Source organism: Pinus tabuliformis, chromosome X (genome assembly GCF_031772625.1).
Source record: "Pinus tabuliformis cultivar Carrire ecotype Pingquan chromosome X, CPIR1, whole genome shotgun sequence".
NCBI classification, from domain to species: Eukaryota; Viridiplantae; Streptophyta; class Pinopsida; order Pinales; family Pinaceae; genus Pinus; species Pinus tabuliformis.
Genome location: NC_142308.1, coordinates 1456263169 through 1456335257, shown reverse-complemented (window position 1 = coordinate 1456335257; position 72089 = coordinate 1456263169).

Sequence of the window (72089 nt, the reverse complement as noted above, 5' to 3'; positions counted from 1 at the left end):
GCAAATCAGAAAGAAATAAAAAAGAAAACAAATTTCCCAGTTTGGGAGATGATCTTACTGCATTTTTTGGTAGAGATCAAAGAGATGACAGTAGGTAGGATTACCTCCTGTATCCTGTATAACTTATTTCCTGAAGTAATAATAATAGTACAAGGCCTAAACTCATACACAACATGACGCTTCCACAAGTATGGTTGGCCTAATAATACATCACAAACTTCAAGAGGAGAAATGTCACACAATACCTCACTTGTGAAGGGTCTGATGTTGTAGAGAAGGTGATACTACTGGATGACATGAAGATCTCATCCTTGGTAGAGCCACCCAATGGTGTATGGATGTGGGTGTGGTGTGGTCGACAGGCTTAGCTGCTTAATGACTTATGCTAAGATGAGGTTCTTTTGGCTCACACTTTTGACAATGAACTACAATGACAACCCCTTCATCCATATCTGTGAGTGGAAGAGACACTCCCCTTCCTCTGGGTCTTCAATCTCAAACTTCTATACCTTAATGGTGGCAATGGAAACATTGGGCTCTACATCAATAATCTTCTTATCTTTGTCATTCCCCTTGTTAGGGTGTGACTTAGAGTTGGAACATGCATTTGACACTGAAGCCTTCAACTTGAACACTAGTGATTGATTGGCACGACACTCACTCGTGTTGTGAGTGGGGACCTTGTGGAACTCACATCATTTCCTTGTGTCCTTATTCATTGTGGTGGTGCTATTATTTTCTTGCAGCTTCAATGGGTTTTCCTGGGTCATCCCTCCTTAGATTTTTCCTTTGTTCTATAGTTTAGGTGCACATTTTCCTTGCTTTGGATTCATAGATCCAAAGTCTCACTTCTTCTATTTAAATTTATTCTCGATCTTGATAATGTATCTATATGCGTCACCAAGCAAGGAGATATCCAGGAACTCCATCTCCTATTGGGTGAATTTTTGTAGACAACTGCAATACTTGAGTAGCAGATGCCACTAAGAATCCTTGATAGCCTCGGGTATGAAAAATATTTATGAACTCCGGCACGTCTTGGTCCCTTCATTGCTGCAATGTGGTTCATTTTATGTACTTATCTTCATATCTCATGATAGGGTAATATTTTTCCTTGATGGCACCTCGGAAGGAATTCCAATTGGGTTTGACTGAAAACAATGAGGGTTCCCTCTCACCTTTATGCTCATAGTAGGTTTCCCATGAGTCCTTGACATGGGGGGTGTCTTTGAGGAGCACAAAACTAATCTTTTCCCTTTAAGTTAAGAAAGATTCTTCGGCGAAAATCACATGGAATATCATTTGTCGACGCGTTTCGAACCAACCAGTGTGGTTCATCGTCAGGACAAGTTGAAGAAACAGATCAAGCTCATCATGTTAAATAGACTAAGCGGAGCCTCCAACAGCTATCCTTTCTAACGGCTAGTTTGACTCAAGGACAGGGGTCAAAATTATTATAATCGTTTAATTATAAAAAATTATAGGTTAATTAATAATTTAAAGGAAAGTTAGTTGAATAAATGGCCTTAAAATAATAGAATACCTAAAAAGTAATATAGAAAGTAATAATTTTATTTAAATTTTTATTAATAGATAAAAGGTAATTAAGTTAGAAAATCAAAGTTAATTATCATAAGTTAGGGGAAAATTAGTTAAATACATGACCCTATGAAAAAGGTAAAAGCCTCAATAGAATGTATAATTAAAAGAATCATTAAAAATTATAAGTTGATTAATAATTTAAAGGGCAGTTTGCTAAATAAATGACCTAAAATAATAATTTTATTTACATTTTATTAATATGAAAATAATAATTTTATTTAAATATCATTAATAAATCAAAGGAAATTAAGTTAGAAATCAAAGTTAATAACCATAAGTTAATAGGAAATGACCTTATGAAAAAGGTAATTGCCTCAATAGAATATAAAGAATAAATAAAATAATATTATTTATAAGTACCATGTATACAAAAAGGTCAAAAAGGACCCTATTAGTTAAACATATAAGGAACAAAATTAGTTATAAGAGGGACCTCAAAATAAGAGGGCCTTAAAATATCAGAAGAAATAGAAAGAAAGGAGAAAACAATAAATAGAAATCACACTAAAATTAAAATAACACTCGAAAAATATAAATACAAATAAAAATAATAAAAATAAAATAAAATAAATAAATAGAAAAAATAAAGAAAAAAAATAATAAATAAATAAAAATAAATAAATAAAAATAATTATATATATATATATATATAAAATAAATTAAAATAAATAACATAAAATAAAACCTAAAATAATAGTAAAAGAACAAATAAAGAAAAATGACAAAAATCCAAAGAGGACGAAAAAACGACTAGGACGAGAGGGCAGGGACCCAACACCTACTGACTTTCCATCCATCATCTCTATTGAGATTGCTTGGTCTCTTTTCAATCTCAAGTGCTTCCCTGAATTTTCGATAGTGGAAATGCGAAACCTTAACAATAACACTGGCCTCTTCAATACAAACATGATGATTGGTTTTCTCAGCATGTTCAGCCAAAGCGGAAGACTTAGCTCTCCTATGCTTAATATCCGCTGTGTGCTCGCTAATCCTCTGATTAATGGAACGACCAGTCTCCCCAATATAGGGGGTCCCACAGGAACAAGGGATCATATAAACACCCTTCATATCCTTAGGGTCGATAGGATCCTTCACTGATCTGAGGGACATATGAATGGTGTTTAGGGGCCTAAAGGTCACAGGGACACTATGCCTCCTGAGAATCCTGCCAATTCTATCAGTGGTCCCTTGAACATAAGGAAGATGGACACCTGGAATGCGATCTCTAGGTTCTCTTTTAGTCAGAGAATTCCTGGAAGCTTTAAGGAAGCCCTTTGACCCATGTATCTACTATAACCATTCTCCACAAAGACATCCAGCAGATGGGATTTTTCTTTCTCAAAGCTCTTCTTGTCCGAGATCCTCAGGGCCCGAGTAGCAAGGGTACTAAGGACACCCATCTTCTGAGCCGGGAAATGGTGGGAACTGGCATGAAGATACTGCTCCGTATGAGTTTTCTTCCGGAAAACTTGATGGGCGAGGGAACCATCATCATTCCTAGAAATAAGAATATCAAGGAAAGGAAGGCATCCATCTACCTCCTGCTCCTTAGTGAACTTAATGGCTAAGGACTGCCTGTTGAGATGATCAAAGAAGAGATCAAGCTCAACCTGGCCATGAGACCAGATGACATTGGTGTCATCCGCATACCTCCTCCAAAGCTTAGGTAGGAGCCGAGAAGAGTTCAGAGCCTTGGACTCAAAATCTTCCATAAACAGATTAGCAACAATAGGGGAAAGGGGGGATCCCATTGCCACCCCACATGTTTGCTCAAAGAACTCCCCTTCAAAACTAAAGAAGGTGGAAGTGAGACAGATCTCAACCAACTTGGCCGTGTCAGATCTGTTAGGCGGTTGATCACATCCATGGCCTCATTAATAGGGATGCAAGTGAACAGGGAGACAACATCAAAACTGACAAGAATGTCCCCAAGATCAAGCTTAATGCCCTTTAGCTCCTCAATAAAGGAAGGAGAGTCCTTTACGAAGGACTTCGTACCTCCAATGGTGTTGACGATGGGCCTTAAGGGGGCTCCTTCCTTGTGAATCTTGGGGAGGCCGTAGATTCTAGGAGTAATAGGGTTGCTTTCAATGAGCTTATGGTGCAAGGAACTCAAAGAGCCAATGGATTTAATGGCCATAGCCACATTTCTAGCAACCTTCTTCAAAGGATTTTTGGGAAGCTTTTTGTAGCTACCACTATTATGAAGATGATCCAACATCTTGCTGCGGTAATCAACTTTGTTAAGAATTACGGCAGCACCACCCTTGTCTGCCTTTAGAACAATGATATCCTTGTTCTGGTTTAAGGATCTGAGAGCTAGAGATTCCTCTTTGCTGAGGTTACTCTTAGGCGGCTTAGCCCTCCTCAGGGCAACAGCACAATCCTGCCTGATAGTATCCTTGATCCTATCAGGTAGACCTCGGATCCCAAACTCAATATCACAGATAATATCCTCTACGGGGATTTTTCTAGGGGCTAAGGTAAAATTTAAACCTTTGCCCAAAACTTTAAAAACAGCAGGGGGGAAAACGAAAGTGGAAAGATTAATAACCTTGTTACTAGAAGGAGAAGAAGGGGTAATACCAGTAGCCCTCTTATTCTTATTATATTCAGAGTTAGAGATGCTTTTGCCAACCTGGTCCCCACAGATATTATCAATAATATTATTATTAATATTACAATTACTATTATTATTATTATTATTATTATTATTATAATATTATTGTTATTGTTATTATTAATATTAATATTAATATTTTTTTTATTATTATTAATATTAAAATTATTATTATTATTATTATTATTTTTATTATTAAAATTAATACTATTATTATTATTAATATAAAAACTATTGCCATGGCCATTATAACTATTAATATCTTCCATATTATTAAGGCAATTAATATCACTGTTATAATTATTAATTCGATTATTAAACGCGCAGTATTTGTTACAAAAATTCTGTTTGAGGTCATTAATAAAGGAGTTAGGGTGACCGAACCTCTTATGCGAAACCTCCAAACCATCCACTGGAACAGCGTAAGCCTCAGCAACTCCACCATTGACCGAAGGGCTGGGAGCGATAATCAAACCTGCGCTGGCCTCTTCGGAACTGTCAGCCACTCCACCATTGGCCGACGAGAGGGGAGCGTTGATCAAAGCTTCACTGGTCTCTCCGGAACAGCCAGCCGTACCACCATTAACCACAGAATGGGGAGCGGTAAACAGACCTACGCTAGCCTCTACAGAACCGCCAGCCCTATCGTTAACAGGGAACCTGGGTAGGTTAGGCACCGAGGACGACGAGCCATCCTTCGGCGAACTCGCACATGAAGGTTCTACGATATCCATACCCAACCGGCCCAACAGATCAGCCACAGATTTCTCCCTTTGCGCTGAAGAATCAGAGCTCATGGTGAAAACACCAGTCAATGTTAAAGCAGGATCCGAATTGCAGAGATCAGGAATTCTGTCCCCAGAATCGCGTTCAGGAAATGAAGAATCTCTGGCACAAGGATGGGAGCATTCTCCCACAACGCAAACAGGACCAACGCTCCGCTGAGAACAACAACCCAATTCCTCCTCTGTGCAGATACGGCCAAGCTTACATCCTTCCAGCAAATATAACCATTTATCTACAACATTTGTGTCTATTTGACCTTAAAATATAGGTATGTCAAAGTTAACTTGTAACTTGAAGGGGGCAGTGCCTCTAAAGTGAATGTTGAATGAAGATGCATCACATGTTGGCATCCCTCAAAGGATATGAGAAAATTTGTCCATCATCTTGTTCCTTTATTGCTCGAGGGCTTCTTCGAGTAGCATTTTGATAGGATCTCCTACTCCCTCGTATTTATTTTCTTCCCCCATGGGAGGTCATTGGTGTCGGTGGGATGGTATTGCAAGGGTTCAACCAGTTCAAGTCTCAATTCCTTATACCTCAACATCGTTGGGGACATGCACTAAAAAGTAGAGAAATAACAGTCCGTCATGATACCACTAATCTAGATTTACGTAGGAATGAAATGAAATACATAATTAAACATAAACATAGAGCTACAATGAAAACTAAACTTAAATTGATTAATAGCAAATATTGAAAACTATTTACATACATAATGGAAACATACTAGCTCGGGCAATGATAACTTATCTCTAAGAATAGATTTGATGGCTACATGCCTCCTGCATTGTGTTATAATGAGGCTCGTAGGAATTTTTATTATTGAGAAACAAGGGAAAACCCAAAACATCTAAAACCCTAATCCTAGGAGATGAAATGCCAAAATTTTGTGGGCCCTGTTGGGGTTAATTGGTACACCAACTTCCCGGGGTCAGAACTTTGTCATACGATATTCATTTGACGCATACGATACCTCATTAGAAATTTCTATTTGAGGACTACAAATTTCAACTGCAAACCCCAATTGAAAAATGTGATTTTACTTGTTTTCCAAAAAAACGTCATTTAGGGCCTCAAAATGGCTCTGGAAGTTCAAGACCCAAAAACTACCAAAAATAGTAAATTGTGCTACAATTAAGGACTCTAAAAGAAATAGTGGTGGGGGTCTAAGTGGTATAGGTGGGTGGCCACCAATATCCACCTGTATCAGTAATTCTTATAGAATCACTATCCCTAGAAGTCATGGCATAACACACATCGAAAGATGCAAAAGTTAATAAATGTATATACAACAATCTAAATATTTGACTCCACTTAGAACCTAATGGCATTGTAAAAAAATCTAAAGTACTCCTTGTTAAAAAAAGTAATTGATAATGTTGGGAAAGTAGAAAAATTTAATAGAGAAACAAGCATGTTGAGCATCATAGTATATTGTGCTTAATCGAAAAATCTTAAGTACTTGTAAGACTTGTTGTCATATGAATTGTCAAACAAGTTAGTTATCTAAGGTGTTAATAAGGAGAAACCCATATTTAAAATAGGGAATCAAGATGCATTGTTTGATTGTCATGACAAACAATTTAAAGTTGGAGATCTATAAGTTCATAAGTAGAAATGGTGTTAACTTATGGGAATGTTAAGGATGCATGGAAAATCACTTAATTGCCTAAGGCTTTCTCATATAGCAAAGATTATGGTGTGAAAATATTATGTTGTTAAGGTCACAAACATGAATATGTCAAAAGGAATTCTCACTTTATAATAATGTAAGAATAGTTTGGTAAGATAATTGACAATGATTTAATAGAAAATCAATTAGACAAAGAAATGAAATGCAATGAATTAACTGAAATGTACTAGTACTCTTTCGATTTCTAGGGATTTATAGAATATAAACCATAAAGTAAAATAAATGCTCAAAATGAGTGAAATTAAGCCTTAATATAGAAATATAATTTATGGTAAAAAAATTATGGTGAATGCACCTAGATAAATCTAGCATTTACAAATGTCTAAGTGGGTATTGTAGCCTCCAACCAAGTATTTGATGCAGGTATACAAGCCCCAAAAAATGCTTTTGAGGTTTTATATCATACATCAAAGGAGTAACCTTCAAAAGGACCTAGTGTTTAGCTTTAGTTGCTAACTCCTACTTCTATATCACTTTCACCATCAGAAGCAAACACATAAGCTTCCATGTATTAATTTTCTAGTTTGCATTCCATCAAATCCACATAGTGGAATCTATTCTACAGAGAAGTGATAGGATCCATCATGGGATTCACCCTTAATACATTTACTTCATATGATTCATTCATATGTGTATCTAAGAAGAGTAGTCTCTCAACTCGTAGGCATCCCTTCTGTTAATTTATGCAAATATGGTCATATTCCACCTTGGACATCTCAAATGACCAATATGACAATTGCATTAGATTCCTCTTTTCAAGAGGACCAAAATCGACCTAAATATCACCTTATTTGGATAAGAGAAAGATGGTTTTTGAATATATTTATTTACTCATGTATTATATTTGGTTAGGTCAGCCCTAAGCACATGTTAAATTGGACAAGTCAGCCTCAACCCCAAGTGGACCCTCATGAAAGCCTATAAATAAAAGAGACTTCAAGATCATTTAAACACATTGATCAAAACCATATTCTCTTCTCTTATTGTCTTGGTTTGCACAGTTCTGTTGGAGGAAAGTTTGTGCAAGGGTCCAAATCTCGGGGTCAAAGCTCGCACTGATCTAGGGCTTTTTGGATCTCGGATGTTGGCACAAAACTGGGCATTTTAGTCCCTGGACGCTGGCACACAGTGATTTGGACAGAGTCTAGGGAGCCTTGGATGCTGGCATAGTGTGTTATGGAAGTATCCAGGGTTTAAGAGACAGATCAGGCTATATTAGTCCTCGAACGCTCACACATAGTGGTTCTGAGAGTGTCCAGGATGCCATAGACACTCGCACTGAAGCCTTATGAGAGTGTCCAAGGTTTGAGGCAGATCTGGGTATGTTTGACTCCGGACGCCCTCATCCAGTTCATCTGGGAGTGTCCAAATTTGTTCAAGATGTAGTCTTTTAGTTTTGTAGAGAGCGTCCAAGACTTCTATAGACTCTCGCACAACTCCTCCTCCCTATTTCCGAGACTCAAAGAATATATTTCAATATTTTGAAGATTCGCTCAGTGACGGTAGTATTTAGCAATGTTCACCAGTATCTAGTAGTTGACTACAGTCAGTGACAACACATTACAACCATTAGAATGAGGGTTTTTATTATAAGCATGATTAGATCTATTTCTTGGATATCATAGTTGTTTTGTTGCATAGATGAAGTTATGAATTATTGTACTCTATTTTGCTTAATCATTTGATGAGGATCTACAAAGAAGAATATTTGCAATGGTTTTCCCCATAGTGGGTTTTCCCCTAGTCTCATACCAATCCTGGTGTCTCTATGTGTGTGAATTATTTTCTTCTATTGTTCATTTATGTTATGTTGCATTGATGATGATGATGTTGTTCTTTCTATATAATTGCATATGTCGAAGAATAATTGTTCAGATCTGAATAATGTAATGATGATATGGGGTGAACTTAATGTATTAATGAAGAAATTCAATTATCAAATAAAAGAACAATGTAGCCTTATGGAAAATTAACATGGTATCAAAGCTGGGATGAAGTAAATCCATGGAGATCACCCCGATGATGGCACCTTTGATGGAATCAAGAAGAGGATGATGGAGACCTAAAATAATTCTAGGGTTTGAAGAAAACCCTAGGAAACTTGATTATTAGGGTATTATGGATTCTATGAGGTTAGGGTTGGAGAGAAAACTCTAGTTTATGGAAACAATATGAGATACAAAACCTAGTTGGTCAATGTGAAGATGTTTAAGAACTTGTGGGATATTTGATAAATCCTTAGATGGGATAATCCATAGCAGACCTTGTTGGATAATTGAAGGCAAAATTGGTATATGGACCATGGACATTGATGGATCTTGAAGATTTTTTCAAGAGGGAGAGCATCACCTCTCATTGAAGATAAGTATTTCTTGACTTATGATACCTCTTACTTTTGTTTAGACCTATGGATTTGATGATTATGTTTATTTCTTATACTTCCTGCATATGTATTTGAGTATATGGATGTTTCTAACCTGCTTGATGAGATGTGATGAGTAGATCCTTCTTGAGGATCATTTGAGATGCGGGAAAGAAAAGCTAGATCTGGAAAGAGGTAAAGAGGTACTTGATGAAAATATGTCAAAATGCTACATGTAGCCTATATCTAGTGACAAGGTGCACGGGTATTTGAATACCAAGGTATGCATGGTATGTTATATTTTAGCATTAACATTGATGTCTAGGTAAGCCCTAAGACATGATGAGAATGTCTTTCTCTTTGAGAGCTCATACATGCATATGAATGTGACTTGGATCTATGTTTCCTATGATGAAATGATGCACCTGTTGTTGAAATTTTGATCTTCTTGAATTCTGTGAGGCTATCTAATGTTGATACATTGATACACTTGATGATTGGCTAACATCCTATTGGGATTCCAAGAAACTCTCCTAGTTTGTAGCTTGGATATGCTTGGTAACATATAAATTCAACTATTGTTGCAGGTTTAATGGAAGGACTGATGGTTTGTTCAAGCCAGATAACCACTTCTACTTTGTTTCACTCTAGACATGCGTGAACACCCCCAGACTACAAGGCTTTAGACCACCAAATGCTCACAATTTAGATATTGGGTGAATATGGAGAATACTAACCACACCAGCAAATACACAAGACCATGTGATGGCCGGCTGCAACTAGTAAAGAGACCTGCAAATCTAATCTACTAATGCAAAGACAGGATGACAGCTCTCTTGCATCAGATGGAAAGAAACCTGAGTGACCTATTTAGTGATACATTCAACAATCTAACACAGAGATAAGATGACAGTTATCTAGTCCTAAACCTCAAAAGATCAAGAACACAGCATATCAAGCACAAGCCTGGAATAGAGGAGAATGGAAAGTGAGCAGTTAACAGCAAAAGAAGATTGTATTAGCTGAAAATGAAGACGAGACGCTGCAAGTGACAAAATATCTACAATCTACAAAAGTTGAACCTTACATCAAATTCCAACCACCAACCCTGATTACCTCTTGTTTCTGGGTATTTATAGATTTTACATTACAAGGGCACTTGACCATTTAGGTATGGAGGGGTCATAATTGACCACCAACTGCGTTTAAATGCCTGATGGAGTCTCTTACTGTGTTTGCTTGCTTCAATGAGTGAGTCTAATTTGTTCAGGTGCTGTGTTATCTGTTAGCGCTCGAATTTGCGTCAGGCTGAGGAAGGCGAAACTCAAGGCAACATCAAACCAAGCTCAGCCTCGTAGCTAGCCCTACGAGGACAGGAGAGGGCTCTCTCTGGGTCTATCTCGGCAAAAGGTCTTCAAAGGGGCTGAGATGACCGATATGAATACTGATTTTAGGCTAGTAAATTGATAAAGATAGTTTGATTTAAGATTTTTAGGGTTTTGTTGGAAAACAGGGAAAGGCAATTTTGGGTGCGGGGATGTGACACAGTTTTTGCAGAGGTATTTTTGGGGCAAGGTAGGAAATCGTCCTGATGTCTTTAAAGGAATTGAATGGATAGATATGACTGGTGAGGAGCGAAGGAGAGCGAGAAACTTTCAGGAGTTCTCCTTAAACAGATGAAAACATAGATATTAAACAAACTTAAAGGCAGAGCATACAAGATTATGAATTCTACCTCAACACTTCATTTGTTTAATTTGCAGAAAAGAATAGTAGGAAAATGATACACATAACAAAGTTACAAGTACATGAGAGAAACACACCATCAACACAAATAACCATAGGAATCCCAAATAGTGCTGCAAAACCCTGGTCTTTCCTTTGCCAAAATTGCAGAGATACAATGTGTAATACAGTCTAAGCTTATCCCTCAAGAGTCCAACCATGAAAATGACTAAGAAAATACATAATATAGGCAAGCTAACACATTCCCTTGCCTCTAGGGATCGAGCTCATCATCCCAGGAGCTGTTTCAACCAATTCTAAACAAAGTACTATAATCTAGGCAGTCAAAACAACTTGCCTCTATAAGCTAGGAAACCAATTCATTCATTAAATGTTTGCTATTTTATGAATAAATCATCTAGAATAGGTAAATAAGTGTCAAGTCAACATAAAATTACATCAATTACATCAAGGAGGGTGAAAAATCCCATCACAAGTCAAAACTGGTCAAAGCTGGGCGAATTCCTGAGCTGGAAGGTGCAAAATGTGCAAAAAATCTTGATGCGTAGCGCGCCCTGGGTGCGTAGCACGCACCCAGCTACACAATGAATTTTGCAGGAGGCTTTTGGAGGCCTTCCCGGTGTCGAAATCAAGCACAAGATAGCTCGTTGGAAATTTATTTGAGTATAGTTTCCAACCCAACTGGAATTTTTTAATTTGGAGTTCATTTGCCCTGTCAAAAATCAAATATCCAAAGACTGGTCAAAATGTGCCAAATGAGGCTGCCTCAAGGCAAAGTGCTGTTGCAGTCAACTTTTGAATGCCTTCCTCAACTCCAAATTGAGCTCATGATAGCTCATTGGAAATCTATTTGTGTCTAGTTATCATTTGAATCATCAAAAAAGTCATTTAGCCAACCAAGCTAGGAGAAAACTTGATTTTCCCAAGGTCACTTTAGAGGTGCATTCGATTCTCCTGAGGCAACGGTATTTTTGACATTTCTCTAAAACCATGACACCTGTGTAAAAAGTGAAGGAGGTTTTTCTTCTTTGGCCTATTGTGGACAAAAAAATCTCTCAGTTTTCCCAAATTTATCTTTGATTGCTCTGAAACATCTTTTGAGTGAAACTTATCCCGATGTGTGAAACAAGGAATTTTGTGGAAATGAAGTGAAATGAAGGGGATAAGGGGCTTCTAAATTCTTGGGGAAATTTTTGGAAGTAGGGAGGGATGTTAGGAAGCAGAGGAAAGTAGAATCTTAGAGATCGAGTGAGGGGAAGGGGTCCAAAAGGGCAAAACACAAGCCCAACCTAGAAAATTGCCAGGTTGTAGCAAGAAACTAGGGTTTGTGCAAAAATGAGGAATTTGGGGGATCTCAGTGATGGGAAGTGTTTGATAAGGTACATGAAAGATAGGGGAAGGTGTATGAACATCAGGATACAAGTTTTTCCGATGATTTGACCGTCCAAGAGAAATTAGTTTCAAAACCCTAGGAGAGGGAAATGACCTTGCCTAGGTGCAACTGAAGCATGAACAAGGTGTAGAATGACCCATTGGAACTTGACATGATGATGACAACCCTATGAATGATGATAGACTCAGCTGAATAGTAACATGGACCGACATTTTGTTGGGTCCCTATAATACTAGTGATTACCCCATTACTATTGTAGTTATACCCCTTATTTATATTGTTGTGCCCCTATTACCCCCATATTGTTATTTCTGTGCCCCATAGAATCTCTCTATTGTTATTTTTGTGGCTTTATATTATTATTGTTAGGTCGGCTGGATTATATTGTGACTCCTTAGACTCCTATATATAGAAAGGAGGTTTTTTCATTTGTATCATCCAAGAATTGTTCATTTATGTAATGTAAAGGAGGTTGCCCCCTCGAAGAGGCTGAATTCTAAGGCATTGATCTATCTTTTCTATCTTTTCTTGAGCTGGTTTCATAACATTTGGTATCAGAGCTTTGGATTCTAGGGTTTCGCTGCTCCAAACAGGTCATCGTGGCATTTTCGCTATAACTTTTTGTCTGTGACGTTTCAGAAGTCGCAAAAAAAACCCATTTGAGAAGAAATCACGCTGAACCTTGGGTCCGAATTTCAGAGCTTTTCGCACAATATTTGCGGAGATATGATCTCAGGAAGTTGGTATTTTGGCAGACTCTTGAATTACATTCAAAATAGGTGACCTGGGGAAAATCGTCATAACTTTCTCTCTGGGGATCGGATTGAAATTTCATAAGAAGGTACAGAAAGAGGATGGATTTTAGTTTCTTGTGTATGTGTTTCAGCTTCAAAGGTTGAAACAGTGACTCGTGGCACGTCGTAGAAGTTCCCTATACTGAACTAGTCTAAAAGCAAGTCACTGTGGGAGATGTCACATAACTCTTCCTTGGAGAATCCAATTTGGCTCAGACTTGTGGCATTGGAAAGAGGACGCAGAAGGCTACTACAGGTAGCAATTTTAGAACTAGATGATCCAAAATTATAGAGATAAATCAGATTAAATATCAGGCTTCTATAAAGTGAAAAAAGGTGTGTAGTTTTTTTTTAAATTTTTGTGTAAGCTTGGTTTAACGGAATTCAAAGGGCATAGTAAAACATTATTATCGGTAACTGATGCCTCGAGGAAAGAAAATGAAAACACCTAGTAAGGAACCTGAAAGCTCTAGTATGACTCATGAAGAAGAGGAAGAAATGCTACATGATATATCAAAATTACAAGAACAAGTGCAACAAATGTCACGCTCACAAAAGTTAACAGATGCTAAGATAAATGGCATGGAAGCTAAGATAAATGGCATGGAATCTAAGGTAAATGGTGTGGAATCTAAGATAAAGGGCATGGAAGCTAAGATGGATGAGTCGAAGACAGATTTGAAGAGAGACATGGCAGATTTGAAGATAGATTTGAAGACAGACATGGAAGAATTGAAGAAGTTGCTACAAGAAAGGGTCACTAATGGTGACAAGGTAGTAAAGGAAACTCATGATGAGAACAAAAGAAATGTTAATCATGATTCCATAGACGCGAATGTTGGATCGAAGAATCACCATATTCCAAAAATCGATATGAGGAAGTTTGATGGCAAGGATCCCGCCACATGGATATTACAAATGGAGCAATTCTTCGATCTCAATAATGTGAAAAACACACAAAAGGTACGTATGGAAACTGTATATTTGGAACCAAATCAGTTTGTATGGTATCAATGGCTTTGTTCTCGTAAAAAAATTATTACTTGGGTAATTTTTACGGAAGAATTGATAGCACATTATGAAGATACAAAAAGCAACACTTTTTTTAGCCAATTGATAAGTCTCAAACAAAAGGGTTCAGTAATGGAGCACATTGAGGAGTTCCAAAAATTGAACATAAGGGTAAAAGATATTCCAGAGGAGCATAGGATTGATGTGTTCATAGGGTCTTTAAAGGATAATATCCAACATGATGTTCGCCTTTGGGAACCTGATTCATTAGAGAAGGCATTCAGGTTAGCAAGAAAAATGGAAAGCAAAATTATGGCAACCAGGAAGCATACCACTCACAACTATAAAGACGGAAGTGTTTCTACCCCTAGTCTTCCACAACCTATAAGGTTGACACCACAACAATTGGAAGAAAAAAGAGAAAAAGGGCTTTGTTACAGTTGTGATAGCAAATACACTAAAGGTCATAAGTGTGCTGAGAAGAAATTATTTTACATAGATTGTGAAGAGGAAGAAGAAAAGGAGCAAGAAAGGTCAAAAGAAGAAGATATACTCCAGGAACAAAGCCTAGATGAAGAACAAATAAATCCGACCATATCTTGTAATGCATTGGCAGGAATTACCACTCCTCAAACCATCAAGATAGAAGGACAAATCAAGAAGAAAAAGGTAATAGTGTTGATTGATTCAGGAAGCACCCACAATTTTATTCATTGTAGGGTAGCAAAAGAATTGAATTGCTTCTTATATCCAGCACCAGAGTGTCAAGTGATGATTGCAAATGGAGGAATAATAAATTGCTCTGGAAAGTGCCATAATATCAAGCTATCCATGGGAGAATATGTATTGAATAGCCCAATGCTTTCCATTCCAATGGGAGGTGCGGATGTTGTACTAGGAGTCCAATGGCTACAATCCTTGGGTACAATAGCTTTTAATTTTCAAGAACTTTTCATCAAATTTTCTACGGAAGGAAAGGAAGTTGAATTAAGGGGTATTGCAGGGAAACCAGGAAATATAATCAGCTCTCATGGTATGACAAAGCTTCTAAAAAAGGAGCAAAGAGGTGTAATTGCACAATTATGCTCGCTAGATGTTTCCACATTGGAATCATCTATTTCTCCAGATCTCCAAAAATTCCTGGACAATCATTCCAAGGTATTTGAGACTCCCAAGGGTCTCCCACCTATGCGTGATCATGATCATGCTATTCATCTGATTCCAGGAAGTTCCTCCAAACATCAGGCCGTACATATATCCCTATGTCCAAAAAAGTGAAATTGAACGTATGGTTGCAGAAATGCTAGAGGCTGGTATAATTCAACCGAGTCAAAGTTCTTTCTCAGCTCTAGTAGTATTGGTGCACAAGAAGGATGGATCATGGCACATGTGTTCGGGTTATAGGGAGCTCAACAAGCTCACTATTAAAGATAAGTTCCCCATTCCTGTTATTGATGAATTACTGGATGAATTGCATGGATCAATTTACTTCACCAAGTTGGATCTTCGTTCGGGATATCATCAAATCAGAATGAAGATTGAAGACATTCCGAAAACGGCATTTAGAACTCATGAGGGTCATTATGAATTTTTGGTCATGCCTTTTGGCCTTACCAATGCACCTTCAACATTTCAAGGTTTGATGAATTCAATTTTCAAACCATTCCTTAGAAAATTTGTGTTAGTATTTTTTGATGATATACTAATCTACAGCAAGTCTTGGAAGGATCATGTTGAACATGTTGATAGGGTGCTACAACTATTGGAGGAGAAACAATTATATGAAAAAAGATCCAAATGTTTCTTTGGAGTCCAGGAGGTGGAATATTTGGGTCATATTGTATCTCATGAAGGAGTTAAGGTAGACCCTAGCAAAATTAAAGCCATTAAGGAATGGAAAATCCCCACATCCATAAAGCATCTGCGAGGATTTCTTGGGTTGACAGGGTATTATCACAAGTTTGTTAAGAATTATGGGAGAATAGTAGCACCTCTAACAACATTATTGAAGAAAGATTCATTTTCATGGACTCTGGAAGCAACAAAGGCCTTTGAACATCTTAAAGAGGCAATGTGCCAAGCACCGGTCTTAGCTACACCGGACTTCACAAAAACCTTTATTGTGGAATGTGATGCTTCAGGAAATGGAATTGGTGTTGTTCTAATGCAAGATGAAAGACCCATTGCTTTTGAAAGTCATCCAATCAAGGGAAAGTTTTTAAGCAAAGCTATTTATGAGAAGGAAATGTTGGCAATACTCCATGCACTTAAGAAATGGCGACCCTACCTAATGGGAAGACACTTCAAGGTAAAAACGGATCATGATAGCCTTAAATAATTTTTAGAAAAAAGATTATCCTCTGAAGAGCAACAAAAATGGGTCACAAAGATGTTGGGTTATGACTTTGAAATCATCTACAAAAAAGGGAAGCAAAATGTGGTGGCAGATGCACTCTCAAGAAAGGATGAGGATGTGGAAGCATTGTTGTGTGCCATTTCTATTATCCAACCAGATTGGATAAACGAAGCAAGGGAGGAATGGAAGAATGACGAAGAAGTGTGGGCACTTACTCAAAAGATACAACAAGATTCCAGTACTTCTGATACATTTAGCTGGAAAAATGATTCATTATGGTACAAAGATCGCTTATACCTCTGTAAGAATTCCCAGCTAAAACAAAAGATTCTTATGGAATTGCACACTTCTCCCTTAGGAGGGCACTCAGGATTTTTAAAAACTTACCACAGGGTTAAGAAGGAATTTTTTTGGGATGGCCTTAAATCAGATATTCAAAAGTTTGTGGCGGAATGTTTGGTTTGCCAGCAAAATAAAGTTGAAACAATTAAGACACCGGGTCTATTACAACCTTTATCCATTCCAAGCCAACGTTGGGAGGAGGTTTCAATGGATTTTATCACAGGTTTACCCAAGTCTGAGGGAAAGAGTGTCATCATGGTGGTAGTTGACAGACTTACCAAGTATGCACACTTTTGTGCATTATCACATCCATGTAAAGCCAGTACAGTTTCTACTGCATTTATGGAAACAGTTCAAAAGCTACATGGAAACCCAAAGATTATTGTAAGTGACAGAGATCCCATTTTCACTGGAAATTTTTGGACAGAATTATTTTCTTGTCTTGGTACTCAGTTAGCTCATAGCTCATCTTATCATCCTCAATCTGATGGGAAAACTGAGATAGTAAACAAATGTTTGGAAGGATATCTTCGTTGCTTTGTATCTGATAAACAGACACAATGGGTCAAATGGTTGCCTCTGGCTGAATGGTGGTATAACACTTCCTTCCATACAACAACAAAAATGACCCCATTTATGGCACTTTATGGGTATCAACCACCATCCATCACATCATATTTAAGAGAAAATTCTAAGGTTCAGGCAGTGGAACATCACATCGAACATCAACAACAAGTCCTCCAACTCTTAAAGGATAACCTCGTGTTGGCACAAAATAGAATGAAACAACAGGCAGATCAACATCGCAGTGAAAGAAGTTTTGATGTAGGTGATTGGGTATTCCTACGGCTACAACCATATAAGCAAATGTCCCTAAAGCAAGCTAAGAAGGATAATAAATTATCACCAAAGTATTATGGTCCGTACAAGGTGTTGCAAAAGATTGGTACTATGGCATACAAATTGGAGCTTCCTGCAGCTTCTCGATTGCACCCAGTTTTCCATGTTTCATGTTTAAAGAAGGTTATAGGTGACAAGCTCCCAATTCAAACAATATTGCCAGAACTTGACGAGGAAGGAAAAATTATATTGGAACCGGAAGCAGTCACAGAAACAAGAAATCGACAGCTACGAAATCGATCAATTTCAGAGTATCTTATCAAGTGGAAGAACTTATCCGCTGAAGATTCCACATGGGAGGATGAGAATTTTATGCAGAAGTATCCAGAACTACTCAAGCATTGAGGACAACACTTTTTTGAAGGAGAGGGGCATGTTGGGTCCCTATAATACTAGTGATTACCCCATTACTATTGTAGTTATACCCCTTATTTATATTGTTGTGCCCCTATTACCCCCATATTGTTATTTCTGTGCCCCATAGAATCCCTCTATTGTTATTTTTGTGGCTTTATATTATTATTGTTAGGTCGGCTGGATTATATTGTGACTCCTTAGACTCCTATATATAGAAAGGAGGTTTTGTCATTTGTATCATCCAAGAATTTTTCATTTATGTAATGTAAAGGAGGTTTCCCCCTCGAAGAGGCTGAATTCTAAGGCATTGATCTATCTTTTCTATCTTTTCTTGAGCTGGTTTCATAAGACATTTGGACAACTTTAGAAGGAGTGAAAGCAAACCCTAGACCTAATGTCTAGTGACCAAATTTTTCTTGAAGACTCACTGAAATGACAAAATTTGACCTTGACACTCTGAGACCACTTTGTAAGAGCATATTTGATCACTAGAGGAAGGCTGGAAAGACTGACACTAACACTATCCTCTTAGGCAGTTGGAGTGCTTGTACAAGTGGAGCTCCATAACTGATATATTCAATTACAGGGATGTGCTTGTCCTTTTCTCCCCTGGCCATGCTTGTTGTTAAATATAGTTGTTGGAAGTCTGACAGCGACTGATAATGGCAAGCTGGTCATCTCCCCTCTTCGGGAAAATGGAATGGTGAAGGACGTGGAATGCATGGGCAGGTGAATGATTTGGATGAGTGGGAAGAATAGTTGTCAGATTGAGGGATTGGACAACGGAGATGGCTTCGGTGGAGGCTATCGGTCGAGCTGAGAGCAGGGTGAATTGTGGCTATTAGATCTACAGTGGATAGATTGGACAATCATCGAGATATGAAGTTGCGCGGGTGTTTAATGGGCGGGTGGATTTGTCAGGGCGGTAATGGTATTGATCTCACTGCTTTTGGGAATTAAGCGGTAAAAGAACATGGTTGTGCGATTCCACTCAATGATTGACATGTAGCAATGGATGAGAGAGAAAAATCGCTCTCATCATGTGCTAACATTCAATCAATTTGTTGGCACGATAAATGCGAAGGCTGCCAGATCTCGGCGGAGATGATCTGATAGTGGGGATTTGTGGAGCAGGTCGCCTTTATCGGGTGTGACTGGGGCCATTGGATCAGCAGGTTGATCAATGGTAGGGATGAAGCGCGAAGAGTTATGAAAGTGCAAAGACATATGGGACGATTTTATGGAGGATTTGGGCTTTGCACTCGGGGCTAAGGCCAAATGGGGTCAATCTGTCGGGTTTTGGAAGAAAAATAGGAAAATACAGGTGATGGAGGGAAAGTGGGATGGAAAGAAAAGGGAAAATGACCCTTGAGGGGCTACTTTGAAGACATCATAACACAGACCAGACTCTCCTCGGACCTTGGAAAATCAGCGTTGCATAACAGAGCTAACACATCCATCTGTTGGGCATCTTGATACTATAAATAAGGCTAGCACCTTGACTCTAGTAAATGACACTCTTGATACTTGTCATGATGGATTTCATATAGAAGGATAGCTCATTGACTCTTATACATGATCTGCTAGTAATGCTTGTGATAAGCATGATGAAAGCATATGGAAAGAGAGATGGACACTCTTGTTGTTTTGGTAAACATGTAATAAATGACCTAGCTTGATCTCATTGATCATGATAAGCATGGTAACCTTGATGTTAAAGGTATAACTATGAGATTGATATTATAGATCTCTTGCTACTTATGGTCATGGCTAGATGAAATATGGTTAAACTAAATGTCCTAACTTGATGAAGTGACTTGATAGAAAGTGCTCGTAATATTTGAGATATGTTGTTTCATCTATATGCTACTTTGAGTCTAGCCTTTGATGAAATATTTATGTCATGATGTTGATAGCCATGATAGATATATGTTTATGATCTAACATATTTGTTGTTGCATGATTCTAGTAGAGACATGTTGATGACATAGATTCCCAGTCAAAGGGAGAATCTCTTCTCAAGATTCTATTCTTATTACTCTTTTCATTTTGTAATGTTGAAGTATCATTTGTATGCATCTGACATAATTGATCTACAATAAAGTCTCAGATCTAAAGCTTGTAGAAAAATTAGGATTTATGCCCCAGATGTAGGCACTAAACTGGGAAATCTCGTCCCTGGACACTCTCATGCTAAGGCCCATATAGCGTCCAAGCATCTAAAGATGATCCCATGCCAACTTGAAGGGAGTTTTCAGGGGTTTGACTATATTTGACCATCATTTGAAGCTTTCTAAAGTTGTTTGAACTCTGAACCAAGGTGTCTCTGACATATTCTGCCACTGTAATATGATTTTTGAAGTTGTTGGGTTAAATTGTTGATCACATAAAAATGAATTATTGTGCATGAAATCAGATGGTCGCCTAGAAGATGTCAGTTCCACAGATATGTTGTAGATAACAAAATCTGGAAGCAAGAAAAACTTGAATGTTCTCCATAACATGAACATGTAGGCTAAACGTGTGTTTGCAGGTGACCAGGACATACATATAGATATGTCACTATGTTTGTGATACAAGAGTTTGGCATGATTTGGCTAATTGATATAGATGAACAATGTTTTTCATGATTCTTGACAATAAATTTGAATTGATGATTGAGATATGCTTTGACTATAGATCTCTCTACGATAGAAAAATTGGACTTGACTTGATGTCTAATGATCTGATTTGATGATTGTTGATTTGCCATGATGTTTATGCTATGTGGGAATAATGACTTACGTGGGTATTTAGAAAAATAATTTTGTATTGGCCTCCTTGTTCCTAACACAATGATTGAGGTACTAATAGTTGTGATTCAACATGAAATTGAAACTTGCATGAATCATCCTTGGTGTATGCATTTGCACCTAGCGATAGAAATGACTTGTATTATGATTATGAGAATGACTTAATCAAGTTCAGATTGATAATGCATGGTTGATGAAAACTTGTTGGCATAATAATAAATGAAGTCACAACTTGATATGAGCTCTCCCTAACTTTTGGTTGAAAGAATTGATATTGTGATGTTGATGACTTTAATAATGGTTGTGATCTGACTTCTAAACTTTGATAAGCTGATTTTGTTGATGTGATGGTACAAAATTGATTTATGTAAGCTTGATTATGATGTCTTAGCAAAGGAATTATGCTTAGAACATTGCATGAAGAAAGCTCCCTGATATAGATATGTTTATATTTAACAATTATTTGATGAAGTAAGGATGATGAGTTCCAAGATATGGCTTTGGTTTTACATCTTGATGGTATACTCTTGATAGGTGATGAGCCTATGATGATCTAAATCAAAGGGATATAGGTTTAAAGCTTGAAATGATGTATCATGGCATGATGAATCAATTTATGGAATTTGGAAAAGAAATTCTATATTGTAAATCTATTGAAAATTCTTCTGAATAATGAAAATGCAAATCCTTGGATACTCCTCTTTGAAGTTCAAAGACATTGTTGAACTTGACATGGCATCCGACTGGTGATTGAAGCATTGATGTTTCGTTTTGAACATCCATATAATATATATGATGTGCATAGAACTTGAATAAATTCATGAGTGAGCTGCTTCATTCACATAGATTTTCCACCAAGCATCCTTTGAAATATCTGCATGAGATATTCTAGTTTTGAGGCTGAGATATTTCTCCTATCATATGTAACTGCATGGACGTATTATTATTGATATATATTTTTGTTAATGAGAACAATTGGATGCTACTATAGTATGAGATCTGCCATGATATCTTGGATGAGAGTTCCATAGTACGATTAAGGATGAGTACAATGTTGCTAGCATGACTAGTTGTAGGGCTGGATGAACAAGCTCCTTAGAGAATTGTTTGAGCATGATCTAGATATGACATGGATACATTATGATGAAATATAGTGAGATTCAATTGGTAGAAAGTCCCATATTTATAGTTGGGATCGAGATACTCTCATATATTGAGTCAGTGCAGTTGTTCGAAACAATCTCAGGCTTATGGTTGGCCCCTCCTTGAGAGGGAGGATGATTATGGTATCCTTTTATGATCTATATGATTATTTATTTTCTGACATGATATTTGATTTGATGTCCTATATGAATAGGAAATAGTTTCTATTAAGACAACCTTATACCAGATTTGAGTATGATGAGAGCAACGCTGATCGAGGACACTGAGCCAACTCTTCCTCCCTGTCTGAGCTCCCAGGGTGAGGAATTGAGGTAGAAGGGCTCCTAGGGTTGAGGGAGCTTTGGAAAATAGGGTATGACCCCTATCTATTAGCCATAGAGTTGAATATGTTTCTCCTCTATCTTCATAGGGTCAGAGAATGTTGCTCCTTGTTTGGTCTTTGCATAGTATACTCCAGTTGGCATCATACCCACAAGCTTGGATTGTCGGGAATACCTCTCCTTGTTTGGCTAATGATTTGAGAGTGTACAACCCAATTCAATTGTGATGCAGGTGTTCTACCACATGATTATTCAAGGTCATCGATGGGAAGATCGATAGGCAATAGGATGGGTTGAGATAACCATATGCGATTCTAAGTTGAGATTGAGCTCCCTGATGAGATCCGAGGTTTGAGATGCACTCCCCTGTGTGTTTGGATATCCTATTGCTCGATATGGGGATATAGATGTATAGCTCCCCCATGAGATTCCAGGTCAAAATGTGTTCCTTGATGTGGTCCCGAGTTGATATGTGCTCCTTGATTATATGCTCTCTGATGATTGATGATGATGATATTCCTGGTAGTAACCCACTAGAAGAGATTCCAATAGCATCCTGATGGATAAAGGGTGGTAGCTTAAGCTCACCTACGATAACAAATTATTATTTTGCTAGATTCGATAATGTTCAGAATACGAGCAGGAACAATCAAGAGATAAATAGGAATAAGCAAGGTATAAATTGAGATGTAAATTGATTATTTGTGATGATGAGATATTTGAGGTGGTCATGGCATGATGAATATATGACATATATGATCAGTGATGATATATGATGACACTTGAAGATTCCATAATGGCATATTGATCGATGGATAAATATTGGCAGGTGGAATTATCCATAGTTGAAAGGGAGTGTTAATTTTGAAACTTAGGTCAAATTCCACCTTGGAAATCTCAAATGACTGAGATGATGATTGCATTAGATTCCTTTTTTTGAGAGGACCAAAATCGACCTAAATATCACCTTATTTGGACAAGAGAAAGTTAGTTTTTGAATTTATTTATTCACTCATGTATATTGGGTTAGGTCGGCCCTAAGCACATGTTAAATTAGACAAGTCAGCCTCAAACCCAAGTGGACCCTCATGAAAGCCTATAAATAGAAGAGACCTCAAGCTCATTTGGACACATTGATCAAAGCCATCTTATCTTCTCTTATTGTCTTGGTTCACACTGGTCTGTCGGAGGAAATTTTGCGCAAACATCCAAATCTCAAGGTTGAAATTCACACTGATCTAGGGTTTTCTAGATCTCGAACGTTGGAATAAAAATAGGAATTTTAGTCCCTGGATGCTTGCACACAATGATCCTGATAGTGTCCAATGAGCCTTGGATGTTGGCACAGTGTTTTATGGAAGTATCCAGGGTTTTATAGATCGGGTTGTATTAGTCCCCAAACACTCACATAGAGTGGTCCTAAGAGTGTCTGGGCTACAATGGACCCTCACAAAAAAACCTCATGAGAGTGTCCAGGGTTTGAGGTAGATTTTGGTATGTTTGACTCAAATACCCTCACCCAATTCACCTGGAAGCATCTAGATATATTCTCGACGTAGTCTTCTAGTTCTGTAGAGAGCGTATAGGACTGTTATAGACGCTCGCACAACTCCTCCTCCCTACGTCTAGGACTCAAAGATGAGATTTTAGTATTCCAAATATTCTACTCAGTGACAACAATTTTCAATAGTATCCAACAGTTGACTACAGTCACTGTCATCACATTACAACCATAAAAATGCGGGTTTTGATTATAAGCATGATCAGATCTCTTTCTTGGATATCATACTTTCTTTGTTGCATAGATGAAGTTATGAATAATTGTACTCTCTTTTACTGAATCATTTGATGATGATCTAAGAAGAAGAAGATTTGCAAGGATCTTCCCCATAGTGGGTTTTTCCCTGGTCTCAAACCAATCTTGGTGTCTCTATGTTTGTGCATGATTTTCTTCTATTGTTCCTTTATTATATGTTGCATTGATGATGACGATGTTGTTCTTTCTATATAATTTCGTATGCTGAAGAATAATGGTGTAGATCTGAATAATGTAATGATGATATGGGGTGAACTTAATGTATTAATGAAGAAATGAACTTATCAAAGCAAAGAACAATGTATCCCTATGAAAAATTAACACTTATTTTCATGATGCCTCCTCTTAACTTGTAACAATACATTGTACACAAATAAGAAGCCAACATCACACTATGATTTTTGAAGACCATGTTTTTGAAATCAAGGTGTTAAGCTGCTAACCATCCTTCATGTTTTACTTTTACTAGAGTACATGAGGCTTTCCTACAAGGAAATTTATAAGGTAAAAAACAATTCCATAGTATCAAATGAAGCATTCGGTACTCTTTTCAAGCCACTAAAGAGATTAGAATCATTAACACCCATACGAACATCAATGTTCGATGTGTTTAGTAGATAGACTAGGACTCATAAGGTAAGGAAACTTGGGAAAATCATTATATATAATATTTTGTATTTATATTTCAAATGAATGGTATCATATGCCAATCAAACCATAGGTAAATTGTTTAGAGCTAATATTCAAAGTAATCTTTGAGATGGGTTCATCCTCCATCGCTTTGTTGAAATCATTAATAATTTCAAAGGTCCACATCTCTTCCTCAGGCAACAAAACACCAAAATTGGAGGCTCGAGTTATTTAATGAATCTTGGCTCTTGTTCAACACTCGTGAACTGAAGAAAGAGAGCCAAACTAAAGAAAACAGGTTGACCTATGAGTATTTTGTGCCCCATGTTGACCTTGAGAACATTGGCGACTGTGCACAAAAGGAGCATGATTCCACTGTTAACAAAGCTAGAATAATGTCTCAATAGAGGTTGAATGAGGCAAAAATAAGGGAAATGGCATATGTGCAAAGGATGGAAATTACTACCCTTGGATTTGAATCAAGAGCCATGATCCTTTCACAATAATCTACAAAAAAGATGACACTAACTCCAAATTCAAATTTGGTGTACACAAAGTGTTGGCATGCACTTGTTTCCCACTATTGATTTCCAAACACTTTTGCAAAATCCAATTATCATATCCACATATTTTCCAAGTGCTTAAACCATATCACAAGTAATTTCTAAGTACATGAAATATGCAAACAAGTATTTTCCAAGTATATAAACCAACTCCCAATTATTTGCAAAGGATGTGAATCACATTTCCCAAAAATTACCAGGTATATAATTGCCTTGTCTATAGCTAGCTTGATTATATTTTGCGCTAGTTTAAGTCGAGGCTAGGACTCGAGGCCATAGGTTTTAGACTCCATTGGGTGTAAATTTTGAAATGGATTATGCCTTGAATTGAAATGTAACTTTAAAATAAGCATTAGCACATTTTTTTGCATCCTAACATTTGCATGTGTTTTTGCAAGGGACCCATGAAAACCTTAAAAAATCATCACAGTTGTGAATAATCATAAAGAAAGCTTCCATTATCAGCATCATACCCTCTTAGCATTATCAATATATAAATAATGATAAATTGAATTATGGACATCACATATGAATAGATCAAATTGTAATGATCTCATCATACCATCACTTGAGTGCACACCAAGAGATGGCCCCTATAGTAGCCATTAGGAGAACATTGACAAGGCAATTACAAGCCATGGAAGGTTAAGAAATTTTCCAAATAGGTTGATTGTCCTTTAATATTTTCATTTGGAATATGGCTCATTGCAATGGTTCACAACCAAATATATGTTGACCAAATAATGGGTCAGCACAACATGTTTCAAAGGAAGATGATACACACATAGGAGTTGACTATGTTGATAACCTTTCAGTTGTGTTTGGAGATCCCAATAGTGCTCAAGGTGTGATTGGTGATGTTAATCAGATACCAAAGGATGATAAGGGTAATGATAAAATATTTTTTGTCCTTCTCTTTCTTATAGAAAATGAGAAGTTATTGAAGAATATAAGGATGGGAAAATTGGTACAACCATAAGCATGCAACCTTATCTTGTTGATTTGGAAGAGCAACGTGAAAATGGGAAGTATTCGTAGCTTAATATGAGTCATGCCTAATAAATCACATGCTTGTGGGTTGAGTGTTAATATTGATTACCATGAAGAGAAGCGACATGAAGAACTCTCAAGAGACAAGGAATATGCATTCCCAACTCCCATTAATCTCATTGAAGCTTGGATGGAGTTTATTTCTATTGAAAAGTGTAACTAGGTTCGGTCTTCATAATGACATGTAATTGTGATTTTATGTAAAGAGATGATAAGAAGAAAAATAAAATTATTGTAATGCTTGCATCATGGGTTTCATGAGCAAGAGATTTTATTTTTGAGTTAAGGCTCCCATTGAGATCCTTTAGGAATTTTGTCATCTAGTCATAAAATAATAAAAAAGTCATTGTCATGTAATGAAGTCATGTTACACCTTGTAAAGAGTCACACTTTCTATGTAAAGCATTCCTCCTGTTATCACTCAGGTTGTTCCCTTTGACTCCTAAGGGAATACGGCCGAGGTAACCACTAACCAACCTTTTGGCCATAGGTCCTAGCCTACTTGTAACCAGAGAGGGTTCTCTCTTTATGATTTAAATTTGTTTTGATAAGGTTTTAGGCTAGCTATGATGCACGGGTTTTGTATTAAATTTGTTGGATGATGATTCCAGTTAGAAAAAGTATGTTTTTGCAGGGTGATCTAGGCCATTGGGCATGGAGTCCGTCATGTTTAACTGCTTGATATGTCTGTCTTGAAACACCAGTGATGCTACAGAGCCAGATAAGTGTCTATGGAACAATTATTTAAAACTATGATTGGATGGGATGAAATCAGGGCGTGAAAGGCAACTAAGGATCTTTCAGTAGGCTGATATGGAGAACAGTGGGAACATTACTTAGGAGCAATCAAGAATTCTTGAATATCATTCACGTTGATAGAACCAATACAAACATGAGAAACTAAGAATTCATGCTTATGATTAATTCTGAAGAAAACGTATTCAACAACAGAGATTGAGCATAGGGTGTAATCAAACATTTCCTATACCATTCCTTTTCTCTATTGTTAGACTAGTGAAACATGTATGTGATTTAAGTAAACACAAGAAGACAAAACATAGTTCAAGATAACTTATTGTTCCAATAGATAGCACAGGAATTCTGTAACAGCACGCAGAGCATCATTGAGACATCACGCCTTCAAAAGAGAATGAACTTTCCAGCTTTTGCATTAGATCATCTGAAAATATACAATATATTGTCCCAGAGAGAAAATCACCAACCCAAAATACGTTACAAGGGGAGGTATATATACAAAATTTAGATACAAAAATATCTAGCTGATGAATTAATGGCTCATAAATAGTATGCCAACTCCTGAAGAATTACAGTTGAGAGAGTAAATGATGTAATAACTGCTTGGTGCATTAGCTGTCCAAAACTGTCAGAGAATTTTGACTTTGTCACCCACTGAGTCGGTTGGATCCATGTCGCCCAAAATCTGCGCATTTCCCTTGTCTTGGCTTGCTGTCATAGTATTATGTTGAGTCACTTCTTTTATCCGCCCTGCCTGCTGTCCCCACGTTGCTTTTTGACTTTGGTTAACATAAAGCTGATTAGGATAGACCAAACCGAGTTTATTGAGGCAAAATTTGCAACATTGCTTGCCACCAATCTTCCTTGGGCAGTTGATGTCTTCATATCTTTATCAAGGTTTCATCCGCTTCTGTATACCTGTAAAAATTTGGTGGGACCTCAAATAAGTGATTAATTTCATGCTCAATATAGAATAGATTCTCAAGCTTGTCATAGAGGCTCTGCCCTGATGGAGGTCCTGTTTCTTCAGAAATACTGGCGAATGCTGTGATCTGATTTTCAATAAAATTTGTCATCCTAGAGGCATATTGCTCACGGGTGAGCAGTCTTCCTGTGCCGGTCAATAGGCTGGGAAATCCTCTGTCTTGCAATGCTCCCATTTTAAGCTTGTAGTCATCCACCTCAGCCTGCATTTCATGACATTTTCTCTCCACAGTTTGCACAAAATTTCTAAGGGTCAACACTTTTTTAACTGTTAGGACAACATCTGTTCTGTTGATGATGTTTAGGGCTACCAGCTCCTCCTTGGTCTAATTATTGAGGAAATGTATCATCATGTTGGCCTGCTCAGACCTATTCCCTAGTGCTGTTCTGGCCTTCTGGCTTTCAACTTGTGCTTAGCCTATTAATTCCATTTGTTCATGCACTGTTTTGATTGACTTCCACTGTCTAGTAATGTAGTGGTCAATCCGGGCCCACAGAATCCTTTTTATCTCTGCCAGAGTATTTTCTAATTTTAGTTCCTTCTCTAAGGCCTTTATTTTGTCCTTCAGGGCCTTAATCTCTCTGGTCTGTTCTGCTACTGTCATTTTGGATTTGTCATACTTAGCTTCCAGCTCTGCCAATTTCTCCTTGGCTTGTTTGATCCCTGTCGCCTGAAGCTCCAGCTCTTTGATAACTTTTGTCAATTCATCCATGTTTAAACTAAACTCAGGAGCTATTGTTGTTGCTGCTGTCGCATCTGTTGTTGTTGTAGCCGTTGCAGGGGGCTGAGGAGGTTGGGAGGTTGATTCTCCCTGTTTGTCCTAGAGTGCCTTTTCTAGCTCCCCTTCCAGATCAATCACTCTTTGGTTCAGCTGCATTATTAGGTCCAATTGATCTTCAGCTTCCTTTTCTTTCTGCAATTCTCCTGTTTGAGGGTGCTCAGTAGGAAGAAATTTCATTCTCTTCTTCAACGCAGTAATATCATCATCTTTCTTCTTCATAAGGGCCCTCACACCCTTAGGATCCTTAGGATCATGTCCTAGGTCCACAATAATGTCCTCCAGTGTTTTGATTCTATTGTCTTTGGCCGTGGAAGACATTCTCTCCAAGTCCAGCTGAGTATTGGTGTTCTTCAGAGACTCTTTTAATTCATGGGCTATTGTGGCCTTGTCTACGAGTGTGGCATAGACCATTTCCCCCGTTTGCTTATGCAGTTCTATCTGATCCATGGGGTGAATGTCTTTTGCCATGACCTCCAATTTTGTTTTAACAAAATCCACAGCTGACTGAGGCTGCTGCACCTTAGGCTGAAAATGGGTGAGGATCATCTTTTCCTCTTTGATGTCATATGTTGCCATCAACCTTTCTTGTTTGGTAGGTGTTTCCTTGAGAAATTGTTCATATATCTGCTTTTTCAGCAGCTCATTCTGTGCCTTAATTTCTTTGAAGGAGGCCTTGGTGCTGGATGGCTTCTTGCTTTGCTGGGTGGAGGAGGACACCTCCATGCCACGCTGTCCTCCTTGCTCTTGTTGAAAAGAGCTTGTGGCTGTCTGCTGGCTGTCCTCTCTTTCTTTCCTTGGGCTCTCAAGGATCTCCTCGCTGATTTCGTCTATGACCGGAGAATCAACACTTTGTCTTTTGGCCTCGGGTTGCTGAGTGGATCCACTAGCAGGTTTGGACTCCTCTCGGTCCCATTTCTTGCCCCTTTCCTCATGTGCAGGGGTCTGTAAGGCAGGCACTGTTGGTGCCTCTGTTTGTGGTGGAGGAGTTTGCTCTTGCTGCTGCCCAATTGAGGAGGCAGGTTTATCTGTCACTACTTCCTTTTCTGCACCCATTATCCCCTTGCCTTTTTCTGTACCTAATGCTGATGTAGATGGCCCGTGGGTGACTGGTGCGGTTGCAGCAGTGGATGTACCTTCTCCAATTGGATGTGGCTGCTTGAAAGTTACCTGCTGCACAGAATCTAAGTCAAGAGTTTTTTCTAAATCCTTGACATTTCTTTCCATTATTTCTTCTTGAGTTAGTTCCTCAATTAATGTGCCTTGCAACCATTCATCTTGGTTGGCATACTACTCAATTTGTGGATATTTACAGTGCTCATACCCTAGCAGCCTGTATTTGACTCTTCTAGCACTGATGAAGCCTTCGGGGTCATAAGGGACCCACCAGAAGCTTCTCTTTAGTTTGTATTTATCTCTGAGAATTTGGTCAGCCTCTTGCCAACCCTCTTTCTTATTCATGATAAAGGGGCCCATGTGGTCTTTGAACTTGAGATGGGCTTTCTTCTTGGCACTATGAAAGTGGGTGAGGTTAGAGTTAATGAGTTGCCTATAGTATTCCAAGGCAAACATTCTCATTGGTACATATCTTGGGAGCCTATATGGGCAGAGCTCACAGCCATAAATTCTGATGACTGTATGATTTTGATATAGCAATCACCTATTTTATAGTTCTTGGACAGCTGCAAAGTTTTCTGGATTTCAAATGACAGTCTGGGAGGAGGGGATTTCATTAATAGGCAAGAGACCGGGTAAACAAATTGGTCAATAAATTCAAAATAAGTATATGGTGAATCTTGGACTTGGTGGAAAACTGATGACCAGAAGATGACAGACCTCCTCTCTCCCCTAGAATCCAGTTTCTTGATGGGGCATTGAAAAACTTCAGACTGGTAATACATGAACAAGTGGTAGATATATGATGAATATTTGAACACACCCTCCCTATCCACTTTCAAGAGCTGGTCATGTATTTTGTTGGCTATAAACTTGGCAAAGTTATATTTGTAGGCAGGAGGCTGGCCTAGGCTGTAAGCAGCTAATAATACCAGCACTGTCTCATCAATGTGCTCACTGGTTTTGTAGCCCAACACATAGGAGATCATGTCAAATAGGAGCTTGCCTACATCAGTGAAATGGAAATACAAGAAAGGAGGTGGCCATGTAGGCTGGTGGTCAGCTCTCATGAATGTCTTGGTGACCTTCTCAATGTCAGCAGTGGAAAGTTTGGCGCCTGCATCCAGTAAATAGTTCATGGAGAAGGGAAACAGCAGCTGAGTTTGCTTGAAGTTGAGCATTTGGTTGATGGAGTCAGGATTGATGTGGAAGAGTATGCTCCCAGATGGAGACTTGACAGTTCTCTGAGTTGGATCATAATTCTCAACACATAAGCGGATGATTTCTAGAAAAATATTAACAGATGGAAGGAAATAGTAAGGCAGATTGGACTCCCATATCCCATATGTGTCATTGTTGCTCAAATATCTATCTCTCAATTGGTGAAAGGTCTGTAAATGGTTCCTATCACCTACAAGGTCTTGGATGAGGTAATCTCTGTCAGCAAGAGGCATGGCCTCAAGCTCCTTGTTTGGTGGATTCATAGGAGTGACACTGAGAGCTGATGGTGTAGCCATTGGAAAGCTTTCAGGTGTTGTCTTTAGAGTGCAGTTCTTCAGTATAATCAGTCTGAATATGACAGCTTATGAGGCTTAGATGTGAAGTGGCAGAATGAATGCAGCTGGGGCCAAATTTTCCTTTTGGAAGGAGCAATTTGGATGAGTTGACTTAACTCTGGTTTCTTCTGGTGAATTCTCAGGAATCATGGACAGTGAGGGAAAATTGCAGAGGAGAGCAGGATTACAATCTGGTGAAATGAAGTCTTTAAATCATACACTTGGCAAAAGGGAACAATGTCAGGTAGTTGGGGGAGTATGTCGAAAATTAAGCCCGAGAACGACTGTGCAACAGTGAATTTTGAATACAGGGTGCTTTAGATTTTTGAAGGCTACTCATTAACAGGTCAACACTATTAATTTAGGAGTTCTTTAGGTAATTTCAATGGAAAATTTGCAGAGAATGGGAAGAACACGGCAAACGGGTTGGTTTTGGCAAAATACCTGGATAAATTAGTGCCGAGGTCTGCCGGGTTGATTGACGGGCGAAGAATGTCGTTGAATTTGCAGGTGGCGGCGTCTGAATCGTTTAAATTCGAAATATGGAGGCAATTTGGCATAAACGAGCAGAACAACACACTCGAACTTTTCAATGAAAATGACCCAAAACGGTCCATTTCCGTGTTTTTAACGATAAATTTGGCGCATATGGCTTTTGGCGCTTTCCCGCGATGACGTCAGCATGACGTCATCAGCGGGCCCCGGGTACGGACGGTGACGTGGATGCTGACTGGGAGGACAACGTGGCGGGACACGGTGGCATAAAGTGGGGGCACAAAGGCAGCGTGGAGGGCGACGTGGCGAAGTGGCGGGGGCCTCGGGTGTGACGTCATAGTGACGAGGGGCTGACGTAACGGGGGTGGCGGTTTGCGGGAGGTGGTTTCCGGTTTCCCTGCACCGCCTTTGGGGGAAGGTGGTTTCGGGGGGGAGGGCTCCGAACAACCCCGGCTGCCGACACGTGGCCCGTGTACGGGAGCAAAACCGCCCGCTCCCCGGACGTTAAATGTCGACACATCCGCGGCCCAGATCACCCGCCCACCGTTGGATCAGGCGCGGCGGGAGATCGACGGTTGGCGGGCGCTCCGACGCGGCGTGCAGGTTTGGGATGGGACCCGCCCATTGTTTAAATAATATTTCATTGCTGCGGGTTTAAACTTTAGTCTTGGTGGGTTTTGGGGGTTTCAAATAGACGCGGGTTAATGCGACAGGGTTTGAAAAAACATTTAAACATTGGGTTTAACTGCGGGGGTGACTATTTTGCAAGGGTTTTCGGGTGAATGGTGGTTTTTAGGTTATTAATTTAACCAGGGGTTAGATTAATTCCTGGGTAAGGGTTGACTATAGTCCCAGATGGACTAATGTCTCCCATGATAATGTTACTTAGCTATAATGCTAAGGGGGTGGAATATTTACATATTTTTTGGGTTTTTGCATAAAATGCTATAATAGCAAGAGGAAGGGGGGAACTTAGGGAGCTATATAGTAAGTTTTAGAAGTTAATATGAATTTTGGGATGTGAAAGAGGAACAGGGAGCTAAGTTTTTAAGGAATAAACTAGATTTAAAAACATATGAGAGTGAGAAATGATTTTAGACAAGAAATATGGCTTCTTTTCAGAGAAGAAGGTCACAAGTTGTCATGAATTTCACAAATGAGACATGCAAGGAGGACTGTTTAGGCAGATCCTAAAGTCCTCAAGGGGATGTTAGTAAGGAAGCTTTTGAAGGGAATGAGGGAAGTTAGAAATGCTTGATGGTTTGCCATATAGATCATTGTTCTTGCCCTTCTCTTATTGGTGAGATCAGATATGATTTTCCATATATCATGTGTTTAGATCTTGTTTTCTGCAACCTCCAACTGCCTACCCTGCCTAATATGCCTAACACTTTTTGTTCTTTTGGATGGGTGCACTTAGCCTTGCAAACCCTGATAATCCTCTTTTCTTTTTGCTGCCCTCCTATCTAAATCTACCCTTATGTCTTCCAAGGGCCCAGATTAAGCAATTGGACTCCTTCCTTTCTCTATCCAACTAGTCATCTGCCAAGCTTGAACTGTTTGAGCAGGTATTCTCTCTCTAGTCTAGAACAGGCAATTTAAAACATGGCATGGCCCAGCTTGAACTGTTGGACCATCCATCAAGATAGCAGTGACATTTTGGTTAGCCATTTTTATGGTCTTTGTTTGGGGTTCATTTCAATTATTTTTTCTGACCAGTTTATTTTCTTGCCTTTTTCTTATTCTTTTAAGGCATACCCTCTTTACATTTTTGAATTGTCTGCTTCTTTCACAAAAATGGAACCTTTGTATCATCAAAAGATGAACATTTTTGGCCCTTCCATTGTCAATCATGAAAAATGATACCCTATTGGTATAGGAGGCTAATAGTGGCTCCACTTGGGGATGGCTTTTCGAGGTGAAAAGCCAAGAACAGCAGGTCAAATGACCTTATTTCCCCATTCTTGTTGTAGTCTGAATTTGTCTTTTATTGGAGATCATTGCTCTAAATCCTAGATACTTGTATGAAATACCTACTAAGCTGATTTGCTGTGAAATTACAGCTCTGCTTTTGCTTTTTTCTCTGAGTATTCAACATCACCTTGATAGTTCCCAAGTGTTTTCTCTTGCTTTCCAATGATAGAACCAAAACATATATCAAAAAATGGTGTTGTACCCCAATCTTTTTCAAAATTTGCTCCACTCGGTGCTTTATTTATTTGCTGTAAATTAAATTACTGAAAATACAAATATTTATGTACAACATATGACTATGCAGTGTTTCATCAAAGGGTGTCAAAATAATGCTTGAGCATCCTCCCACTGACTGGGCCTTCCTCAGTGTTTGAGCCATCCAAACTCTTCAGAAAATAGGTGTTATTACCTTGTACAACATAAATGACATAAGGTCCCTTCCATAAGAAATCAAATTACCATGTTTTCCTTTGTCCTCCCTCCTGGAATCCCATCTCAGCACTTTGCTTCCTATGAAGAAGTCTTCAGCTTTGGTTCTTTTGTCAAATACTCTTTTGAGCTTTTCTTGCAGTACTTGGGTTCTTTGATAGACTTCCTATCTTGTTTGCTGTAGGTGAATTGCTTGATTGATCCTTCTTTGAATGTTATTGGGCTTAGCTTGTATTTCTTGCAGCAACTTGATTACAGGAACACCTAAAGATGAAGGGAATCTTGCTTCCATTCCATAAACTAGTTCATATGGGCTTGTGCCAATGGATCTCTTGGTGGTCAGTCTGTCTGCCCAAAGTGCATTCACCAACTTCTTATGCCAATTCTTTTTATTCTCTTCCAAGACCTTTTTGATGATATTGATAAGGCTTTTGTTGGAAGACTCAGCCAAGCCATTGCCTTGAGGATAATAGGCATTGGAATGGCCCAAGGTCATGTGATATTTATGGCAGAAGTTGATCATTTTCTTGGACTTGAAGGCAGCGGCATTGTCTATAATAATTTTGTCTGGACAGCCAAACCTGGACAAGATGTTGGTTTCTAGGAATTGTATAATGATGGAGTCATTGGCCTGCTTGTAAGGGACAACTTCTATCCATTTGGTGAAATAGTCTGTAGCAGTCAGAATCCACCTATGCTGGCCAGAGGATGGGGGGTGAATTTCACCAATAAAGTCTAAACCCCATTGCTGGAATGGTATCTCAGTTGAGATAGGCTTGAGTGGTAAAGGTAGTAGCTTTCTTTTGCCCTCAAAAATTTGGAATTTGTGACAAGACATTACAAATTTTCTCACATCAGTAAACAAGGAAGGCCAATAAAATCCAGCCCTTAGGATTTTATCAGCTGTGGACTTCCAGTATAAATGCCCTCCACAGTCACCTGCATGAAATTTCTTGAGGACATTGTTAGTTTCATCCACTATTAGGCAATTAAGTAAAATTCCTTCATGATTCTTCCAAAATAAAGCATTGTCTATGATACAAAATTTTGATGCTTTCATTTTCAAAAACCTTTTCTTAGTTCTGGACAACCCTGGAAGAGCTTGCAGGTTTAACAATATAAAACATATATCAGTATACCAGGGATATTGCATAAAGGCTTGATTGATCTGTGGAGTCGCCATCTCCTGTTCGTTATCCAGTTCATTAATGTCGAGGACTTGGAAATTGGTTTCGGTCATTAGCTTGGCTAGACCTTGCCATTTTATGAGTTTGGTAGGCTTGATTTCAATGTCATATTCTAAGATATTGGAAATCCATTTGCCCCTTTTGCCTTCAATTCCTTCTTGTGTCAGGATGTCCTTAACCACTGCATTAGGGACATAGGAAATTATATGAGAGTACAAAATGTATATTCTGAAGTCTTTGATAGCCTTCACCAATGCATAGGCTTGCTTTTCCATAATCTTGTATTTCAAGGGGGCATCTCTAAGGGCCCTGCTAAAAAATGCAATGGGTTTTTCACATCCTTGGTCATCTTTTTGTAACAGAACAGCAACAATTGTATGCTCAGATGCAAAAGAAAAAATGAAATCTCTATCAAACCTAGGGCTTGTTAGGACTGGTGTGTTTGTCAATGCTCTTTTGATATCCTTAAAGGCTTGTTTAGCTTCTATGGTCCATTTGACCTTGGAATCCTTCTTCAACATATTGTTCAACAGTCTTATGAGCTCGGCCAAATTATGAATGAATCTTCTCAAGGAATTAATCTTACCTAAAAAACCTTGCAGTTCTTTGATATTTCTTGGATGGGGAACTTGAAGGATAGCTTAAATTCTGTCCGGATCGATCCTAATACCATCTCTTGAGATTATGTGCCCTAAGAGTTTACCTTCCTCCAGGCCGAACAGTGATTTCTTTGGATTCAAAGATATGCCATATTTTCTGCAAATTAAGAAAACTTGCCTCAAATGTTCTAAGTGTTCTTGATCTGATTTTGAAAAGGCGGTAAGATCATCGAGATAGACAACCATGGAGTTCTTTGGCAAAGGCAATATCCATTGCTCTTTGGAATGTGGCCCCTGCATTTTTAAGTCCAAAAGGCATTTTGACATATTTGAAAGTTCCCCAAGGTGTTGTAAATGCAGTTTTGTCTTGATCATCAGGGTGTACTAAAATCTTATTGAAACCAGAGAAGCCATCTAATAATGAGATCCTAGAGGCTCCCACTACCCTTTGTAGGATATGATCCATTTTTGGTAAGGGGTAATGGTCTTTGAGAGAGACTTTGTTCAAATTTCTTAGATCAACACATAGTCTAATCTCTCTCGTCTTCTTCCTAGTGGGGACTAGGTTTCAAATCCACTCTGAGAACCTGATTAGAGCAATGATTCCTGCTTCATACATACGTTTAACTTCTCTTTCGATGAGGGGAAGGAGGACCGGATTCACTCTCCTAAGCTTCTGTTTAAAAGGTTTTTGGTTTTCTTTCAAAGGTATTGTTGGATAACTGTGGTATCATAGGACTTGAGGTCCTCGTAACTCCAAGCGGAAATATCTTGGAATTCTTTGAACAGTTCAATGTATTTCAACTTCTGATCAACTGGTAATGCCTTGGATAGTTTTATTATTTTGGAATTGTCTGTGGTTCCAATGTTACAGTCTTCAATTTCAGCATTCAGAGGTTGCATTTTTGGTTTTCTTGAGATGTCATTTGAATCAAACAAATCCTCTAAAGGGGTTAAACCCGTGGGCAAAAAATTGTCCTTTAGATCAATTACTTCGGCTTCTGTTTCAGCCGTTTCATCAAAATCTGTTTGCTTCAGCTCCTGTACATTTTCGTTGTTAAAGGTGGTGGGATGCAAAACCAGATTTGTTGTTTCAGCTGATATATTCTGTGTAATTGTGTATGCCTGTGGTTGATCATCTCTAGTGCTAGTATCAATGTTTATGCCAGAAAATTCTTCCTTTAAAGTGAGGAAGTTATTTATCTGTGTGTCACTCTCGAAGACTTGCCAATTCTTGATGTTATCCGGGACTGCAGGTCTATGTTTGATTTCAGCAGTAAAAGTGTGATTGGGTTTGAACGGTAGCTTGCAAGTGCTGGCAAAGGTTTCCAGGCTATGAGCATGCAGATTGAGCTTTCTAGAAATTTTAGTTAACTGGGATTCTGAGAAGGTATCAAGTACTTGGATAGCTGCTCCTTTATAAGCTCTTAACCTTAGATCATTTGTGATAAAGTTTCCTTTCATCTGTTGTATGATCAGATCTGAATCTCCTAAGATTGAAATTTTGGTTGCACCTAAATTTTTTATGAGTTTGAGACCTAACAAAAGGGCTTCATACTCAGCCATATTATTTGTGCATCGAAAATTTAGCCTATATGCATGACCTTCAGCTCTGTCATTCTGCATATTGTGAATCCAGACTCCTGCTCCAGCTCCTAACTTGTTTACAGAACCATCAAATTCTAAGTACCATAAGGTTTCATGATCAAGATTTGGATCAAGATTTTTAGAGAGTCGGATCATGGGCAGATTGGCTTATTGCAAGTTACTTGATACATCATGCTCCTTTGTTCTATCATCTATACCTACAGTCCTTTGGTCTTGGGAGGCACATTGTTTATTCAACTCCTCTGTCTCTACTGCCATTAATAGTTCAGAATAAGCCTTGTTGTAGATGTCAGCATTATAGAGAATAAATGAATCCATGTCAGAGTGTATTGAATAGATTGGGAAGTTTTGGGGCTTCTCTTGACTGCTTACCACATATTTCATTAATGTTTCGCGGTATAATCTCTTTGGCTGTCCAAAGACTGAAATGGTAGCGTAGGACATGTCTAATTGCAAAGATCCTTGGAGTTTGGCCCCCCAGGATCTGGACAAGAGCATACCATACTTAGGAGGTATGTCAGCTACCACTACATCCATCAAAATTGTTTTGGTTGGGTATTGGACTAGGGAGACACATAAATCTTTAATCAAGACCAGGCACCTGACTTGGCTTGAATCAAATGAGAATAGATCTTTATAAGGTCTTGTGATGTCTAAGTCGAGTTTTTCCATTACAGATTTTGGCATTAAGTTGTGTGAGGCCCTGGAATCAAACATTGCATTGTGTAGAACCTTATCATGAATGTTTAAACTGACATAGAAGGGTGGAACCCCTCCATTTGTTGTTTTTCCGTTAACTTCAGGACCAAACAGTAACTCAGGTTGATCATCTAGAACATTCACAGCATCCTTATTGTCTGATATTTGGAGTGACCTATTAATTTTTTGTCTATACACTTGATGTTTGGCCAATTCAGAAAGAGGGACTGATATCTTTAGCTTACTTATTTCTGTTTCCAAGTTAAAGGGCTTCTCCATTTGAATTTTGGCATTAAGTGCAGCAGATTTTTCCTTTTCAGCTGGGTTTTCAGTGGTCCTTTCTTCTTGGTTGGTATGATTTTGAGTGAAATTGGTACCATATTTATTTTCAGGGATGGTATTTGACCTTGCCTTTGAAGGACGGGGTGGGGCTGACTGGTTTTCAGAGGGCTGTTGTTCTGAGATATCCTCCACAGTGATTTCTGTGGTATGTGGTTTTGAGTTTCCAGCAGATTCTGGAAGAATAGTCTTGTCATTGGTCTTTTTTGGCTGCTTACTGTCCCTTGGTTTAAGAGGTTCAGGTACATCTATAGTTCTACTTCTTAATTTATACTGTTTATGTACCTCATAGACTGCTGCATCATAACCTTCCCTAAAATCAAATGATTCTCTTGACTTAGTATGAAATTGATTGTCATTATAAACCTCTTGATCTTCTTGTGTTAAAAAGACCTGATGTTCACTGTCTAAACCCATTAGGTTGATGTGAGGCTCCTCAGTTGGTTCGCTAGATGTTGAGGCCTCAGTATAATTTTCTTGGAAAGGAGGTCTAATATGCTGGTCAAGATCAGTCCTTCCAATATTTGGATTATGATTCTTTCTAAAATTTGGATTTCTAGCAGTGCTTGGTTGACCTTCCCATGATGATTTTCTTTCTATGGTTTCTACCCTGTCTCCAAGTCTGTCCATACCTTTGATGATTGCATCTAACTTTTGCTCAAATGCTGAGGGTTCTTCCTTAAAAGTGGTTCTTCTTTCAGCTCTCGCCCGGTTTCTTTTGGCAATCAGATTTGCCTCTACACTTACAGCTATGTTTTGCATGTCTGCCACGGTCGCAGGGGCTCTTTCCCTTAGTTGATATGCCATATCAGCATCAAACCCATCCGGGAATTTGATCAAAGCTAAATCAGGTGGAGGCCTAAGATTTTGGGGAATGGTACAATAATCTAGGACAGTTTCTTGTGGGCTTCTCTTTATGGTGTCATACTCAGATAAAATGTGTAGAGGGTCCTTTTTCTTTTCCCATCTGTTCAAGAAGGATTGATAGAGAGCGCATGAATTAACTATGGAATTTGCAGCCAGTGCTCTGAACCAAGTTCTTACTTCACTTGTTAAACTTTGGACAAAAATTTTCATCCTCACATCATCGTCGTCTATTTCATAGTTTTCGAAGTAATCTTGCATTTTCTTGGTATGTTGTAAAGCAGTATAGGTACTGGTTCCATCAAAATAAGTGATCTTACTTTGGTAGTCCTGAGGCATAGCCCCAGGATTACCAGGTAGCTGCAGGGGAGCATAACGATTTGCCATATTTGCAGGGACCAATGGGCCAACAGGTAGAAGGGGAACAAATGGAACGACAGGGACAACAATAGCAGTTTGTGTATTGGATGGAGGTGTCAATAGTATGTTTTGGGAAGTGGATGAGGAAGAGGGGGAAGATTGGGTTATGTAAGGATGAACCGATGGCTTAGCAAGAGTCGGGATATAGCTTTGCTGAACTGCCTCAGGGCCGTGTTGATGCCCCGAAAATCATTGTATCAACATTGGGGGATAACCACCCGGTCTGGACCTTAGTACAACTCCTTTTCCGTTTGGAATGGTGGCTCCGACTGGGGATAATGGGACCAGTTTCCCAGTAATGGATAAATGGGATGAATGAATGATTGGTTGACTAATCATATGATAAGCGAATAACTAAATCTATTGGCGAAATAAAAGAAATACTACTAATCCCGGGAACTATTGTATTTTTTAAAGTGTAGCGCTTGATGATCTATGTTTATTAACAGGCATGTAGATGACTCTATTCAATAAACATGGGCTTTTATTCATTCAGGAATTACTCTGCTTAAATCGTTAAACAAAGGATTAGCGCAATATTGCTACACTATATATATCATTGATACATATATGACCAAAGGAAAGGCATCCCATAAACATCCAATAGTGGAAGGAATACAGAAATGCTATTAAAACACATACATATATTCGATAATAGCAAAGGTAATCAAATAACAATTCATATGAAAAGAATGGATTCAGACATAGATAATAGTACCATATGAGCTGCTAAACACTCCCAATATCAATCGCTATTTGAGATTCTTCTTCCAACGCAAAAATACTTTCAAACAAAGACAGTAGTGCACATTTTCATAAAATCTTCCTTGTCAAAATTAGAATAACTGGTCCAGTTTTATAAAAGAATATGGCTGAAGCACAATAGTGCAACTTCAGTATTTAAGTCAAGTACAAAACTTTACAACCCTTTCTAAAAACATGAAAGGGTCTATAAATACCTAATTAAGCTAACTATCTACGAAACTGAAATCCTATTTAATTGGTATCATTTAATTTTGATCATGATTTCCTCAGCAATCTGGCAGTCGGCGGCATGACTCATCAGGTAGGTTGTTTGCCTTTGAATTTGAGCTGACTTATCGCAAGCATCGGCTCCACTTCGGGTGGTCTGTTGAGGCGAGAACTAAGTTGGGCAGCATAGGTGGCATCCTGAATATCGGGGATAATATACCTGATTGCATCTGTAAGGCACTTGAGGGCGACTCTTTGAGTGTGTGGTTTTACCAAGAAGAACCAATAGGTGTCCCATGTTAAACCGTTAATTCCAGCAATTAATCCCCCCTTTTCCTCTAGATCTGGATAACATGACTGCTCCAATGTCTTCATCGCTGTCAATTTTCCTGGTGTGCATTGGGAAATCATGTTTGACAAGTAGAGAGTGTTATTAACTAATTCAACCAAATTGCTTGAAGTTGATTTGCATCTTGAAACTGCCCTCTCTGCTTTCATTAACTGGGACTGCCATTCTGTAAATAGTATATCTTTATGTGACTCTAAAATTCTTGGTAAATTCGCCGCTTGTCCTTGGTCAGTATCTTTCCAGTCAAGAAATGCAGTTATTGTTTCTTCAACTTGATCCAATTCCGTCCTAGCCTTTTCTACCTTCTCACTTATTGATGCCATTAACTCACATAGTGGCTCTGCCTGGGCGATTTGTTGACATAGAAGCTTAATTTGGGCTATCAATGCAGTATTTATCTGTAGTTCTTCTACTCTGAATTCAGTTATTTGTGGAACGCCCTTTGTCTGCTCAAGCTTTGCTGATAGTTGAGCAATCTTCTCATCTTTGGTTTTCAGCATTTTCTCATTCGCTGCCTTCAGTTGTGCCAAGGCCTCTAACAATTCTTTCTGCTTTTGGATTGTGTTGTGGTCAATCCTTTGTTTCTTTGCCTACAATTGTTGAGTTAGTTGATTGTTCACTTGCTGTTGTGTCAACAGTTGCTGTTCTTCCTGCTCCGCTTTCTGCTTTGCTTCAGTTACCTGTGCCTGTAATAAGAAGATTTCTTGGTCTTTTGTTTTCAATAAAAGACTCACCTCTGATGCCTTGTCTATTGTTGCTGCTGAATAGGCTCCAGCATATTGTGAAAGTTTTGTCAGGTCATCAGAGGGGTCAAATTACTCCTTCCAAACCACATTGCCCGTGACCGTCTGTTCTAGGAAAAGGGAAGGTTGATCAGTCCTTCTTCTCTTCCTCTGTCATTTTACTACAACTTTATGCCTTGGGCTGTAGAAGACTTCTAATGGAGGAATCTCTTCTACCCGCAAAATAATTTGATCGAAGGGGTCCTTCGGTATTATTTCTACTTCCTTTGAAATGGGTGGGCCGCTGGTTCCACTTTGAACCTGTTTTGAAGTGGTTTCCTGTGTGTCTGCTGCTTTTGAAGTTTCAGTGTTCTTTGAACATTCCAGACTTCTGATAATAGAATCAAATTGTTGCCATTCCTGGAGCAATTTAGGATCAATATGAGTATCCACATTTACTTCAATGTTGGACTGTTTTTTCTCTTTAGTCTGGGTCTCCTCCCGCACTTTCTCCTGCTCTTTCTCTTGCTTTTTCTACTGCTCTTTAGTCTGAGTTTCCTCCTGTGACTTTTCTTGTTCTTTTGTTGTAATCGGAGGTTCCTTTGACTATTCCTGTTCAGGCTCGCTTGATGATGTTGTTGGGGTTGTCGCTAACAGATCTAGAGGCAGAGTTTGCAACCTCTATTCTCTAAGTCTGTTGAATTCAACTAACCCTTCATCTTGATATTTCATTCTGGTGAATGCCTTAACCTGCATTATTGACTCGGCTGAGGAGAATAGGTCATCGAACATATCTTCTTTATGATCAAATTTTGCCAATTTGGCCTGTTCAAGTGCATTATAGGCGACTTTGTTGGGATCAAATTGCCTATTGGGGAGAGTTGCTAGAGTTAATGATTTTATCTTTGTGGCTTCTTTCTCTGCATGTTTGAAATCATGCAACGTGTAGACACCGCATCTAAAAGGAAAAGAGGGCCAGCCCTGCTTCTTGTTTTTCTTGAGGGTCTATGTGACTCCCTCGGCAATGATCTGATAAGCTATTTCCCTTGCCAGCAGTTTATCAGGTATGTACAAGGGAAGGACATGAGGTTCAGCTTGGCTATCGAAAACTCTTATATAGGTAAACTTCTCCTCCCCGAACCATCTTCCTACTGATGTTAAGTCAATCCCGGCTTGGTAGGAAATATTGGGAGCAGGTTTATCAAAAATAGAATAATGAATGGGTAACATAAAGCCATTACAGACTTGGTATAAATGGTGCTTATAAGAAGATTTCCACAATTTCTGATGGTATATGTGAATCGGCATGGGGTCTTGTGACGTCCACCTCCAGCCGAGCACAGGAAATTCAGAATTAAAACACAAGGTATCTAAAATATAGGCACTGTAGTAGAATGGGGGAATTAATCTTTCAGTAACACGGGTCTTATTTCTAAACTCAAGAACAGCTGTTGCTAGTTTATCTGAGAGTATAGTAGCCCAATCCATTATTTCACTCTTACACGCCGCTTCCATCAAGGGAACCATTTCTATAGTGAAATTAGCGGAATCGTGCAACCCCCACAATCTACACATCATTATTCCAGCATAACAATAAGGAGAACATAGGGAATCAACCGAGTACTTACCGGAAGATTCCTATTTGTGTTTTGCCGGCTTGGTAGGAAATATTGGGAGCAGGTTTATCAAAAATAGAATAATGAATGGGTAACATAAAGCCATTACAGACTTGGTATAAATGGTGCTTATAAGAAGATTTCCACAATTTCTGATGGTATATGTGAATCGGCATGGGGTCTTGTGACGTCCACCTCCAGCCGAGCACAGGAAATTCAGAATTAAAACACAAGGTACCTAAAATATAGGCACTGTAGTAGAATGGGGGAATTAATCTTTCAGTAACACGGGTCTTATTTCTAAACTCAAGAACAGCTGTTGCTAGTTTATCTGAGAGTATAGTAGCCCAATCCATTATTTCACTCTTACATGCCGCTTCCATCAAGGGAACCATTTCTATAGTGAAATTAGCGGAATCGTGCAACCCCCACAATCTACACATCATTATTCCAGCATAACAATAAGGAGAACATAGGGAATCAACCGAGTACTTACCGGAAGATTCCTATTTGTGTTTTGCCGGATTTTGTCTCCAATCCCGGATGGGTTCGGATTCAACTTCATTCTCTTTTCAAAATTTCTCCAAGAACGCCTTATTGTACTTCTTCTCTGGCTCAGGCAAATGATACATTTGCCTTAAATCATCAACCTTGAATGACCTGAAAATTCTCCTATCTCTGGTGCAGAAGGTTCTGTCCATGATTGGGATTTCCTCAATTGCCCACTGCACTACATCTGTATACGGAAGAATTTGTTCCCGAGCTGCTATCCGATGAAGGAAGGAGTCAGCTAAGTCCTTCAAAGTACCATCAGATTTCCGAGTTGAATCTGCAGAGACTTGTACTGTTGTCACTTCAGGTTCTTCGGCTTCAATCAAATTGTAGGTACTTTTCCAAGTAGTTTTGCCAAGACCAGAACATGTAATATCTGATATCAATCCTTTCTTCTTATTTGTTGGATCAGCGACGGCTTGTCCTGTGGCTGGTGCAGCGGAAGCGACTGTGGTTTTCTTAGACTTCTTCCCCATTTCGTTTGAGTTTTCTTCTTTGGAAGAATTCTGCACAGGAGTGAAAATAAACGTAACACAGAGAATTGGTAATGAAAATCCAATATGAGAAAGATATATTGATCAACGCGTGATGAGGGATTAACTTTTAAAGTGGCCGCGGATACAATCTATGGGAAGATTTTAGGACTTATTATTACATTAAATGGCTGTTTAAAACCTGCCAATCCTTTAAATGCCCATCATATCATTAATCGGCCGAATGATTTATTTAAGCGTGCCTAGATGTTTTGGCGGTTGAGCGCAGGTAAATCATTGTTCGACAGATCAAGCTTTTAATATGAATTGATCACAATATCCCTCTGTCTTAACGGCTTTTTGAAAATTGCGCTTTTGGCTTTATCGCAATCGGGCTTCGGGGAAAACTTAACTCCTTATATTGTTACCTTTTGAAATCCCCGATTGCCGATAGCGATATCGCAATCGGGGGTCGGGGAAAGCTTAACTCCTTATGTTGACATCTTTTGAAATCCCCGATCGCCGATAGCGATGTCGCATCGCATCGGGAGTGTGAGCACTTTTATGGACGCATGGATGGTATATCGCCGATCGCCGATAGCGATATCGCGTCGCATCGGATGTATTACCAAGGGTGCTTTAAAAACATGCATAGCATATCGCCGATCGCCGATATCGCATCGGGGAAAATGAATGGGCCGTTAAAGTATGCTTCCTATGTCATTTCGATATGCGATCTTGTGATCGCTTTATCGCAATGATAAAAGATTGATTATTTGTATTTTTATGATCAAAATGTGTTTATCGAAAAGGTTTTCATAATGTTTTTTTCATTTTGTTTTCGGACCTTTTTTTGAATAATACAATGTTGATACCAATCAAAACTAAAGGGACCCATTTCATATGATAGTTTTCCTAAGTAAATAATGATATGAAATGGGGGGTTGTTGTAGAGCACAACAGGCTGGAATCAGCAATCTAAAGCAGACAGCAGTTTAAAAATTCGTTCTTCCCCAATGGAGTCGCCAATTATGTTATCACTCAGGTTGTTCCCTTTGACTCCTAAGGGAATACGGCTGATGTAACCACTAACCAACCTTTTGGCCACAGGTCCTAGCCTACCTGTAACTAGAGAGGGCTCTCTCTTTATGATTTAACTTTGTTTTGATAAGGTTTTAGGCTAGCTATGATGCACAGGTTTTGTTTTAAATTTGTTGGATGATGATTCCAGTTAGAACAGGTATGTTTTTGCAGGGTGATCTAGGCCATTGGGCATGGAGTCCGTCATGTTTAACTGCTTGATATGTCTGTCTTGAAACACCAGTGATGCTACAGAGCCAGATAAGTGTCTATGGAACAATTCTTTAAAACTGTGATTGGATGGGATGAAATCAGGGCGTGAAAGGCAACTAAGGATCTTTCAGTAGGCTGATATGGAGAACAGTGGGAACATTACTTAGGAGCAATCAAGAATTCCTGAATAACATTCACGTTGATAGAACCAATACAAACATGAGCAACTAAGAATTCATGCTTATGATTAATTCTGAAGAAAACGTATTCAACAACAGAGATTGAGCACAGGGTGTAATCAAACATTTCCTATACCATTCCTTTTCTCTATTGTTAGACTAGTGAAACATGTATGTGATTTAAGTAAACACAAGAAGACAAAACATAGTTCAGGATAACTTATTGTTCCAATAGACAGCACAGGAATTCTGTAACAGCACGCAGAGCATCATTGAGACATCAAGCCTTCAAAAGAGAATGAACTTTCCAGCTTTTTGCATTAGATCATCTGAAAATATACAATATATTGTCCCAGAGAGAAAATCACCAACCCCAAATACGTTACAAGGGGAGGTATATATACAAAATTTAGATACAAAAATATCTAGCTGATGAATTAATGGCTCATAAATAGTATGGCAACTCCTGAAGAATTACAGCTGAGAGAGTAAATGCTATAATAACTGCTTGGTGCATTAGCTGTCCAAAACTGTCAGAGAATTTTGACTTTGTGACCCACTGAGTCGGTTGGAGCCATGTCGCCCAAAATCTGCGCATTTCCCTTGTCTTGGCTTGCTGTCGTAGTATTATGCTGAGTCACTTCTTTTATCTGCCCTGCCCGCTGTCCCCACGTTGCTTTTTGACTTTGGTTAACCTAAAGCTGATTAGGATAGACCAAACCGAGTTTATTGAGGCAAAATTTGCAACATTGCTTGCCACCAATCTTCCTTGGGAAGTTGGTGTCTTTGTATCTTTATCAAGGTTTCATCCGCTTCTGTATACTTGTAAAAATTTGGTGGGACCTCAAATAAGTGATTAATTTCATGCTCAATATAGAATAGATTCTCAAGCTTGTCATAGACACTCTTCCCTGATGGAGGTCATGTTTCTTCAGAAGTACTGGCGGATGTTGTGATCTGATTTTCAATAAAATTTGTCATCCTAGAGGCATATTGCTCACGGGTGAGCAGTCTTCCTGTGCCGGTCAATAGGCTGGGAAATCCTCTATCTTGCAATGCTCCCATTTTAAGCTTGTAGTCATCCACTTCAGCCTGCATTTCATGACATTTTCTCTCCACAGTTTGCACAAAATTTCTGAGGGTCAGCACTTTTTTAACTGTTAGGGCAACATCTGTTTTTTTTGATGATGTTTAGGGTTGCCAGCTCCTCCTTGGTTTGATTATTGAGGAAATGTATCATCCTGTTGGCCTGCTCAGACCTATTCCCTAGTGTTGTTCTGGCGTTCTGGCTTTCAACTTGTGCTTGGCCTATTAATTCCATTTGTTCATGCACTGCTTTGATTGACTTCCATTGTCTAGTAATGGAGTGGTCAATCCGGGCCCACAGAATCCTTTTTATCTCTACCAGAGTATTTTCTAATTTTAGTTCCTTCTCTAAGGCCTTTATTTTGTCCTTCAGGGCCTTAATCTCTCTCATTTGTTCTGCTACTATCATTTTGGATTTGTCATACTTAGCTTCCAGCTCTGCCAATTTCTCCTTGGCTTGTTTGATCTCTATCGCCTGAAGCTCCAGCTCTTTGATAACTTTTGTCAATTCATCCATGTTTAAACTAGACTCAGGAGCTGCTGTTGTTGCTGTTGTCGCATCTATTGTTGTTGTAGCTGTTGCAGGGGGCTGAGGAGGTTGGGAGGTTGATTCTCCTTGTTTGTCCTGGAGTGCCTTTTCTAGCTCCCCTTCCAGATCAATCACTCTTTGGTTCAGCTGCATTATTAGGTCCAATTGATCTTCAACTTCCTTTTCTTTCTGCAATTCTCCTGTTTGAGGGTGCTCAGTAGGAAGCAATTTCAGTCTCTTCTTCAACGCAGCAATATCATCATATTTCTTCTTCATAAGGGCCCTCACACCCTTAGGATCCTTAGGATCATGTCCTAGGTCCACAATAATGTCCTCCAGTGTTTCGATTCTGTTGTCTTTGGTCGTGGAAGACATTCTCTCCAAGTCCAGCTGAGTATTGGTGTTCTTCAGAGACTCTTTTAATTCATGGGCCATTGTGGCCCTGTCTACCAGTGTGGCATAGACCATTTCCCCCGTTTGCTTATGCAGTTCTATCTGATCCATGGGTTGAATGTCTTTTGCCATGACCTCCAATTTTGTTTTAACAAAATCCGCAGCTGACTGAGGCTGCTGCACCTTAGGCTGAAAATGGGTGAGGATCATCTTTTCCTCTTTGATGTCATATGCTGTCATCAACCTTTCTTGTTTGGCAGGTGTTGCCTTGAGAAATTATTCATATATTTGCTTTTTCAGCAGCTCATTCTGTGCCTTAATTTCTTTGAAGGAGGCCTTGGTACTGGATGGCTTCTTGCTTTGCTGGGTGGAGGAGGACACCTCCATGCCACGCTGTCCTCCTTGCTCTTGTTGAAAAGAGCTTGTGGCTGTCTGCTAGCTGTCCTCTCTTTCTTTCCTTGGGCTCTCAAGGATCTCCTTGCTGATTTCTTCTATGACCGGAGAATCAACCCTTTGTCTTTTGGCCTCGGGTTGCTGAGCGGATCCACTAGCAGGTGTGGACTCCTCTTGGTCCTGTTTCTTTCCCCTTTCCTCATGTGCAGGGGTCTGTAAGGCAGGCACTGTTGGTGCCTCTGTTTGTGGTGGAGGAGTTTGCTCTTACTGCTACCCAATTGAGGAGGTAGGTTTATCTGTCACTACTTCCTTTTCTGCACCCATTATCCCCTTGCCTTTTTCTGTACCTGATGCTGATGTAGATGGCCCGTGGGTGACTGGTGCGGTTGCAGCAGTGGATGCACCTTCTCCAATTGGATGTGGTTGCTTGAAAGTTACCTGCTGCACAGAATCTAAGTCAAGAGTTTTTTCTAAATCCTTGACATTTCTTTCCATTATTTCTTCTTGAGTTAATTCCTCAATTAATGTGCCTTGCAACCATTCATCTTGGTTGGCATACTGCTCAATTTGTGGATATTTACAGTGCTCATACCCTAGTAGCCTGTATTTGACTCTTCTAGCACTGATGAAGCCTTCGAGGTCATAAGGGACCCACCAGAAGCTTCTCTTTAGTTTGTATTTATCTCTGAGAATTTGGTCAGCCTCTTGCCAACCCTCTTTCTTATTCATGATAAAGGGGCCCATGTGGTCTTTGAACTTGAGATGGGCTTTCTTCTTGGCACTATGAAAGTGGGTGAGGTTAGAGTTAATGAGTTGCCTATAGTATTCCAAGGCAAACATTCTCATTGGTACATATCTTGGGAGCCTATATGGACAGAGCTCACAGCCATAAATTCTGATGACTGTATGATTTTGATATAGGTACCAATCACCTATTTTATAGTTCTTGGACAGCTGCAAAGTTTTCTTGATTTCAAATGACAGTCTGGGAGGAGGGGATTTCACTAATAGGCAAGAGACCGGGTAAACAAATTGGTCAATAAATTCACAGTAAGTATATGGTGAATCTTGGACTTGGTGGAAAACTGATGACCAGAAGATGACAAACCTCCTCTCTCCCCTAGAATCCAGTTTCTTGATGGGGCATTGAAAAACTTTAGACTGGTAATACATGAACAAGTGGTAGATATATGATGAATATTTGAACACACCCTCCCTATCCACTTTCAAGAGCTGGTCATGTATTTTGTTGGCTATAAACTTGGCAAAGTTATATTTGTAGGCAGGAGGTTGGCCTGCGCTGTAAGCAGCTAATAATACTAGCACTGTCTCATCAATGTGCTCACTGGTTTGTAGCCCAACACATAGGAGCTCATGTCAACCAGGAGCTTGCCTACATCAGTGAAATGGACATACAAGAAAGGAGGTGGCCTTGTAGGCTGGCGGTCAGCTCTCATGAATGTCTTGGTGACCTTCTCAATGTCAGCAGTGGAAAGTTTGGCGCCTGCATCCAGTAAATAGTTCATGGAGAAGGGAAACAACAACAGAGTTTGCTTGAAGTTGAGCATTTGGTTGATGGAGTCAGGATTGATGTGGAAGAGTATGCTCCCAGATGGAGACTTGACAGTTCTCTGAGTTGGATCATAATTCTCAGCACATAAGCGAATGATTTCTGGAAAAATATTAACAGATGGAAGGAAATAGTAAGGCAGATTGGACTCCCATATCCCATATGTGTCATTGTTGCTCAAATAGTTGTCTCTCAATTGGCGAAAGGTCTATAAATGGTTCCTGTCAGCTACAAGGTCTTGGATGAGGTAATCTCTGTCAGCAAGAGGCATGGCCTCAAGCTTCTTGTTTGGTGGATTCATAGGAGTGACATTGAGAGCTGATGGTGTAGCCATTGGAAAGCTTTTAGGTGTTGTCTTTAGAGTGAAGTTCTCCAATATAATCAGTCTGAATATGACAGCTTATGAGGCTTAGAAGTGAGGTGGCAGAATAAATGCAAATGGGGCCAAATTTACCTTTTGGAAGGAGCAACTTGGATGAGTTGACTTAACTCTGGTTTCTTCTAGTGAGTTCTCAGGAATCATGGATAGTGAGGGAAAATTGCAGAGGAGAGCAGGATTACAATCTGGTGAAATGAAGTCTTTAAATCATACACTCGGCAAAAGGGAACAATGTCGGGCAGTTGGGGGAGTACGTCAAAAATTAAGCCCGAGAACGACTGTGCAAGAATGAATTTTGAATACAGGGTGCTTTAGATCTTTGAAGGCTACTCATTAACAGGTCAACACTATTAATTTAGGAGTTCTTTAGGTAATTTCAGTGGAAAATTTGCAGAGAATGGGAAGAACACGGCAAACGGGTTGGTTTTGGCAAAATACCTGGATAAATTAGCACCGAGGGTTGCTGGGTTGATCGACGGGCAAAGAATGTCGTTGAATTTGCAGGTGGCGGCATCCGAATCGTTTAAATTCGAAATATGGAGGCAATTTGGCATAAACGAGTAGAACAACGCACTCGAACTTTTCAATGAAAATGACCCAAAACAGTCCATTTCCGTGTTTTTAACGATAAATTTGGAACATATGTCTTTTGGCGCTTTCCCGCGATGACGTCATCAGCGGGCCCCGGGTACGGACGGTGACGAGGATGCTGACTGGGAGGACAGCGTGGCGGGACACGGTGGCATAAAGTGGGGGCGCAAAGGTAGCATGGAGGGCGACGTGGCAAAGTGGCGGGGGCCTCGGGTGTGACGTCATAGTGACGAGGGGCTGACGTAACGGGGGTGGCGGTTTGCGGGAGGTGGTTTCCGGTTTCCCCGCACCGCCTTTGGGGGAAGGTGGTTTCGGGGGGGAGGGCTCCGAACAACCCCAGCTGCCGACACGTGGCCCATGTACGGGAGCAAAACCGCCCGCTCCCCGGACGTTAAATGTCGACACATCCGCTGCCCAGATCACCCGCCCACCGTTGGATCAGGCACGGCGGGAGATCGATGGTTGGCGGGCACTCCGACGTGGCGTGCAGGTTTGGGATGGGACCCACCCATTGTTTAAATAATATTTCATTGCTGCGGGTTTAAACTTTAGTCTTGGCGGGTTTTGGGGGTTTCAAATAGACGCGGGTTAATGCGATAGGGTTTGAAAAAACATTTAAACATTGGGTTTAACTGCGGGGGTGACTATTTTGCAAGGGTTTTTGGGTGAATGGTGGTTTTTAGGTTATTAATTTAACCAAGGGTTAGATTAATTCCTGGGTAAGGGTTGACTATAGTCCCAGATGGACTAATGTCTCCCATGATAATTTTACTTAGCTATAATGCTAAGGGGGTGGAATATTTACATATTTTTTTGGGTTTTTGCATAAAATGCTATAATAGTAAGAGGAAGGGGGGAACTTAGGGAGCTATATAGTAAGTTTTAGAAGTTAATATGAATTTTGGGATGTGAAAGAGGAACAAACAGCTAAGTTTTTAAGGAATAAACTTAGATTTAAAAACAGATGAAAGTGAGAAATGATTTTAGACAAGAAATGTGGCTTCTTTTCAGAGAAGAAGGTCACAACTTGTCATGAATTTCACAAATGAGACATGCAAGGAGGACTGTTTAGGAAGATCCTAAAGTCCTCAAGGGGATGTTAGTAAGGAAGCTTTTGAAGGGAATGAGGGAAGTTAGACATGCTTGATGGTTTACCATATAGATCATTGTTCTTGCCCTTCTCTTATTGGTGAGATCAGATATGATTTTCCATATATCATGTGTTTAGATCTTGTTTTCTGCAACCTGCAACTGCCTACCCTACCTAATATGCCTAACATTTTTTCTTCTTTTGGATGGGTGCACTTAGCCTTGCAAACCCTGATAATCCTCTTTTCCTTTTGCTGCCCTCCTATCTAAATCTACCCTTATGTCTTCCAAGGGCCCATATTAAGCAGTTGGGCTCCTTCCTTTCTCTATCCAACTAGTCATCTGCCAAGGTTGAACTGTTTGAGCAGGTATTCTCTCTCTAGTCTAGAACAGGCAATTTAAAACATGGCATGGCCCAGAGTGAACTGTTGGACCATCCATCAAGATAGCAGTGGCATTTTGGTTAGCCACTTTTATGGTTTTTGTTTGGGGTTCATTTCAATTATTTTTTCTGACCGGTTCATTTTCTTGCCTTTTTCTTATTCTTTTAAGGCATACCCTCTTTACATTTTTTAATTGTCTGCTTCTTTCACAAAAATGGAACCTCTGTATCATCAAAAGATGAACATTTTTGGCCCTTCCATTGTCAATCATGAAAAATGATACCCTATTGGTATAGGAGGTTAACACCTCCAAGACCTTGTCACTAGCCCTCTGCAAGTAGACCTACAAAAATGGAGAAACCTAGAAGATCATGTCATCTCTCCCTCAAGTGATCATGTTGACCTAAATAACATGAGACAATGTGTATATATAGCCACACTTAGCCTCACTTCAAGGCCAGGAATTCAGTAAAAAATAACCTACAAGCATAAGTGCGAAGAAATGACTAGACAAGAAAAACGAAGAACAAAGGAAGGATAGTGAAGGAAGGGATTCTTCTAGGATTCTGATTTGGGCTTTTATACTCTCCCACATGTGAAGGAAGCAGGATGGAGGGAATAGAGAGATGGTAGAAGAGCTTGTTGTTGCATTAAGGTGACCTTATTTGGGTATAGAATCTCGCAAGAGGAAGCTGAGGAGAAGTGCCAAGGTCTCTCTCTCTCTTGGAGATACTAATCAAGGAGTGAAGAGTGTTCTAATGTTTTCGGAATAGGGTTAACCTAAGAGACCGAGATTCTCTAGGAAGCCAAGAAGAGGAGTGTGAAGAGAAGGGACTGAGATTCTCTAGGAAGACGAGAAGAGAAATTTGAAGGAAGCCAAGAAAGGGAAGGGGAAGAACATCAAGGAGGCTTGTGACTTGGTATTAGGAGGACTCTACTGTCAAGTTTCATTGTCATAGTCTTGGTATTCATCAATTGAAGATATATAAGAAGAATTTCTGATTGGGTTTTCCTCTCAAAAGTGAGAGGTTTTGGCCCTGGCTACCAAGCCTACATATTGTGTCACTTATCTTCTATTGTTTATTTAGTAATTGTCTTGATGAAAATAACACATTAATAATATAACAAAGAGAATATCATAATCCAAGAAGTAAAAGTGTATCAAAAGCAATTTTCAAGAAGTGAAATCTCTTAATCATCAATGCCCTAGATTTCTCAACAATTTCCACTAAGGCATATTATATGAATCATCGGGTGTTTTCCTTGCTCGTTAAAGGTGCACAATTAGAGTTTTCATCTCCTATTAAAAACAAAGTGTTTGAAGAGTTGACCGAATTAAAGATATAATTGATTGTGCCTTCAGTTTGGTTCATTATGCAACTTATTGGAAGATATTGTGTTTTTGGTGTGATCCTTGTGTGGTTACACTAGAATATGTTTTCACCTAATCCCTTCTCTCTTGCATTAGTTAGGGTTGTTATCACCCCAAGAAACTCTCCTAGGTTGTATCTCAGAGATGCTCGGGAACATTACAAACTCAACAAAAAGTTGGATAAATTGGTGGATGAATGAAACAAATGCTGCATATTCAAGCCAAATAACCACTCCTACTATGCTTAACCCCAGACATGGGTGAACACCCCCAGACTACAAGGCTTTAGACCACCAATTACTCACAGTTTAAGGAAAATATGATGATGGAGAAGACTGATCACACCAGAAATGCACAGGACCCTATGATGGCCAGCTGTAACCAGTTTAAAGGTCTGTAAATCTGTTTTCTAATACACAGATAGGATGACGGCTCTCTGGCATTAAAACAACAGAAACCTGCAAACAAATTCAATGATGCATGCTAGATCCTAACACAAAGGTGGGATGATAGCCCCTCTAATGCTAAAAATTAACAGCACATGAGATAATGCAAAACAGGCACAACCTAGACCAAAGAAGAAGAAGTGGAAAGTGAGCAATCAACAACAAAAGAAGCTTGTATTAGCTGGAAATGAAGACCAGAAGCTGCAGGTCTCATAATAGTTACAATCTCCAGAAGTTGAATTTTACACCAGAATTACATTCATCCAACAATTATCAACCTGATTACATTGTGTCTCTGGATATATAGAATCTGTTTACAAAGTTGCTTTGTTAGGCTATGCGTGGAGGTGTCAATAAATGACCACCAACCACATTTACAATATGAAATGGGCCTCTGCTGCAATTCTCAGAGCTTTAATGGACAAATCGGCCTGTTTAGATTGTCTGATGTCCTTCTCTGGCAGCTGGAATGAATTATGGATTAAACTCCATGCTTGATAAATGTTCTTCACTACTCGAAGTCACCTGCTTGTCCTTCGGCCATTCTGTTGATTAATTGCAGTTGCTGAGGATTTATTGTGTAGGTACAAGGTAGCAGATCATCACCTTCATCCTTCGGGTGAATAACACAGGTCAGAGGCACGAGAACAGAATGGCAGAAGCGGGCACGAAAGGAGAACAAACATTAGCCGTTAGATCCACAGATCAATGACGGAGATCCATCGAGAGGAGCTATCGGAGCAATAGCGGGTGAATGAATATGGGTCGTTGGATCAATAAAATCAATGGCGGAGATCGAGTTACGTGGGGTATCGGAGGTCAACGGGATCGGGACAACGAGGGCTGTCAGATTTGGACGTGGCAGATCCGATGGTGATCACAAACGGAAGATACGCACACGTTAATGGGCGGGAGAATCGTACAGGACGATGGTTTCGTGGGCGGGCGGTATTCCCCGCACTGCTTTTGGTGTGACGGCGGTTTTCGTATCGTGAGGTGCGATACAATTAGATTAAGACATGTGGCTGCCCAAAACCATTTCCCTGCGGGCTATCTCATGCGCAAGTCCACGGAGTGGGGGAAGCATCTATCGTCGATCTGGCGATGGATGGTCAGATGAAAGGGAACAAGCACGAGGTTTAATGCGTAGGAGGAGAATGAAGACCGTTAGATCATGGTGATCGATGACTGTAAATGTGAAGGTGACAGAGGGTTAATTGTGGGCGCGGTCTCATGAGTTGAGCGCCCGGGGAGAAGAAAAGCGGGTTATACAGAGTTTACACAGGGTTTTTATAGGCAAAAAGGAAGTGAAGTAGAGTGTTCAAACCGAGAATAGAAAGGTTTCAGGAGTAAAGAAAAAGGTGGGGATGGGAGAATATGGAGAAATTGAAGGAGGAGCTGGCAGAAAAGGTTGTTGCAGGCACCTTTATGGCATAATTCCATCCACTAACCTGAACTTGACCTGTAAACACTGAAGTGTAAAACAGAGCTAACATTGGCTCCTTCTGGGGATGAGATCCTCCCTGCGAGGTCTCAAGAACCTACAGACCAATGCCTTCATACCAAAACTCAACTTTCAAAACTATGCCTAGTATCCATTGGGCATGGAGTCAACTAAGCATACAACAGAAAACTGTAAAAGAGCATGATTACAATCCAAAAAGCCTGAAAACTTAAAACTTGAAAAACTGCCCATCTATTGGGCCATCAAAATTTCTACCTATCATCCAGTTCATCATAGATCAGAAAGACAGGATTTATTTGATCATCTACCTCAAACAGTTTAGGACATTTGCACTTGACAGGCAGATATGGGTCAAATTTCGTTTCCCCTCTGTGTATTTTCCTCCTTGGATGTTCTTTAAAGGAGCTTCTGTACACCTGTTGAATAACCGTTGCTGTGTACATGTCCGTGTCATCTATGGTCTGCACAACCAATATAAATGATGAACAATTGTTTTCTTGTGCAAGGGACACAGAAACAACATCTACTCCTTCATCTTGCTTTGAACAATCCTCATCCAAGGAGGGATTCCAACACTACACATCTGCTTCTTCTGTCATCTGAAAAGCTTCCCTTTCAATCTGTGTAGAGGTCATCTGAGCAGGTATTAAAATATCAAGAATAAGATGATCATCTTCAGCCTTGAGCATTGGATTTTGTTCTGCTTTAGTGTTCATGGGGCAACTTAGAGGGCTTGTTTTTTTAGTAGACAAAGGGACAAAAGATGATGGGGAGTTGTCCTCTTCCTTTTTAATCACTGGACTGGGGACAAAAGCAGGCTGAAAAATTGGTAGATCTGCATAGCCATGTGAAGATGAGCTGGCTTCGGGCTCGAATTCTTGGAGGAAGGGATCTGTTGCTGTCTGGCATTGCTGGCCAACTTATTGTTCTGCAGGCACAACAAATTGCTGAGCAATGCCTTTGGACATTGCTTTCTCATAAGCAGCCCTTGTTAGGAAAGGGGCACCTTTCAAAACATGGACCTCCTCCTCTTCATCAGAATGCTCTTCCTCCATGGCTATATTTTGGCAAAGGGTCTTCACCCTTTGATCTTCGTTTGTATCTATGCTTCTCTGCAAAATCTGCACATGCTCATGTGTTCCTCTACATAAATTTGGAGCTATAAAAGAAATGGAATAATGAGCTCTTGCCTCCTCAAAATGCTGCTCAACTTTTAGTTTGGAAACTTCAGAGGTCAAAAACTCAATCATCATAACTAATTCATCTATTTCAAAATCATAGGATGAAGAGGATTCATCTCCCTGCCTTCTTCTTCCAGCATCACCTTCAAGTCCTTCTGCAGCAATAATATTTGCTTCTACTTCAAAGGCTGCAACTTGCATATTAGCCAAAGAAGCAAATATTCTTTCTCTTAATAGCAAGCAGAATTCAGAATCAAAAGCATTAGCATAAGTAATTATAGCAGAAGAAGGGGTAGGTCTTACTTCAGCTGGCATTTTGCTATACATATGATTGAATCTGATGTTAAAAACAGACAGCAGCTCACCATCTTCTCTCTGCAAGTTTCCAAATTCATTATGATAAAAGAGCAGATCTTTGTTATTTTCCCAGTGCTTCAAAAATACATCATCTAGGGCCTCAATGTCTGCAATATACCTAGGGGTAAATTTCTAAACCATTTTCTAGCTTCCCCATCTAGGCTTTGGACAAAAACCCTCATCCAAACATCCTCTTCATTGATATCCAGGTTATCATCATAGCAATAAAAAGATTCTAAATGATCCTCAGTTGATACTCCTTCTTCACCAGTAAACTTAGGCATAAACTCTTGATAATCCCCTGCAGGCATGGCATTCAGAGGGGTAGGCAAGACTAAGGGTCCATAGCTAGCAGCAACTATTCTTTCTATCTTTGTAAGAGCTTGTTGGCCTGCCATGACTGAGGTATACAAAAAGGATACTAGTGGACTGAGTGAAATGAATCAATGAAAAGGATAATGGAGACAGAGGAATATGATGGAAAACATGGTTCTTATTTCTGTGAACTGAGGTCCAAAATAGAAATGAATAACCAGGAGCTGCATGAGTCTTTGAAGGTGACAATCACTAACAGAGATACATGGAATTTTTAAGGCTTACCTGACCCTAATTCTCCTTTCTGCAATATTTTCATCTGCTTAACGATCTTCTCAGAATCAGGCACTAGTTCAGTTGATGATTTCTAAGGATTTTTGCGAGCATGCTTCACCAAATGCGCCAGAACTGCAATGTGGAGTCGCCAAATGATGGTCTTCCTCCAATGGAGTGGCTAGATAGATGATTACAACCAAAATATGTGTTCAAACCTTATCTATCATGAAATTTTGAAGCTGTATCATTCTCCTAGAGAAGCTGAGATTCGATTCTCCTCTCCCCTGCAACGGTGCCAATTAATGTTATCATCCCAAGAAACTCTCCTAGGTTGTATCTCAGAGATGCTTGGGAACATTACAAACTCAACAAAAAGTTGGATAAATTGGTGGATGAATGAAACAAATGTTACATATTCAACCCAGATAACCACTCATACTATGCTTAACCCCAGACATGTGTGAACACCCCCAGACTACAAGGCTTTAGACCACCAATTACTCACAGTTTAAGGAAAATGTGATGATGGAGAAGACTGATCACACCAGCAGATGCACAGACCCTGTGATGGCTAGCTATAACCAGTTTAAAGGTCTGTAAATCTATTTTCTAATGCATAGACAGGATGACAGCTCTCTAGCATTAAAACAACAGAAACCTGCAAACAAATTCAATGATGCATGCTAGATCCTAACACAGAGGTGGGATGACAGCCCCTCTAATGCTAAAAATTAACAGCAAATGAGATAATGCAAAATAGGTACAGCCTGGAACAAAGAAGAAGAAGTGGAAAGTGAGCAATCAACAACAAAAGAAGCTTGTATTAGCTAGAAATGAAGACCATAAGCTGTAGGTCTCATAATAGTTACAGTCTCTAGAAGTTGAAGTTTACACCAGAATTACACTCATCCAACACTCATCAACTTGATTACATTGTGTCTCTGGATATATATAGAATCTGTTTACAAAGTTGCTCTGCTAGGCTATGCGTGGAGGTGTCAATAAATGACCACCAACCACATTTACAATATGAAATGGGCCTCTGCTGCAATTCTTAGAACTTTAATGGACAAATCAGCCTGTTTAGATTGTCTGATGTCCTTCTCTGGCAGCTGGAATGAATTATGGATTAAACTCCATGCCTGATAAATGTTCTTCACTGCTCGAAGTCACCTACTTGTCCTTCGGCCATTCTGTTGTTTAATTGCAGTTGCTGAGGATTTATTGTGGAGGTACAGGTAGCAGATCGTCGCCTTCATCCTTCAGGTGAATAACACAGGTCAAAGGCACGAGAACATAACGGTAGAATTAGGCATGGAAGGAGAACAAACATTAGCCATTAGATCCACAGATCAATGGCGAAGATCCATCGAGAGGAGCTATCGGGAGCAATAGCGAGTGAATGAATATGGGTCATTGGATCGATAAAATCAATGACGAAGATCTAGTTACATGGGGTATCAGAGATCAATGGGATTGGGACAATGAGGGCCGTTGGATCTGGACACGGCAGATCCGACGGTGATCGCAAATAGAAGATACACACACGTTAAAGGGCGGGATAATCGTAAAGGACAACGGTTTCGTGGGTGGGCGGTATTCCCTGCACCACTTTTGGTGCGATGGTGGTTTCCGTATCGTGGGGCCCGATACAATCAGATTAAGACACGTGGTTGCCCAAAACCATTTCCCCACGATATTGCGTGCGCGAGTCCACGGAGCGGGGGAAGCTTCTATCGTCGATCTGGCGATGGACAGTCAGATGAAAGGGAACAAGAGCGAGGTTTAACGCACAGGCGGAGAACGAAGATCGTTAGATCATGGTGATCGATAGCTGTAAATGTGAAGGTGACAGAGGGTTAATTATGGGTGCGGTCTCGTGAGTTGAGCACCCGGGGAGAAGAAAAGCGGGTTATATAGAGTTTACACAGGGTTTTTATAGGCGGAAAGGAAGTGAAGTAGAGTGTTCAAACCAAGAATAGAAAGGTTTCAAGAGTAAAGAAAAAGGTGGGGATGGGAGAATATGGAGAAATTGAAGGAGGAGTAGGCAGAAAAGGCTGTTGTGGGCACCTTTACGGCATAATTCCATCCACCAACCTGAACTTGACCTGTAAACACTGAAGTGTAAAGTAGAGCTAACAAGGGTATTTCTGAATAAGCCAATTATTGAACACTAGTGGTTTATTTATAACACAATTTGGTAATAGTTTGAGTTTTTCAATAGCTATAGATGTATGTTTTGAATATATATTTAACAATATTCAATGACGTTGTTTAAAAGTTTAAGAAATTAGAGATTGATCTAGTTGCATGTGTAGGAATTTTGGTTATTAATGATTTATGGATTCTTAACATCCCACCACCATAATTCTCATGTTCATATCAAAAATTGTTTAATGATATCAATGTTATTTGTAGAGGCATGTACAACCAACATAATGTATGGGTGCGAGCCTTACAAATTAGCTTTGATTATCCATTGAATAAGATCAATCTTGGTGCTTTCTGGGAGGTACTTTCAATAGTTTGTTGCTGAAAAAAAGGAAAAATGGAGATGGCTATTCAGAAGCCTCTAAAGACCATTATTCTTTTATACTCAAGTGTGGTTCAGTTCTAAATCTTTAGTAATGAAGCCTTCAAAGGGAGGGTGACTTTACAATTTAGGGCCAACCTATATACTACTAATATTCCTTGGGCCAACCTTGATGGGTGGATATGATAAGTGCTCTTTATATCCTCCTAATACACCTTTCCAAGATGTTACGTGTGTTGATTTCAAATATTTTATGCACAAATAGATTTCCATAGAAATGAGTTTAGATGAATAATTTAAGGTTATCTAGTATACATATAAAACCTGCATTATGTTTTGGCGTGGATAGAGATGGTTGTTTATGGTAGCAAGGAAAATTAAGACATAACTGAAACATTTGTTTGATGATGCTACTAAAATTTCCATCATCTTCAAGATCATCATAGTCATCATCTAAAGGCCTCCTCTTCTCGGGTCAATCATAATGTGATTCATGAGACAAAGTGGACTTTGCAGGATTTACTTTTAAGGCAAAGAAATGAAATTGAAAAATTACAATCATCAAAGAAACATTGAAATGAAATGCAAAATACTCAAACAAAGGTATTAGCTCTACACAACATGTAGGATTTTTACCTGTGGTTTGATTGCAATGTGATACCATTCATTTGAAAGATAAACATGTTCAACTCTTTTGTTTAATTTAGACTCAATGGCCTCTCTAGCTATCATCAATGAAAATCTATTTTCACATCTTGGGATAAGGACCATAAATAATTTGTCCAATTTGTGAACCTGATCTACCATGTTCTGGTGAAATTTAACCTTATGATATCTGAGATTCCAATGATCCATAACTTGCAACATATATTAAAAAATTACTATATTGGAAAATAAGAGATGCATCAATAATCAAATATGTGTTGACAAAAACATGTCTCAATTTTTGTGGCCACTACAAAATAGGGATGCTATATATATACAAGACCATGATATTATTAATTCAATCACAAATATTACAAAAATTAGCCACAAAATGTTGATAGGAGTGATGGATCTTAAAATGGGAAAACAAGACATGCATCAATAAACAACTATATGTTGGCAATAACAAGTTACAATTTTTGTGGCCACTATGAAATTGTGATCTTATATCTAAACAAGATTAAGATATTATAAATTCAATCACAAATATTGCAAAAATTAGCCACAACATGTTAATAGGAGAGATGGATATTAAGGTGGAAAGAAACCATTTTCAAGATGGAAATTCCTTAGGATAGAGATGAAAATCGTAACTAGACAGAGAAGGTCTAAAGGGGAAAATAAAAAGTAGAATTTAGCATAATTTCAATTTAATGAACTCTTTTAACCCTTCCCTACAAAAGGAAATTCCACTGTTAAAAAAATTCCTGCATGAAAAAGTACAAAATTAGAGGAATAAGAATCAAGGCGAGAGAATCTTGGGTAGAGTCATGTGATGTACCTCTTTTGAATGTTTTTGGAAGTATTGGAATCAAATTCCATGGAAGCTCAAGCCAACCCAAAAAGCATCAAGTTCACCCCAAAAGGTTATAAAGAGATATGATAGGATGTTGACATCCCATCTCCTGTTGAATGTGGGATATAAAATCATTGTTAAGGTATTATGTAGTATATCGAAACTCATGTCCCTTGGTAGTTGGGGAACTCCATTAAAAAAAATTCATCATTCCAAATTCAAATTCCTATCTATGAGTGTAACGTGGCATCCCAAAACCACTTGACATATTTTCACATGCAAGATATTTGTAGAATAATTTTTTTAATTAAATTTGCAGTAGAATTAGCAATGTTTTACTTGATTCTTAATGGAAACCTACACAAAATTCATACCCGGATGAATGGATTCCATCACATAGAAGATCTATCACATATCTTCACAAAATTCATACCATTTATCTATAAAATTAATATACATAACATAAATCAATAATTTCATATCAGAGATGCAAACAAAGATATTGCATATACACATAAAGACAACAATTATCTTTATTAAGCTAAACATCCATGAAACTGGTTAGGAAGGAGCAATTCACCACCCAAATGTATGAACCAAATGTGGATTCCACCTGAAAACTAGGGTATGATACCACTAGGGAAAATAAACTCATGCAGACTCTAATCTAACTCAATGTTTTTAGTGCCTAAGAATGTAACAAACTAGATATCTACCACTTAGCTTCCAAGAAGATTATCCAGGAATATCACCCATCCATTAGTCAGTCTAGACCTTCTTCCTATTAGAAAATCAGAAAGGCGGTAAATATTTTTTTGATCTTGATAATTAATTTTGATGTTTCTTATTATTATGATTCTTTATATCTTCTTTCTTTAGTTCATCAAGCAATTACCAAAAGCAACAACACATAAAAAAATAGACACAAGATGTAGGCACATGCCAAGGAAAAACCCCCCTTGAGGGGCAAACCCAGTCAAGATAATTATTCCTTTCAATAGTATTCTTTGAGACTCCTCACCCTAGACCAAGATCAGATCTTGCCTCCACACCAAGTCAACCTCCCAGAATTTTGACCTCTTCCCGACAACTTCGACCAACAACTTACGACAACTAACAGCTTCTGGCAATAATGAAACTTGAAAGACTTCAATCTCTCAATCCAGGACATGAAATAGAGAGAGACACACACAAAAATTTTGATTTTCCTTGTCTCCTTAGACTTCCCCAAACTCGCATTTACTTTGGCTTCCCAGCAAAAAACTTTGTACCTTTTCCCAGCTATAAGGGAACTCCACACTTCTTCCCAACAACAAGAGATTTTCACACTTATTCTAGCTACAAGAGAATTCAAACTTGTGGGAGAATGATGCTCTAAATGATTTCTATGAACTTCTTTTTATAGGCTTCTTATTTGGTCGAAAAGGGTCCTTATACCGACTTGATCTTCTCTTAGGTTGACATCATATGGGGTTACATAATTCATATTTGACTCAATACTTAATCTTTTTACGTGATTAAAAATCCCATGAAGGGTCTCTTTAATTGTATAATGACTATAGACTCAGAATAAATCCTAGAAGTCTACAATGGGGACTTTGACCTAAAACAAGGTGACCCAAGCATGAAACCCATGCTTTAATAAGCCATAATAATAATAATAATAATAAATATTTTCTTTATTCTTTTGACAAGTACATTACATAATGTCTCAAGTACATTATTTAAGACCTAGCATAGTTACATTTTCTAACACTCCCTCAAGGGAGGTATTCATAATGTACAAATACAATGGAAGATCTCAAACTATATGAACCATGAAGAACTTTAGGCACCGCAATTCCATGGACTAGATTCTTGACCATGGAAATATATCCAAATAGTCACTCAATAGTTTAGGCACCACAATGCCATGGACTAGATTCCTGACCAAGGAAATCTATCCAGGTGGGACTAAGACAGACTCATTATTTCATCCCTTTTAGGTACCCTCAGGCTTACTTGCTAACCATCAACCCAAAAATCCAAGTGTGTATCTAAGATAGAACTCTTTTATCAACACCACCTTTCCAACTTTAGGACTCAGACATCAACACAAAGTGTTAACTAGATGTCTTCCCAGAAAATGCTTCACTCACAAAGCCTCAATACCCCTTGATCTGCCAGATCAAGAATGACCAATCTCTCCTAATCAAACTTGAATAGTAACCAACATGCTGTCAAAACCTTCAAGAGATTCACATGTACAAACACAACCCAAATCAATAATAAACTTTAAGATGTACATAATCAAATACAAACCTCTGGGGTATTTCAGACAACTTGATGTTGCTTCTGAACTTTCCATAGTAGGACTATCAACTGAATCTTTGACAGAAGATTCCTCAATCATATGTTTTCCTTCCTACTTCTCATGTAGCAACATATCCTCTGAAATTCATTCTTCAATTAATACCAAGCTATGCCCTTCCTCTCAACTAGGAAGCACCACTTTATCCAGACTCCCTCTTAAACTTAGGGATATTTCTTCTATTTATGCTTCCTCTGGGAGATAAACTTCTTCCTTTTTGACAACAGAGAATATTTCGTGGCTTCTAACCATTTCATCAGAGTTATCATTATCCTCATCATGCTTATCACATCAATGAGCATCTTCACCAAGTTGAATATTGTGTACCTGCACAACTTAAATAGAAACTACAACCAAATCTATAGAAGCATGATGTTATCCATATCAAAACCACATAAGCATTTCATATTTATACATATTAAATACCCAAACCCAATTAAAAACAAGAGACATATACTCTTCAACATTTTTCTAGGGACTTAATCACAAACTCTAGACTACTTCAAAGCAATTTGTCATTCCATCTAGGGTTTCAATGTTGCTTCCAAAGGTATGACAAACTTTACTTCAACATATAGAAAAACCTAGAAATAGTTCAGACAAATATATATCTACAAATCATCGAACAACCTTTCAAAATACATATGTTCGACTTCTCACTAGGGTTTCATACAAATCCTAGATTTCATACAAAAGAATCAATCAAATTCAACCACGTCTTATTCATTAACCTAACCAAATTCCACTTGGGTTACTTCCAACTCCTATATTTTCAATCAACATCCAATCAGTCACTAACATGACCAACTACCACTAGGGTTAGTTGCAAACCTTAGATTTTCAATCAATCATCAATCTCAAACAAAAATTCAAATTTCAACAATCTTTCAAAAATCTCAAATTATCATATAGTCATCATATATCAGAGATTTCTAATTCGACTAAGGTTTAACTCCAAAACCCTAGATTTCCACTTTTCATAATTTCAACAATCTTACACAGATCTCAAATCATCATATTTCAGATATTTTACATTGACTAAGGTTTAAATCCAAAGCCCTAGAATTCCATAATCTCAACAATCATTAAATACATGGATCTTAGATTGTTACATTACACACATTAGACAACGTCACTACTAAGATTTAACTACAAAACCCTATATTTTTATTTTCCAACAATCATTTAAAAAGATTTCAGATTGTTACATACTAGACAATTTAACATCACTAGGGTTTAGCTATAAAAAGCCTAGATTTCCAAATATCAACATCCTATAATCTCAGACAAGGATTTCCATTGAATACTAAGACTTATGACCATCAATAACTAGGTCTGCACATATATCTAGAAATTCATAATCGTTCATAAGCATATCATATGTCCAACAACATTAATACATCTGACCTAGACCAAGCTAGGGTTTCCAACCAAAAGAATATATCTATACATGCCTAAATTTCATCATCATGAAAATATATTTCATATCATGTGTTAGTAAAACCCAACTTCACAAATATCAATAAGAGTTAGACACACAAACTTTGATTAGACTAGGATTTGATCAGACAAACACACAAATTCTAAGGAAATCATTTCTAAGAAAATATAAGGGTCTTTCTCACACATTCCACCAAACCCTAATGAGCTAGGGTTCCAATGTAGAAACATAGCAAACCCATCATTACCAAAACTTCAAAAGTTCATGATTTTAGACCTTATCATTCAACCCTAACAAGTTAGATTTTCCTGATCATACCAAAATCCTAAACATGACATCATCAATAAAAACTTCAAACATCATTTTATAATGTCCCTAATCAGCTTAGGGTTTCAGACATTCACAATAGCCTACCCTTCAGTTAGGGTTTTCCATAACCTATCTAGGATTCTACATAATTAGTTAAGAGTGGGATCGATATATTTTTCAAGAGATGAATCACCCAAACAAGAATCACTAAGATTCAATATAGATTAGACATAGAAATGTTAGTAATAGATCATCAAATGAATAATCCTTTCAATCATTTTATTTAAAGCATACCTTTGTTTCTTGACTAACCTTGTCTTGAGAGATCCTCCTTCTTGCAGATGTTTTCCTAATCAAGGCAATAGAGGGAGAAAGGTTATTAGTATTTAATATAACTAAAATTAAATGAGTATATGAACCCAAAACTGAAAATACATGAGATTCTTATCTTTGGGAGTTGTTGGGGGCTCCCTCCAAAGCTTGAGGGATACGTACAAACTTATAAAAACAATACAAAAATGTTGTTTCCAACATATGTTAAAAACCTATAAATTATTAAACATGTCAAACAATATATATAAAGCTACAAGCAAATGAATTAATAGTGTAAGTCCCTAATGTCGGGTTCTTCGACCTTGAATTTCTTTGAGTCTCCTTCTATAGTAAGGTTGGCTTGATCCCTTCCTCTCTTCTTATTCTTTGGATTCTCAGGATAGTCACTTTTCTAGTGACCCTTCTTATGACATTGATAGCACTCTATCTTGGACATGTCAACTTTCTTCCTTGATCCTTTCGATCTCTTTCCTTTATGATGAGAAACATAAGAATTTGATACTCCTTTAGGATTGGCCACCATTGCGATCCTTAGTTCTTCTTGACTACCGAAACTCCATAATTCTTCAAAGGTGGGAGCTACCTTCCAATTGTTGAGATCTACAGCAAATGCACCCCAAGAGGGTGGAAATCCTAATAGAGCAGTTATCACCAATTCTTTTTCCAAAAAAATCTCATCGATGGATAAGAGATCATCCCTGAATCTAGCCGTCTTCACAAATAAGGTTGCTACAATATCTTATTTATTCATCTTCGTAGACCTTAGCTCATTCTTCAAAGTTTCTACTTGACCAATTTTCTTAATAGTAAACAGGTTCTGTTAGCGCTTGAAATTTCACCTCAGGCTGAGAAAGGTAAACCTCAAGGCTACATCAAACCATTTAGCCTCGTAGCTAGCCCTACGGGGCAGGAGAAGGCTCTCTCCGGTCAATCTCGGCAGATCTTCAATGGGATGAGATGAACAACTAGGTAACACTGATATTAGGCTAGTAAACTGATCAGAAAGATTGTTTTGGGGTTTTTGGGTTTTTGGTGGCAAATTGAGGAATTGCAATTTTGGGTGCGGGGATTTGACACAGTTTCTGCAGGGGGTTCTTTGGGGCGAGGTAGGAGACCATATTGATGCCTTTGATTGAGGTGAGTGGATGGAAAAGACGGGTGAGGAGCTAAGGAGAGCAAATAATACTTTGAATTCTCCTTAAACAGTGGAAAACATAGAAATTAAACAAATTTAAAAGCAAAGCATGGCAAGCATGAATTCTTACTCTAACACTTCATTTGTTTAATATGCAGAAGGAAAGAAAGGAGATGATCACATAAACAAGCTTACAAGTACATTGAGAAACACACCATCAACACATGAGTCCACAATAATGCCAAAGAGGACTGCAAAACCCTGGTCTTCCTTAGCCAAAAATTGCAGAGATACAGTGAATAATACAATGATAGCTTCTCCCTCAAGAGTCCAACCATGAAAATGAGCAAGAAAGTACATAATATAGATGATCTAACCTCTTTCCCTGCTTCCATGGGTCGAGCTCACTATCCTAGGAGCTGTTTCAACCACCTCTAAACTAAGCACTACAAAATAGGCAGTCAAAACAACTTGCCTCTATAAACTTGGAAACCAGTTCATACATTCAATTTTTACCCTTTACATGAATAAATCTTCTAGAAGAGTTACAAAAGGGTAAAAGTGTCTAAAAAGTGTCACAATTACATCAAAGAGGACCATCATTAACCTCAAAAAGTCAAGCCAAGTCAAACTGTGCTTTTCCGAGCTGTTACAGTGAAATCTGGCAAAGTTTGCCTGACGGGTCGCGCACACCTACCTGACGGGTCGCACACCTTTGGAGCTCTGTTTGAGGCACTTTCAGGTGTCAGAATTGGGTGAAGGATAGCGCGTTGGAAAGTTCTGTGAGTCTACTTTCCAACCCAACTGGAATTTTTGGATTTGGAGGTCATTTGCCCTATCAAAACTTAATTCTCCCAAGACTGGTTTCTGCAACTCAAAAAAGGGGCAGAAAGTCAAATTTTGCATGTATTTTGACCTTTTGGAGGCCCAAAACTCCATAAAAACTCAAGTCCATCCATAGGCATATGTAACTTTGCATGAAAAATCTAGAAATGCTGAGTTTTTGCAAAAAGGAGCTGCCATGACAAAGGGTCTCACCGGGGGTGAGACCCGTTGAGGAGCCAAAACCTGTAAATTTCCAAAAATTGCCAAAATTACCCAAAACTTTCAGAATTTTTTTGGGATTTGAGCTGTGGCTAGGCTAATGAGTGCCATGATCCTTGAGTGAAGCCTCAGCCAAGATACGGAGGGGATTTGGCTTCTTTCTCTGTTTTTGGGCCTCGGTCAACCTCCTTTGAAAAACTTTCATTTTGGCTTTGCATACATGCATCCTTGCCCAATAATGATTTTTCATATTCCTCAGCAGCTTTTTCTCTTGGTTGGCCTTAGCAAACAGCCTCTCTAAGTATGCATTCACTTGGATGAGCATTGACTCTCGGTCTGCAGGCAATGGATCACCGGGTCTTCTTCGGTTCAAGACTCGGTCACTACGAATCCTCCATAGCTCATCAAGTGCTTTCTCCTCCTCCAGCTGTTTGTTCCGCTGCTCCAGGTAAGTGATAGTCCATTGGGCACCCTCAAGTCTCCTCTGCAAAGCATCATTTTCAGCTCTCAGATGCTGAATGATCTCCTTTGCCTCTCGGCTAGGAGAACTGGCCTCAAGATCAATGACCTCGGTGTCTGGGACTCCTGAAGGACCCTCATGAATCATAGGCTGTTTGGCCCTCTGTGCTACTTGTGCTGATGAAGAGAGCGAGGCCCCTTCCACCTGATGTGGAGATAACACTCGCTGAGCTGATGATGAAGGTGAGACCCCTTCCACCTGCTGTGGAGATAGTACTTGCCTGGCTGCTGCAAATAAGGCCCTTGGGCCTTTCTGATAGGTGACCAGAGGTGTGGAGCTGACATGTCGGGTGACCGGAATATCAGGCTGCTGAGATGGTCCTCCCTCCTCATGAATGACCTCATGATGTGGCTAGGGTGGCACTGTGAAAAACTCACGAGAGATAAACTCCTCCCATGAGATACCCTGCTGTGTCAACTGATGCAAGACTATGAGCTCAATCAAACCATAATGACATAAGCTCCTGTACTGCTGGGCCGGGGTCTTCCTCTGCAACATGGGCACCATCTTCTGAATGTTCTGAAAGAAGAAAACCGGGATGTTCATCATCCTCACTCGGGTGAAGTGCATCAAGAGGCGAATGTGATATGAGTACACCTGTGAAAATATGCCCTCACAGGTAAAATAGTGCATAATAAGCCTCATGATGGGAGCATACTCGCTCCGGAGAAATCTGAATGGAAAAACACCCGCTAAATGTCTCAAGAATGGTGGCCGGACATAAGGCTCAAAGTGAATAGTATCTAGCAACTTGCGCTTAGGCCACACCTCACCAACATTCGGTATCCCTGTAGCATGTGAGATCACCTCGGGTGTCAATGTAAAATCTACCCCTGCTAGATTGACATGTCCATCATGCAAATGTAAAACAAAGAGGCGGGCCAACTCTCTTTGATGTTGAATCCGGGAGATCCTCTCACAAAACTGATAACAAGACATGTACTGAAAACAATTGACTGCCATAGGACAAGCCTGTAATTCTGCCAAAGAGGTGGGCTCCTCTCGCTTATGATGTCCACCCTTACCACCCCTATGAGGCCTCCTCTGTACCTCAACCTCTGTAGATGATGAATGGTCATCACTTTGCTCATAAGTTTCGGTTTCTAACATGGTTTAGGAGTAAAGTGGACAAATTGAACTGCTGTCTCTGCCTGCAAAAAGTGCTAAACTCTATGTTGTTTCAAGGGGAAAAAGACATGAGGGAAATGTTAGGGGAGGGATCTTTTAACAAGGAATGGGAATATATAAATATAACAGGGAATTTTTAAGGGAAATGTTGCAAATCATTATGCATATAGGAATACATATTTATAATTGAGAAATCATTTGCAAAGATCATTGCATATGGGAAAAAACATATATGAAAGTGAACATGGGAATATGCATACATGTATTAATAGGGGAAATAGGGAAACCATGCACAAAACATGCTGACATATTTACCAACATTTTTTGTTATTTACACATGCATATGGTGGAGGAGAACTAGGGTTTTGAATTTTGTTTTTTTTTTTGATGCTTTGGGAGAGGGATAGGGTTTTCATTTTAGTGATTAGGGATGGGGAAAGACTTGCATTTCATTTGTAAAATAATATGGGAAAAGAGATGAACATATAAGTGTGAGTGAAAGGGAAAGGAGGGGAAACAAACCAAAGGGAAAAATAGCTTGAAACAACACAAACCCTAGCACAGTTTGCTCATTAACATTGCAGCCATATAAAGGAGTTTCACTTGCAAAATTTTGATCATTTTAACATGTTCATGAAATCCACCATTCATAACTAGCAACCATTCCATGTTTAGAGCACCTACCTCGAACAATTTGATAGCTTGGAGGGCGTTTGAGGGAATTTGTTTGGAGTTTGCAGCAAAACAGTCCAACGGGTCGCGCACCATGCCCAACGGGTCGCGCCCGTTGTTTTTCTGAACTGTGGGAGACCCTCTGACGGGTCGCACGCACCCAACAGGTCACGCACCTGGCTCGACGGGTCGTGCCCCTCTCTGCTGCCCGAAATCGCTCTGTCTTTGCTCCTTTCTCTCAATCACTCTCTCAAACCTCTCTTGCAAGCATTAGGATGCACAATGAGAGTGAAAGGAGGGAATTTGGGCTTTTATAAGTTTCATTTAAAAAAAATTTCATTCATAAACCCACTTCCTAAAGTTTATCTTTGACACTTTCATAACACTGACTTTTGGTTTCCTTTATCCTGAATTTGACTCATTGAGTGTTTTGACTTGATTCTTTTTGCAGGTAGATCATCTGAGGGACCTTGGCAAGGGGACCAGGGTTGCATTTTGTCCGCTGAAGACTTTTGAAATTTCATCATTTATTTACAAAAACTGAGAAAATGATCTTGGCTTTAAAAAACAGAGTTTTTAAATCCAAGGTGAAAGTTCACTGTACAAGATAAAAATATCGAAGAAACACGTTTGCAAACCTCCCTCTGGCTTGCTGAGTACTCATGGATTTTCAAAGACATGACCTTGCAGAGATAAATGACCAAAACCCTAGACCTAGGACTTTGACCTCAAGACAAAACAAGACAATCTTGAAAAAGCTTAATGACTGATATGACCTAATCCAGCAAAGCCAAGAGGGGTATAAATAGACCAACTCCTCCATCAGGGTTATGGCATGCCTAACGGGATGCAAAATTTGACACTGATGAGACACCTATGAATGCAAATGCAAAGAGCTTTGATCGCTGATGGAGGGCTTTCAAGACCGACACTAACAGGATCAACAAGGCTTCATACATCTCCTAAGCATGATCGATGCTAGTTATAAATGGGACAAGATTTTCTTTTATCCCTTCTACCATTAGTCATGGCCACCAATT